Source organism: Thalia democratica, chromosome 3 (assembly GCF_965202585.1).
Source record: "Thalia democratica chromosome 3, ktThaDemo2.hap1.1, whole genome shotgun sequence".
NCBI classification, from domain to species: Eukaryota; Metazoa; Chordata; class Thaliacea; order Salpida; family Salpidae; genus Thalia; species Thalia democratica.
Window position 1 is genome coordinate 22,077,756 of NC_139167.1, and position 60,948 is coordinate 22,138,703.

General features: G+C 25.6%; 2 protein-coding genes across 2 annotated transcripts; both read left to right on the top strand.

The window, feature by feature from the left end:
* Positions 1–32,212: 32,212 nt before the first annotated feature.
* On the top strand, positions 32,213–33,090 carry LOC145832116 (RNA/RNP complex-1-interacting phosphatase-like). Its single transcript, XM_082939472.1, has one exon. It carries the CDS (start codon positions 32,213–32,215, stop codon positions 32,810–32,812), a length of 600 nt encoding a protein of 199 aa, XP_082795598.1. The 3' UTR covers positions 32,813–33,090.
* Positions 33,091–34,043: 953 nt separating this feature from the next.
* On the top strand, positions 34,044–54,797 carry LOC145831889 (NAD(P) transhydrogenase, mitochondrial-like). The gene is made up of 21 exons (XM_082939239.1): positions 34,044–34,207; positions 34,713–34,825; positions 35,366–35,482; positions 35,734–35,895; positions 38,583–38,708; positions 41,301–41,438; positions 42,513–42,651; positions 45,284–45,417; positions 45,924–46,091; positions 46,572–46,740; positions 47,379–47,605; positions 48,090–48,284; positions 49,365–49,560; positions 49,906–50,139; positions 50,574–50,737; positions 51,172–51,351; positions 51,834–51,993; positions 52,544–52,625; positions 52,894–53,012; positions 53,500–53,615; positions 54,032–54,797. The coding sequence occupies exons 1-21, from the start codon at positions 34,072–34,074 to the stop codon at positions 54,161–54,163; spliced, it is 3,207 nt and encodes a 1,068-aa protein (XP_082795365.1). The 5' UTR covers positions 34,044–34,071; the 3' UTR covers positions 54,164–54,797.
* The last annotated feature ends 6,151 nt before the right edge of the window (positions 54,798–60,948 follow it).

Here is a 60,948-nt window from a genome sequence, read left to right on the forward strand (position 1 = left end):
ACCATTTACAACTTTATTACTATTTCTTACAATTTCATCATCAGTAAATAAAAGTTCAACTTCATTAGATCGAGTTTGGTTCCTTTTGATATTAGTCTTGTTACTTTTTCTGTATTAATAATTTCTTTCAAACATATTTACTTTTTACTAATGATTATTTAATAATTCTACTTAAATAATTAAAACCTTAAAAAAATATTTCAAACTACATTAATGAAAATAAAACATAATGATAAACAACTAAAACAAAATAAGAAAAACAAACTGACATAGAATCTTTTGTTTTCAAAATTTCTTTTAAACTATTTACTTCGATAGAAAGATTTTCATTTGAAATAACCAGTTGTTTATTTTCACTTTGTAGTATTTCTAGTTGAGTTTGGAAGTAAATATTTTTAGATTGAAGCTTATCAATAATTTCTTTCAAGTTTACCAAAAGTAAGTTAGCTTGGTTTGGTATATCTAGAAATAAAATATTTTTAAAATACTAAATACGAAATTAATGCTTGCTTAGCATTAACCTAGTAAGATTAGAAATTACATTACAATTAACTTAAAATTAAAAAAAAATAGTTTTCTCAATTTGAAAGTTTATAGTTATTCTGTTAGTATAAAAATAAAGAAAATATAAAATTTTAAACATTGCTTCAAGAATATCAAAGAAAGTAAATTTAACTTACCTTCATTTAAAATGATTCCTTTAGATGTAGATTCCATTATGTACTTTATTAATATATAATATTATCTAAATGAAAAGAAAGGTAAACAAAGAAATATTAAATAACATTTTAAAAATATATTAAATTTTTAAAACTAAACAAAAGCTTATATACAAGTAAAATATTAAGTAAACGCATGTAAAAATTACCAAGATATTTTGAAAATAGCATCATAAAAATTTGAAAATTTCAAAGTTACATATTTACATTTTCACAATTTAAACTAAATACACTACTTTTTAGTAAAATTTAAAACGAAACATGAAATACTATTTTTAAGTTATAAAATAAGCGATTTTTTTTCAAACATTTTATTCTTACTTCAAAATATGTTACATTTGAAGATTTGAACTTCTAGTGTTTGTTATAAATTATAAGCAAATAAATATTTGACTTTTTGATTTTTCATAAATGTAAATTTTCTCTCAAGTATTTTTTCAAACATTTCTAGTAATAAGATTATAATGATAAGGAAAAAAATATATATGTATTCATACTAAAGACAAACTCTTTTACGTGAGTTTTTTAATTTATAAAAATTAAGTAACTATACTATTTAGTAAGTCGTTGTTCTAATACTTCATATATAAACTATAAAGAAATAAAAAGTAAATAGTTTTAAAAAGGTTTGTTTTATTTTAGAACAATGAGTAATCAGTAATAACAATGTGTAAACTTTAAAAAAACTAAACTACTTAAGTAAAAAGTTTAAATTTTTGATATGAGTTTTTTCGTGATATCTTAAATAACCTTTTAAGTGGCATTTATAATCACAAAAACTGCAAGAAAATTTTGGTTCATAATAAAACAACATGTGTTTTGTTAAACCATCTTTTGTTTTAAAATATTTTCCTTCTGGACAAATACTGCATTTAAAAGGTCTATCATCTCTGTGAGTAACTTGATGTCTTGTTAAAGTTTCTTTATGAGCAAACTTTTTATCACATATTTAACAAGCAAAAGGTTTTTCTCCTGTATGAGTCCTGTAATGCCTTTTAAGCCCTCTCTTTGTAGAAAACAGTTTCAAGCAAACATCACATTTCATTGCTTCAAAAATTTATCAAGTAACTATAAAACAAATTGAAAGTTTGTTATGAATTCTCTTCTCATGCCTATTCAAATCATTATTTGTATAACTTTTGTGATCACAAAAAATGCAAGAAAATTTTGGCTCATAATGATATACCATATGTTTTGTTAAACATTCTTTTGTTTTAAAATATATTCCTTCTGGACAAATACTGCATTTAAAAGGTCTATTATCACTGTGAGTAGCTTGATGTTTAACTAGATGACTTTTTCGAGCAAATTTTCTATCGCATATTTGACAAGCAAAAGGTTTTTCTCCTGTATGAGTTCTGTAATGAGCTTTGAGTTCTGATTTGTAAGAAAATAGTTTCAAGCAAACATCACATTTGAATGCTTTTGATTCGTCATGAACTTTCATGTGTCGAATGCGACTGTTTTTATTAGAATAGCTTCTATGACATATTTGACATTTAAATTGTTGTTCTGTAAGAATTAGAATATAAGATAAGAAAGTTATATAAGAAAATTCTATGATTTAGAAATTTTGTTGTTTCTAATAAGTTTATAAAAAAAAATGTGTAAAACTTTATTACATTTAAGAGAACTTTTTACTCCAACCATTGATGAATACCAAAAAAAAATTTTAAGATAAGGCAATAGAGGGCTCAATTTTTTTTTGACAATTTTTAAAGCTTTATCTAAGATATTTAACACCTTTAAAAATATTGCTAATTTTTAAACAACTTTAGAAATAAAAGCGATCAAAGTCATTAAATACTTCACTTTTTTATTTAATAAAACTAAAATACAACCTTGAGGTTACCTTTTCACTTTTTAATAATGCTTTTTAAAAATTTATTTTTAGTCGTAATTAATCTTTTAGTAGCATAAATAATTCATCTAAAATTTTTCGTTGGACGACTTGAATTAATAGAAAAAGTCTTTTGTGACATAGACGTGTTATATTTTGCACTAAAAATTATTATGTAACAAAATATTTATTTAATTAGTACTACTTTTAGCTGAAAAAAACAAGTTCTAAAAAGCATTGAAAGTTCAAGTAAAACAATTATACAAGTTTGTTTTATAATAAATAATTTTTGGTAATTAAATATCATATGTTCTTTTAAATTTCGTTTTGTTTTAAATTATCTACCTTCTGGACAAACACTGCATTTAAAAGGTCTATCATCTCTGTGAGTAGCTTGATGTCTGATTAAAGATTGTTTAACAACAAACTTTCTATCGCATATTTGACAAGCAAAAGGTTTTTCTCCTGCATGAGGTTTAAGTTTTGATCTGCTTAAACACACTTTTAAGCAAACATCACATTTAAATGCTTTTGATTCGTCATGAACTTTCACGTGTCGAATAAGAGTACATTTGTTAGAATAACTTCTATGACATATTTCACAATTGAATAGTTTTTCTGTTAATACTAGTTTTTCTATTAACTAGATCTCTTGGTTTAATATCAAAGTTACTAAAATGTTCAATAGCCATTTGCCAGTCCATTGTGCTGAATATATTTATAATTCTAAAAATTGTATTAAAATTTTAATGATTTTACAACATAAAATAAACATAAAATAAGAAGAGTTCATGTTTTCTAATAAGATTGGCGTAGGAAGAAAAAAAATTAATAAAAAGAAATATATATTAAAGAAAAATTAAATGTAAAACTTAATTAAATTAAATAATTAAGTTTATATAAATTAACCTATAAGTAAACAATGAAAACAGAAAGGATTAATTTTCAGACTTACTAAAAAATTGTCAAATATTTATATTTTTAGAATAATTTTGACCACAAATGCTTTTTCACAAAATTTATTGTAGTATGAACTTTTGTAATTTTAATAAAAATCAAAATATAAGTAGATTATTGAAATAGCGTTCTTTTAAGTTTATAACTAATTACTTGTAATGTAGGCTTATAAATACCAGGTTCCTTCATCTTTTACAACGGCTACAACAAATAACTCAACTCAGACTAATCTACTTGAAGCAAAACTGGCCATATAATATTATGTGCCGCATAATTAGTGAACGGTCATTAGACATATTAAATAAATGTGGTATATTGCTACTTGTAAAGGTAAAAATGAACACCAGACTTACAATATAGACCACCTCATGAGAGTTAAAGATGGAAAAAAATCGAAGTGAAAAGATTTTGTGATTTGTTGATCTTGCATTTAGAATATTTTTTGATCGTAAACATGATGGGGAATGGAATGTTTCTAATGAAAGTTCTATCACTTTTTTACTGAGATATCATATTCCAAGTAGAAGTATTACTTGATCGGATGTCTTTCAAAGACACTTGAATGATAGTTTTTTGTGTCTTTATAGATTTTATGTTTACCTAATCATTTGAAACAGACATTATATTTTACCAAACATTTGACAGTTATTTTATAGCACTGTTTTAAAAAGTACCATTCATTTTGCAGTAATGTTAAGTGTTAATACTAAATGATACAGTGCAATGTTCGTTTTATTTCTTTATTATAGTCTTTATTTTTCAATCGTTAACTTGATGCTTAATGCCATGCAATATTACCTTGCTTAGAAAAAATTATAACTTTTTTATACTTCGTTATTGTAATGCAAACTGAAAAATTATTTCAGGTTTTTAAAACATTAACAGCTAAATGAATTATGACATCATATACTGCAAATATACATATCACATCACTTAAATTCTGAAGGTAAGTAAGTATACCTACACAGATTTAATTTACAATATTTTGAATTACATTAAACAACACCAGCTATACTTTTTGAATTTCTCAAAAAATAAAGGATTTTGCATATTTTGTGTGATTATGACGTCATAATACTTCAAAAACAGTCTAGATGTTTTTAAATGTATGCCTATAAATATAAGTCTAGAACATGTTTAAGTGACTTAATTACTATTAAGTCAAAAAAATAAAATAAGTGCTTTTTGGGGAGCAGACTTTATTTGTGCAAAATCTTATTATTATCATTTTCTAATGAAGCCAAAACACATCCGAACCATATGAATAGACGTGATTTACAATATGACCAAAAAAAAATGCTATACTCCCTACCACTAATTGTGATAAAAAATACCAACCATTAATTTGTTTCAAGTATATGAAAGTAATTCAAATGATTTTTGTTACGTTTTATAGTAACTTAGTAAAATAGTAATGGTATGTCAATCAACAGTAAATATAATTCTAGTTTGACTTTATTGTACTAAAGTAGTGATATTATACTAAGCTAAACACTATTGTAGTATGAATTACAAAATTTTAAAATTGTAAAACCTACCAACTGGATCACTAATTTTCTGAAAATTTTCATCGGTATTCTGATAATTGTTTTAATGTCAAATTAACACACTTACAGTTTTACAATCAAACACATTTTAAAATATAGCTCAAATTTTTACCTTTATTTTGCTTTATTGGCATTTTGTTTTCAGTTTTATACAATTCATCAAAACTTTTTTCTGCTTCAACATTTTTCATACCTCCATAATAATTGTCATTTTTAACTTTACTAACAGCAGTGTTTTTACCTGTATTAATAGTTTTTTATTAAAAATAAAATCATATTAAACTTAAACTATATTTTTACCAGATTTTATCAATATAAAACAATAAATTTACTTAAAAACTAAATACTAATTTTCCCATATATTAGAGAAAAAGGGGAAAACTTTTTTATACAAGTTTTGTTTTGTAGAAATTACTTGATTAATTTAAATTTAACAAAAGCAAAATATTTACAAAATAATTAACTAAATAAAACGAATAATAAAATCATGCAATCTTGTCTCAAATTAAAAAAACTTGTTAGCAACAAAAGTTAAATTAAAAATATTTTTCAAAATTGTACAAAACTATAGTTATTGATAGTTTATATAAATATAGTATAATCACATGAAGATAGATCATTACATACCAAAAAAAAACAAAACAAAGAGTTTGTAGTAATACTTGAGCGAAATTTAAATATAATTCACTTTCATTAAGAAGTAAACTAATCGATGTAGTATCCATTATAATTTTTATCACTATATATAAAAAACCTGAACCAAATTTAAAAGTAAAAACAAAATTATAAAGTACAACAACAAAATTTTAAGTTATACTTTATACACACTCAAACTTGTCTAACAACAGGTATAAAATATTTAAAATACGCTGCACAACTTTTGCTCAAAATTTAATCTGAATACTTTATCACACATAGACAAAAGTACATGTTTTTCTAAGTTTGCTGATAATAAAAAAACAAGCCTCGAAAGCTCTTCATGAATAAATTGTTAAGTAGGTTAAACTAAAAAACAATCTACCACTTAACCATATAAATATTTACAACAGAAAAATTTTGATAAAATTAATGTTGAATACGAGTTTTGAGATAGCTTTTGAAAAACTGAAATTTTTAGTTAAATCAACAAGAAAGAGTGAACTGTATTTAAAACCGTGAATCTAGTTGAAATATAAAGCCAAGAGCTTATTTAAGAAACTTAATAAAAATTCTCTATAAAAACAGACTTACTTAAAATAAATTTAACTACAGAACAATTTAATGTATCTTGCTTTAGTTAAGCTTGTCTTAAATTTATACAAAACATTTTCATACAAATCTTATATTAAACAATAAGTAAACTACTTATTAATTAACTTTAATGTTTTATATGGAGAAGTTCGTGAGCTTTCAAACTACTTTTTGTGTAACTTTTATGATGACAATATATGCAAGAAAATTTTGGCTCATAATGATATACCATGTGTATTGTTAAAGAATTTTTTGTTTTAAAATATCTTCCTTCTGGACAAATACTGCATTTAAAAGGTCTATCATCTCTGTGAGTAGCTTGATGTCGTACTAAGTTTTGTTTATGAGCAAATTTTTTACTACAAGTCTGACAGGCAAAGGGTTTTTCTCCTGTATGAGTTCTATAATGCAAATCAAGCTCTCTTTTTTTAGAAAAGAGTTTCAGGCAAACATCACATTTGAATGCTTTAAATTCATCATGAACTTTCATGTGTTGATTGAGATGATATTTATTATGGTAGCTTCTATAACATATTTGACATTTGAATAGTTCTTCTGTGAGTATTTGTAAATAATTGCTTAAGCTGATTATAAATACATTTTAATGATGCATTATAGAGTTTTTTAGATTATTAAAAAAACATTTGCTAATAACATTTTTTCAAAACAAAGTAAATTTGTATGAAATTGTAACTTATTTTTATATAATAAAAACTAATATTTTAACCTATTACAGTACAATATATATTAAATCTAGTTAAATTTATATCAGCATTAAGGTGCTCATAAAATTGACAATCTTTGAATTTTCAGCTGAATGTTTTTTTTTTACTTATCAAATACCACAAAACCAACTTGTGCAAAATCTTAGATAAATAAAAAAAAATTTTAGAGGCTATTTTATTATCTACCACCCCAAATGAAAACTGCATAGAATCCAAAAATTTCGACCTTAAAGTTTTTAGCTGTTAAGTTTTTATATGTGGCGAATTATCACATAAACAAATTGTGCTCAATTTAAAAGCATTTAGAGAAAGTTTTATTAAGAAGCTTCTTAATTTTTTTTTAAAAAGGTTCTATTAAAATAACTTACAAAAAGTTTAAAAATAATACAAAATCAAGAACGGTCTCCATAAAACTTTCTCTAAATTCTTTTAAACTGTGCACAATGTGTTTTTGTTATAATTGGCCACATGTAAAAAGATATACAGCTAATAAATCTGATTTTAGGTCCGATCCATTTTGCATTGAGATGGTATCAGAAAATCTTAAATAGCCTCTATAAAAGCCAGCTAAAGTTTTACAGAGGGTGATTTCGTGGTATTTGGTAAGTATAAAAACATTTTTAGCTCAATGTTTAAATTTTGCCGGTTTTAAAAGCATCCTATTCAACACAACTTATACTTTTGATACATATCTTATCCTTTAAATTTTAAGAAGTGAAGTAGAATAAAATTTTTAAACTACTTTGATTATAAAACTTCAATAAAATGCTAAAATTTGTTCAATAAGTATTGGTTTATATTAGTATACTTACTTTTTGTGTGCAATTTAAGATGTGTGTTTAAATTTGATTTATGAGCAAATTTTCTATCGCATATTTCACAAGCAAACGGTTTTTCTCCTGTATGAGTTCTGTAATGATCTTTAAGACTTGATTTGTTAGAAAATAGTTTCAAGCAAACATCACACTTTAATGCTTTTGATTCGTCATGAACTTTCATATGTAGATTTAGAGTGTACTTAGTAGAATAACTTCTTTGACATATTTGACATTTGAATGGTTTTTCTGTTAAATATAAAAATAATATTTTAAGTTTTTTTTAGAACTTTATAACTTTGGTACGATATTTAAATATTCAAAAGTACTGTATTTTTAAATTTTGTATAAATTTTACCACACTTGAAAAATTTTTGTTCGAATACCAAACATTAATTAGGTTTCCAAAACTAATTTTAATAAACATCCCTTTTGCAGTGAATAAAAACAAAGATCGTTTTTCTTAATTATATATTGTTTCCATACTAATTATTTACCCATTTACTTTATCGCCTTTTTACTAAAAAACGCCCCATAATAGCCAAAATAGGTAGGTTACATAAATGCACAAAAGTAGATTTTTGCACAGAATTATATTGCATTTTTAAGGTGTGTCAATTTTATGCTCGTTTAAAACTTTTGGATTATGCAATGGAAGAATACATACAAAGTCATAGAATGGTTTAATAATATAAATGAAAAATCGAACAAATGCTTTGTTAACGTTGACATCCAAAAGTTTTACCCGAGCATCAAACTGACACACCTTATAAATGCAATAGAATTTGCAAGAAAGTTCACAGAGATAAGTGAAGAAGATGTGACCATCATAACCCACACCTATAACTCAGTTCTCACCTATGATGGAAAAGTGTGGACCAAGAAAAATCAAGAATCATCTTTTGATGTTCCTATGGGGTCATACTTCGGAGCTGAGTTATGCGACCTTATTGGCCTATACATTCTTAATATATTAGGGAAAACATACATGTCAAATTAGATAGGCCTATACAGGGATGATAGCTTGGCGATTATCAAGCACAACAGCAACCAGGACTTTGAGAACATAAAAAAGCAAACACTAAAGACTTTTAAAGACATTGGTTTTAACATCACAATGGAAATTGGTATGACTAGATGCAACTTCTTGGACATCACATTAGACCTAAAAAACAGTTGTCATATGCCATACAGAAAAGAAAACTCCTCAGTCAGATACATCAACAGTAACTCCAAACACCTGACAATAATCAAGAAAAACCTACCCACAATGATTGAGAACAGATTAAATAGATTGTCTACAGACCTAAGAACCTTTGATAATGCAAAGCATAGCTATCAAGTTGCTCTACTCCAACCTAACTTCAAACACAAACTTGAAAATGAAAACAAAACCAACCCGTTGACAAAAAGAAATGTAAACGAACAAGAAAAATTATGTTCTTTAATCCCCCATACTGCCAATCAGTAAAAACTAATATTGGAAGAAAAGTCTTAGATCTAATTGACAAACAATTCAAAACAGAGAGCATGAAAAAGATCTTTAACAGAAGCAATTGCAAAATATCGTACTGTTGTATGGAAAATGTCAAATCATTAATAAGTGACCACAACAAGAAGAAACTAAGTAAATTGAATCATAAGAACGACCAAGAGGATAAAACGTGCAACTGCCGCGACAAAGACTTCTGCCCCTTAAGTGGCAAATGCTTGCATGAGAATGTTGTATATAAGGCAACAATCACTAGTCAGATTGAAACAAAGAAATATATAGGATCCACGGGAGACCAATTCAAAAAGAGATGGTATGCATACATTAGTGATAATAAGAATGAAAATAACAAGGGAAACGAACTTTCCACGTACATTTAGAGATTAAAAAACAATAACACTTGCTACGATTTAAGGTGGAGCATCATGCATAAGATTAGAGAAATAAAAAATATAGGTGAAGTCTGCAAGACTTGCAAAATTGAAAAAATAGATATAGCACTTGCTAACAAGAAACAAATTTTAAACAAAATGCAAAAGCTCTTCTACACCTGCCCACATTTTAGGAAATTTTATTTTAAAGCTTAGCGTATTAAAGATTTTATCATTATTTTTGTTTTTGCTTGTACCCTTATTTGTTAAACGCCATTTTGTTTTGTGTCATTATAAGCTAAATCTAAATCTGTATAAAACAAATCAGCTATTGTAGGTATAAATACTATTTAATATTTAAAATTTATTGATAATTTATTTCATTATCATTGTTATTTTAATTTTGTTAATTAATTACCTAGTATTAACACTGTATTTATATTATGATTTTTAATTTAATTTGAATTTGATTATAATTTCTTGCATTATTTTATACTTATAGTTATCCATCGTCTTATTTTTATTTTATTTTGCAGGCCTGGAGATCCCTTAGGGGTGAAACATTGTTGCCTTAGTGTAAATAAATAAATTCAATATTAAATATTTTTATAATCAAATTATAACATATGCAATCAAGTTAGTGAGCTCATAAACTCCGTTTGAACGGTGTTGTCTAAAAACACTAAAAAAATATAAAATCTATCTTTTTAACTTTAAAATAACTTTTTTTTTAGTTTTAGTATTAAAACCAATACATAAATTATTCACCTAAAATAGTGATCAATGTTTGCTTTTGTTTATATTTTCAACACTACAGTTGTTATAAAAACTAATGAAGAACTTTTATACATTTGACTAAGGGTTTAAAGCGGTATAACCTTGTTTTGTTAACAATAAATAAACTAATCCTTAAAAATATTTAATTTTTCAAATATTTTAACCAACTTGTAAATTTTAAAAACGAACAAAATGAACATTTGCTCATGTTGTTACATCTAATAACAAAACCATCTAAAACAAAAATTAATCTAAAATTCAATATAACTGATGAATCTAAGTAATCTAAGTTAAAATTAGAATACAATTTCTTCTTTTTAATATTTAAAAAAATTTATTTAGTATAAATCCTATTCATAAAATGAATACTTGTTTATTTATTTTTGTTAAAACAATAAGAATATTAAATTTTACTCACCTTTATTTAGAAGTAAATTTTTAGATGTAGACTCCATTATGCAGCATTTTATTATAAAATTTACCTGAACGAAATTTTTATGTAAACGAAATAACATTATGTAAAACTCTAGGTAAATCTAATAAGGAAGATTTTGAACTTTCTACAATTAACATTTTTATCATGCTCACAAATCAAAATACTACATAACTATAATAAGAAAGTTAAAAATAAAAAAATATAAATATTTTATTCAAAAAGAAATTAAAAATAAAAACAAAATCGAGCAGTTTGTACTAAATTTAACATATATTAATTTTAATAACACTCTGTTTATAAAACCAATGTAAAATTATTATTATATGTACATAAAATGTTTAGTGCAAAAATTTAACAATTAGAACGAAAAAAGACCAATATTAAACTTATTGTATTGTTAAGAAATATTCTTAATAATTTTTGATAACTTCACCTTCATAAAACATAACTTCAACAATACTAAAAACGACAAGTTAACATACAAACAAAACAATTAAACGTAATTTTGTGATTTATTGTCTAAACAAAGTGTAAGTGTTCAATATCAAGAATGTTTTTAAATATTTGTAAAACTATTGTTTGCTAATTAATTGTTATAAGACTAATGATGATTTTTTTAATGATATTAACTTTTTTAGCCTTTCTAAAAAAAAAATTAAAATAAAAAGTGAAGCACGCGTTCAGTCACTGATATCTAATAACAAACCTTTTTTAAGCTATAATAAACTTAAAGTTAAAACCAGTTTCTAAAAAAGAATTGTGTTTTTTACTTTGGAAAGTTTTGCAAGCCAGATATACATAATTCTCAAAAATTTCTAATAACTTAGAATAAGTATTGAAATATTGTATTAATAAAACTGAAAAATGTTAACAAAAAGAACCAAAACCGTATCCAACTTGTAAGAAATATTCTACAATCAAAAATTTTATAACCAAATTGTTAAGTGTTTGTTCTAAACTTAGTTTAAATTGAAATTTCAGTATAAACTGTAACAGAAATAATAAAAATTCTTTAACAACTTGAATCCAAATTCAATTGCAGACAAGAAATAATTATAATTACTTAAGAAATTTACTTACCGAACAATAATGTTTTTAAATATTTTAGACAAGCAATTTAAATGCAACTTATTAAACTTTAGATTAAAATAGCTCAAAAGCTCAAAATAAAATACTTAGCATCTTAGTAGGTAACTGACAAAAACTCAACAAGTAACTAAAAAACAAACTTAAAGTTTGTTATGAATTCTTCTCTCATGTCTATTTAAATCACTTTTTGTGTAACTTTTATGATCACAAAAACTGCAAGCAAATTTTGGCTCATAATGATATAACATATGTCTTCTTAAACATTCTTTTCTTTTAAAATATCTTCCTTCTGGACAAATACTGCAATTGAAAAGTTTAATTTCACTGTGAGTAGCGTGATGTTTAACTAGATGGCTTTTTTGAGAAAATCTTTTACCACAAATTTGACAAACATAAGGTTTTTCTCCTGTATGAGTTCTGTAATGATCTTTAAGACTTGATTTGTTACAAAAGAGTTTCAAGCAAACATCACACTTGAATGCTTTTGATTCGTCATGAACTTTCATATGTTGATTGAGAATGTACTTGGTAGAATAACTTCTTTTACATATTTGACGTTCAAACTGTTTTTCTGTAAGAATTAGAATGTAAAAATTTAAGTTATTGAAAAAAACTTGTTGATAAGGAAATTTTGTTATTTAAAATTAATTTATAATAAAAAACTGTATAAAACTTTATAACATTTAAGAGAACTTTTTTCTCCAAAGAATCAAGAGAATGATGGATTGTTATTTAAAACTGGTTTTTTATTAAATATTTTGTAGAATTTAACTTTTCTTTAATACTTTTTTAATGTCTCACAATATATTCACAGTAAACTTATGTTTGCAATAAAATTCGCCATAAGGGGATGATATTGATTCTAGACAAGATTATACTCATTTATCTAATACCACAAAATGTTCAAGTAAATTAAAACTTTCTTACCTTTATTTTTCTTTAATGAGAATTTGTTTTCAACTTTAAAGGTTTTATCAAAACACTTTTCTTCTACTTTGGTTTTTTTCACATCATCAAAAAAATAGTTATTTTTATCACTATCAGTAGTATTCATACCTGTAATATTGTTTTTATTAAAAACTCAGATAAGCTAAACTTAAATATGTTGTTTACCTCGTTTACAAATTAACCATACTAAAATTAATTTTTTAAATTATAGAACATATTGAGGATATAGGGCTTATATGCTTAGTTTATGAGCTTATATATTCTATTGTTAAAAACAATTGAAAGGTGTCAGTTTAACTTACTTTTATCTAAAAGTAAATTTTTAGATGTAGAATCCTTTATGCACTCAGTTAGTATAAAAAATTCCTAAATGTGTTTATAAATAGAAACCAAATAACATTATGCAAAACTAAAAATTCAAACACATATAATGAAAATAAAATCAAAAATCATTTACTTAATAAAACAAATTTAACATTTAACACTACGCTTTGAAAGCAACGCTAAAATAATATTTTAAAATATTTAGCTTGTTTGTTATATCTAGTAATAAAAATTATTTTGAGAAATAAAAATACAACATTGTTTGAATATAGTTTAAAATATACTAGAACTGATAAAAAAAATAACTCAAATTATAAAAATGTACTTACTACATATAAAACTCTATAATTTGTATTTAGTATAAAAATGCATCATAAATTATAACATTTTAAATTGATTTGTAAAAAAACAATTTTAAAAGTTTAAGTTTAACTTACTTTCAATGAGAAGTAAATTTTTATCTGTGTATTCCATTATGTTAAAAGCTACCTGAATGAATTTTACAAATTTCAAACTAATATAACAATATGTTAAAGTTTAAAACCAAATTTAATTTTGAAAGAAAGGTTTTAAGATTTAACTAGCGGATTTAATAGCAAACAAATAAAAAGCAAAAAAAGGCTTATTTAACTAAAAGTTAATCATTTAATTTATATTTCAATCATTTTTTTTTAAATTTTACAGTTATTCAGTTAGTTATAGGGTTTCAAAATAAATTTCAAATAAATATAAGGAAATCCATAAAATATAGCAATTTTATAGGGAAACTATCAAAAAAAAACTGCAACTTTTAAACTTTACAATTTAGATATATATATATATAAAGTAAAATATGTCTTTAATGTTTATAAGCACAGTCTTAATAAGAAATTTATGAAAGTCAAGGGTTTTTTAGCTCTAATATTAATCAAACTAGCAAACTTTACATAAATTGTATATAATTAAATAAGGAAAAAATATATATACTTGGTGGCGCCATGAAATCAAAGTTATGGACTGAGATTGCAAAGATTTAGATAAAATAAACAATTAAAACATTTTTTATGTGTTTATTTTTTACCACGTGGTGTCACTGTTTTGGATTTTAAATTTAAATTAACAACCAAAAAAAATAATTTCTAGCAATTTCTACATATTTTTTAACTTTTTCTACGAATTTACAGAAATTTTTTGAGTATATTGCAAAGTTGTTGGGATTTCTAAAGAAATGGGAACCCTGTATTCAAATCAGAAATATTAATAAAATAATTTTTAATATAAATTGATAAAAGTTTACTTTCTTTTGCAACAATGTAAACTTTTACTTATACAAAAAACTACTACATTTTCTTATTTCTTTCTTATTTATAATGTTATAGTGGTTTCTAATTCATAGTTTTCTAATAAAGATAATTTAAACAGAATTGGTAATTTTTTTTTGAGAAAGTTTTTACAGGTTTTTTGAATTCTTTTATGTTTTTAAAAATACACATACTTAAATCTATTTTTAGTTTAAAGTTAAGTTTAAGAATAAAAACTGAGATAAGTAGAATAACAACATTGAAAAATACTGCCTAACTACTTTAAGTATAAGTTGAAAAAAAAATTATGATAACAAATATTCAATCTATATTGTAGATTTTAAGTTTCAAATTATAATTATACTACTTAACATGTAAAAATTGTTTGAAACTCCATTTTTTAGTGATATTTGTTAAAAATTCCAGGTTTTTTAGCCTTAATTATCAAATTTCAGATTTTTTTAGGATTCAAGGTTTTTTGGTAACGTGGTTTAATTAAAAATATTCCTTTATTAAACTTTCAGTCTGTATTTCTGTTTTGAATACTTAAGCTTAATTAAAAATTTGTTCTTTTATTATTTAAAAATATTATTTAGATTTTTACTTCAACTTTTTTGTAAAGTTCTTTATAATAATGTTACTTGAACTTACATAAATATTATAATTTAACAGAAACAACCAAACTCATATTCAAAGTTCTCTGTTTGATCTGAGGGTACAATAAGTATATATTGTTTATTGGACAAAAAATAAGTGCTCAAATTATTTGGTCTTAGGACCTGGTGTACAAAAAAATTACACACTTGGATACTTTTTATTGTCTTGTCCAGGACTAAGTTAATAATTAGAATAATTAATCAAACATGTTTTAAAAATTACTTTTAGACAAATTAATTTAATGAAGAAACTTTTTTTTTAATCAGCTATTAACATAGGAAGAAAATATATTTAGATGTTTTGTTAACTTGTAACAATAACAAATAAAGAGGTAAACAACAAATTTGGGTATTACCCACGATTTAGAGTTTTCTTAAAGTAATAAAATTGTAGAACATTCTGAAAAATTTTAAGCAGTAGTCTTAATTTTTTTTTATGGTCGGTTGTAAACTATTTTCTATAAAGAAAACATCTAAAAGTTATCTATTTATTTAACTTAAATACTTAAAAAGAATTTTAAAGTGTAAGACAGCGTAAAAAAAAAATCATTTAAAAAAATTTAGAGTTGAACCCTGCAAACCTTTATAATTATTTCAACTTTTTCTTTGAGTCTGTTGTTAATAAATTTCAAGGAAAAGCTTAAATTTTAGTTATTATTATACCCTTATTTTTGATAAGTTTTTTGGCTCCCAAATTTTTTATTTTATATAAACAAGATTTTTATACTAAGTAAAATGCTTAAATCTGTCCAAGAAACAATAAAATCTTCTTTTGTATTTTTTTACGGTATCAAGTTTCAAATTAAATTAAAATGAAGTTTTTTAACAAAACTGGCCATAAATAACAAAAAATGAAAACAAGTAAACTAAAAACCACTTAAATCTAAAATAACCTGACCTTAAATAAATAAAATAACCTAAAATTTTTATAAAATATTAAAACTTTTTAGAGTCAACCTGAGTTTAAAAAAACCCAAAATACCCTGAGCTTCTCTAAATTTTCCTGAAATTTTATAGAATTTAAAAATAACCATAGTTTCCTGAGTGTGTGGCAACCCAGTATATATCAGAAACATAAACAGAGTTGATTATATTTAACAAAATAGTTAGTTGTTTTAGCTCTATAAAAATCCTGAGGATTAGAGGTCATTAATACCAGAAATGTTTTAAAATGAATATTTTCAAAAAAAGTTAAAACAGTGTACTTTATCTTGAAAATTAAAACAGCAGTTTTAGTAAGTTTATTTCATGCTCTAAAGTGACTTTAAGTCAAAAAATATCAAGGCAAAAATATAAGTCTTAATTAAATTAATCTTAAACTAAAAAGTAATCGAGAATTTATTCTTTTTTCAATTCATACATAGTCATTTATACCTAGACCAAATCTTTTATGACAAAATGATAATTTTAATTGAATAGTACAATTAATTTAACCTTTTTAGTATACTATATAGTACAATAAAAAAGAATTAAGTACATGACTGTAAACTAACAACATGTCTGTATAATTTCAACACTATTATTATAAAAATGTTTGTGTTAGAGTGCTTTAGGTAATGACTAGTACTTTGATAAAAGCAAACAAAAATGTAAATTAAGAAAAGTTCAGATGATCATAAAAATTTATATCTATTAGATAAAACAAAAAAAAAAGATAAATAACTGTACTTTTAACAACATGTCTGCAAAACTTGACTAATTTTTTTTTAAATGACTGTTTGTATCAAAGCACTTTTTCTGATTTTTCAATGAAAAAAAAGCTAAACACTCAATTTTTTAAGTAAAAGTCAATTTTTAAAACAGACTTTAGTAACTTAGTTAGGAAACTATAAAATAAACTTTAAACAACAAAATTGAATAACTAACATGTTTATTTTTAATTTTTCTGCACTTATTTTTATTAGTATATTAATATACATTAAGAAGTTATGTAGTTTCTGTCTTTGAATGTATAAACTAGAATTCTTTTGGTAAATTCCCTTGGGAAATAATGATAACAAAAAACAGCTAGAATTAATGACCCTATAACTTATAACATGGTATCAACAATTTAGAAAAATTTAATGATTTTTTTTTAATCTACAGTTTTTAATGCACAAAATACAGGTTTAAAACGCTTGATTAGTTTATTTTAAGTTTGTTGAAGACGCTTATTTAACCCGAAAGCTTTTTAAACTTACCCGAGACCCGAGTTGTGCAATGAAGTTAGTAGATTTTTCTAACCAATCATTTGATAAAAAAACACTTTTATCCTAACAAAATTAGCTAGTGTTCTACTTTTTAGCTTTAAAAAGTATTAATTTATGAAAAAAAATAAACATATAAATCTATTTGTTAAAAAACTCAGGCTTAAGGATGAATAGTTTTTATATATTTTTAGTTATTTTTATTATGTTCCAAATGTTTTCCAAACTAATTTAATGTTAATCTTTAAAAAACTAAAAGCAAAAAAGTAATAATTAATAACCTTTCAAAAAGTCCTAAACAATTAAAAACTAGACTAAAACTCTTTCCTGTTTTTATTGTTGCCAGGTTTGCTGGGAGCAAGTTGCTTTGCAACCAGGCACAGTTACCATAAGTAGCTATAAAGCTATAAATCTTAGTAAAAAAATTGCTTTTTTGGAAGGTGGTAATAAATTAGCTTTTAGCCCTTAAATAATTGCAATAAGTGATTTTACACTATAAGCTTATGGAAAAAAATATTGCCGTTTTGATAAAAAAATTGCTTTTAGAATAAATAAAACCCCCTTTTTTAAAAGCTTTAAAATTTTTAAATTCTGGTGACTCAAACATTTAGCTCATCTAGTAATAGCTTCTTGCTCTAAAGTAACCTTTAATAAAGAGTAAAACAGCATAAATAATTAGTAAACTGAAATTAATGTATGAAAATGAATTTTTTTGTTAAAATAAGTTTTAAATTAACTTAAATTTTAGCTTTAAGCTTGTTGAATGATAAAAGTAAAATTATTACAATCAGTTCTTTCCTTAAAAAATATTTAGAAATCTTATTAAAAACTGTCACTAAAAAGGTTAAGTTGATAATAATCTTGTTTGTTAGTTTAAGATAATTAAAATAATTTTATTGTTTGAATAAAATAAGGAGTAGAGTTTGAGACTGATATTTATTCACCATATAGAAAAAATCAAACAGCTCAATTCATAGTATATTAGTTAAAAAATGTCTATTCCTTTGGATAGAAAGTATTTTATCATTTCATTTTATACATATTATATCTTAAAAATTAACTTTATAAACTTCAAACTAAAATGTCCAGAATATTGTTCTATAAGTAAACATAGCAAATTTTTTAACTCTTTTTTGCACTTAGACATTTTTTTACGTTTTTCATTTAATTTACTTAAATTAAAACAAACTTTATGCTGATTGGATATGTTAATTGTTTTATTCAATAAAACAAGTTTACAAATCAATAAAACAGTTAAGCAAATATTTAAAATTTTTACCTACATACATATACAAAATTTTTCTAGACAATATTTGAAATACATGGTGCTCTTAAGTATTATGATTATACTAAACATTTTATTGTAGAGAATTTACTAATTCTTTCCTTTTATTTATTTTTGAGTTATTTATTGCATTTTTTTGGTTGCTCTTGTAGAAAGGGAAAAGTAAAATTTAAATGATGTAAAAATCAAAATTTAGGGTAGGAGACAGTGTGGGCGGAGCCCATGGTAGACTATAGTTTCCACGGTCAATATTGGCAGTAATAGGTAAAAAAAAAATGCTTTCCATTTTTTTTATTGTATGTATAAATAGTTGTTAAGTTTTTTGGTTATTTTTTACTTATTATTATTGTTTTTAAATTTAGCTCAATGTATTAGTCACAAGCAAATGGTGCGCAGCCCATGACTGAAAGGTCCTTCTGCACACCAATCCATTGACCTTAGTTGTGAGCCTCACATGTTTTCTTTTTCTTTTTTTAATAAATTTTAAGTTATAAATTGAAAATGTGCTTTTTCTCTGGCTGCTAATTGACTTATATTTAAGACAAAATTTGTATGAAGTTTGTGAAGTTGAATTTTTGGTAGATATATTAGTTTAAGATTATAAAATACTAACTGTTTCAAAAGGATAATCTTTAAAGGATATTTTTATAAAAAAAATAGAAAGGATCTGTTTTGATACAGAAGTGGTAAATTTGTTTTTTAAATTCTACCTGTAGATACAATGTTGCACATTTTAGTTTTTATAATCAAAGTTAAATGTGTTTAGTGTATACAAGGTTCTCTCTGGCCCAGACTTTTAAAATACCTAATCTCAAAAAACGGAGGAGAAGATAAATTTTTAGTGAAATAATCTATTTTTGCAGTTTTAGTCTGCAACTCCTGTAAGGAACCTATGTTTGCCTCTTACTTTGACTGGCTATGTCTCAAAAATTGTTTTGAATTTTTAAAAGCTGTAAAAAGCATTTTGTAGCTTAGTAAAAATATATAAAATAAGATCAAATTGTGAAAAAAAGTGTTTTATGATTATATGCCCAATGCCCTTAAATTATTTTTAAAATAATTACAAAAATCACTTCTTGATTTTTTAATGTCATTTTGAAACATTTGCAACTGTTTTGTTCGGTTTGTTGTTTTATATGGTGATTGGAAAATATTGATTAAAACAATAGATTTAATTTTGCATAGTGTTGGACTAGTTGTTATATTTTTATATATACAATTTACTTTGATGATTTTTTAAATAGTTCCAGACTAAAAATAAGTTTGATCTGTTTTAGGAGGCTACTAACACTTTGTCATATTATATTGGTTTTCTATATTTGTGCTCCTGCACTTAATTTTACACTGTTTTTTGAAATACTTTTCAATTTGATTATAAACAGGGTTGCCACTATACCTGGAATAACCTGGAACTAGACAATTTAGGCAAAAATAACCTGGAAAAACCTGGAATTTGAGAAATTTTGAAAAAAACCTGGAAAAACCTGTAATTTTGATCAAAAAACCTGGAAAAACCTGGAATTTTTCATAGTTTTGATATATTCAGTAGTAAAATTTCAGTTTGACACAAAAAATCTATCATATAAGTAAATTTTTTTTGTCATCATCAAAATGTTTTTTTATTAAAATACACATTTAGAGTAACTTTACAGTTTTTTTTCAAAGTTTTTATACTATTTAACACAGTTTCTTATATAAAAATTAACTTAAAACTAAAAGTGTGTACTTTTAAAAACCTGGAAGAAATTTGGAAAACCTTGAAAAAAAATTTGAAAACAAGTGGCAACCCTGTATAAAGGTACAACACACTTTATAAAATTTTCTCAAAAATTTTTAAAAGAAAACTTAATTAGTTCCCCATTTTACCTTGAATTTTAAACTAAAAATTTAAACAAGTTCTTTATAAAATGAACTATTATATACTGATAATATGTTTAAATATTTTTCATATTTTTGTTTAATAAAAAACCCATTATATCAAGTAGCTGTATAGTATCTTTTCATTATTTTTTACCTTTAGTTTAATTTTATACTTAAAAAAACAACTAAACTTGTACTTAAAAACTAAAATGTAGAACGAAATCAGATAACCAGGAAGAATTTTTTTTTTAAATCACTGGCTACCCTGTTTATTAAAAATATTTTAACAAGTGGTATGGAATGTAAAACAGACCCAACTAATGAATTACTATAGAAATTATGTAAAACATAAAGATAAACTTTTGACAGAGTGGTAAAAAAATCTTGAATCCTGGAAAAACCTTGAATATTCAAAACAAATTACTAGAAAACCTGTAATTGTTAACAATTTTTACATATTAAGTAGTAAAATTTTGGTTTGACATGAAGAATCTCTCATAGTTTTTTTTTTAACACATTTGAAGTAGCTTAACTGTATCTTTTTAATGTTGTTATACTACTTAACACAGTTTTTAACCTTAACTTTAGTCTAAAATTAGACTGTGTACTTTCAATATCTGTACTCAGAACGGATATCAAATATGTCAATATTCAGCTTCCCTGTTAAATTTGTTTATGAATTACATGTTGTTTTTTGTTGCTCTACTTGTTTAAATTCTTTAAAAAAAAAACTAAATTTTTTAAAGAAAAAATAATTGATACATTAAAAGCAAGCAGGTTGATTTGAAACAAATGTTATGCTATGAAATGTTACAATTTGTTTAAATTCTTAAAATATGTTTTTAAATCTTGATTGTTACATCAAAAGCAAGCAGGTTTATATGAAATAAATGTTAATAAAAGAGAAATGCATGAGCATGAATGTTTTGTTTTAATTTTTATAACTGCATGCATATTTTTCAGCAGATATTTGTATAGTTTGATAAATTTCTAGATGCTTTTTAGTTTGTTCACTTATTTTTCTAAGTAAAAGTTATAGAATATAATAAACATAACAATAAACTGTACAGACATAAACAAAACCTATAAATAGTATGGACAGATTATATATGTAATTTATTTATTTTTACAAAATAATTGATGGGTTTTAAATATTACCGAAATACTAAAAGTTTTACTCTAATGCACCATGCTATAAGTAGCCAGCATTTAACAAATGGTAGTTTTAATTAATTTGAGCTAAAAACATTTCATAAAAATATAGCTATTATTTAAAGTTATTTTTTGTACTTTTGTAAAACTGCGTTAGTTGAATGCGCCTTCTGTAATATGGTGTTATTAACTATGAGTGTTCATTCGACATAAATGAATTTTTATTTATTAAAAGTTTACTAAATGTGAATCAAACCTCACCCTACAGAAACTTTGAAGTACTCTAAAAATATTTTTGTAAATTAGTTATGTAACAGTGTTGTAATTGTTGCTTAATTTGTAAACACAAAATTAATTAAACTTAGAATATAAAAACTAAATTCAAAAAAGTAAGTTAAATTTAAATTAACTAAATTATAAGTATACTTGGAAAAAGAGCAAAGATCATTTTTTAAACTTACTGATTTTTTTTTTGGCCTCTAAGACTTTTTCACAAAAGTTTTTGTAGTATGACTTTTTTTAATTTTAATAAAGAGAATTTAAGTAGATTTCTGAAATTATAATTACTATTAAGTTACAATCAATTATTTGTAGTGGAGGCTTAAAAACAAATCTACTTCAGGCTCCCTCATCATTCACAATAGCTGTAATACATGTTAAAACTCGAGCTAAGATGCTTGAGGCAATACTGGGCATAAGCAGCTGATTGCTTAAATGTTTGATGATAAAGTACAAGCTGCTGGTTTGAGGCGTACCGAGTGCACAGCTGTAATAAAACATGACCTTTGGCCCATGTGCAAGGATTACTCAAAAAGAAAATTGGAGATGACTTATAATTTCCTTTTTGTTGACAAGGCTACTGTTAAGGCTGGCGAAATCAGCTATTTTGGTAAGCATCCAAAAGTTGTAACTATTTTTTATATACCAAATTTATTAACATTATGTAGTATTGGTTCTGCTTGTAAAGAGTTATTTTTTTTAGAATTTAATTAAGTACTTCTAGTTATTTAGTAGAAAGGTTTTAATTTCATATTTAATTTTTCAGTTTTTAATTTATAAATTTGTAATAATATTATATATAATTATTATTTATTTGTAATCATTTTGAAAATTATTTTTAGAGTCTTTTGTAATATGAATGGGTTTAACCAAGTAACAGTTTTTTTACAAAAAACGCTTGTTATTATAAATTGTAAATTTAACCAAAATTAAAAAGCAGTAAAAGTTGTTTAAAGCAAATAAAGTAAAACAAGCTACAAAAATTATACATATAAATTGTAATGCTTTTCTTATGAAATAGTTTTAGAAAATAGTCAATTCTAGTTCTGTTGATCATCTCGAACATTTAAACATTATTATCAAAATCTCTTTAATCACAAGTTCAAAAATTATATGAATAAATTGTATATAGCTTGACTTTTTTTTTGACTTTGGTAGGTCTACTTGAATGCCCTTGTTCATGCACTTTTCATAACCAGTATATATATATATTAAAGGGAGCATAACTACTTTTTATATTCTGTAGGTTGATATGAAAAATACTACCAATGAAAGTGGTTGGATAGAAACCTCAAATTAGCTTCTTTGTCCGAAATTAAAAATTTCAATTCAAAAAACAGCAGACCGACATTAGATGCTTCAACTACCCAATAATATAATTCAAGAGGTTTGAAACTTGTTTTTTTAGAATATGTTTTAATGCTAAAAGCATTTTTAAATGGTTAAGCTGAAATTTTAAACTCTGTAAAAATTTTTAAATTACCTTTATACATGTCTTGTAATTTAAGATAACAGTATGTATTATTATGAACAAGTTGTTGTGTTTCCTAGAGGTTTTGCAATCTTTATTAAGATTTAAGTGTAAAATCACAAACTTCAGAGCTAGGTATGCTTGATATATTGAAATAGTTTGTTCTTAGTGTTTTATTTCATCTGAGTTTTTAGGAAATGAAAACTTTTTAGAGATGTTTTTTATTTATTAGTTTAGTACATATTTGTAGTTTTATCACTCAAAGTTTTTTTTCTAAAAAGTTAAACTTAATTTATTTTTAAACAAAGAACATGTTCCTCTATTGTTTTATCATTTTATTAGAATTATAGTTTTATCAATCACTGATTTGTGTAAAAGTCTTAACAATTAGATAAAGTATTGTTTTTTAAATTAAAATGTGCTTAAAATCTCCTGTTTAATTCTATTTTTTTGTTGTATTAAACTATAAGAGTGTGTTAATCTACTTTAAATTGAACAAAAAGATATATTTTTGCTGTTTTTGTTTTCTACATGTTAATAACAAATCAAACATATAACATTTTAACGAACATTTTTATATAATTTTATGTTGAAAAGGTAAAATTTTCAAAAGAAAGTTCCTTCTTGTGTGAATTTTCTTTTAACTTTGATGCTACTTTAAGCATTTTTAAAGAAGTAGGTGACTCTAAAAAAAAGTAACTGTTTAAAGCAATTTAGTTTTTGATTGCATTAAAAGTTTCTTTACTTTTTAAGTCAACTTAAATATCGACAAAAAGTTTATTATTTAGTGTTTTTTATACTTATTTTTATTAAACTACATTTAAATAAGTTTATGTTTAAAAATTGATTTCAAAATGTTTTGTTTTAATTGATTTTCATATTTAAGTAGAACAAACAAAATTACTCAAGCTTGCAATATAAAATGCATTTTAAAAGCTTAGTTATTTAAAACTTATTTGAAAGTTGTATTGTAGTAAGTTATTTGAAACATGTAGTTTAATTTTTTTAATCTCAGAAAAAAAAACTTCTAAAATGGAATTCTATATACTATATGATCAAAAATGTTGTGTAGTAAATTTTAAATTAATTAGATTAAAGGAACATAGCTTATTGTTAATTATTGTATATAAGTAAGCTCATGTAATGTTTTAAAACATTTAATATTAATTTTTTTTTTTTTTTTAATCTCTGTTGTTTGTTACATCATTGGTAATATATGAATGCTTTAAACTAATTATTTTTTTACCTTGTACATTGGAGGTTAAGTGTGTAATCTTTCAATTAATGTTGTAGTTTTTGATATTCAATTTTATATGAGTGTAAAAAGTATTTTAAGCCATATCTTCCCATCGATTTTATTTATTTTTAAAAGTATGGATAAAAGTTAGTTTTTTTATTACACACTGAAAGTTTTTAATTCAATTTTTAAAACTATAATTTTAAGCTCTACATTTTGATTAAAATTTAACTATTATGAATACCAGTGTAGATACTATTCTTAATCAACTTTTTTACATTTCGAAGTATATTTACTGATGTTGTTTGATCTTTTTTTCATTTTCACTTAGCTAATGACATAAAACTATTAGAACAAGAATGTAAATAGCATATATATTTTTTAAATAATTTTAATAAAGACCAATGTAAGTAATTTTTAAAATAGCTTTAATCCATATGTTTTCTCATTTTTATGATGAACATAAAGGATTATAAGACCAGCTTCAAATTAAAAATAAAGCTTATATGTATCTTTCATTAATAAATAGATTTTACTGTTTTTAGGGTGTATTCACACTTTCAGTTTTGCAAAGTTACAAATAATAAACTGTTTCTTAACTTTTTCAGTTTATATATTGACATTTACTTTTTCTTTGATTTTTATTTGTAAAAAAGCTTTAGTTTTTATTATTCTTTTTAAAGCGTTTTTTGTAGATTAACTTATACCATTTGAACTTTTTTTTTTCAAATCTAAAAAATAATCAATAAAAAATAACCGTTAATCGGAAATTCTATTTTCTATGATTCAGTTTTAATAAGTACCAATAAAAGTATCTATTTTCTTTTTCAATAGCTTTAATCCTTATATTTTTCATTGTTATGATGAACAAAAAATGTTATAAGACCAGCTTAAATTTAAATAAAAATTCTTCTATGTATACTGTTGTTGTTAAATATATTTTACTGTCTATAGGGTTAATTTACAATTTTTTTAAAAGTTAACCATTTAAAACTTTTACATGACTTTCACATGTTATAAAAATGTTAATTATGAAAAAGCCTTATTTTTTTTACTGAGAGCTTATAAATGTTAAAGGTAATGTAAAATAGTTTAGGTGTTGATAAAAATGTAAACATTGAATGCAATATTTATTACAAATAAGGTAAGTTTTTAATAAAGAAACAAAAGTATTTAGGGAATTTTTTGTTTTTAAAAGCATAAGTATTGTTTACTTATATAAATTTAGTTTTAAAATATCGCTAAAACTGCAAACTAGCGAATGGTTTTTGTTGATTAGACCATTTAATGTTAATGTAGTTTTTGCATTGTATCATAATATTTTTTAATATATTTCGTTCAAGTATATTAAATAGAAGTTAATGAATTAAAAATAACTACATTTAAAAAAAGTTTTCAAGTTTAATTTACTTAGCAAAAATAGAAAAAATACTATTAACACAATTTCTTAAAATGCAAACTTAAGCAGCAGTGCAAACTCATAACTTGCACATTTAACCGAATGTGCGAACTCACAAAATTCTCCATTTAGAAATATTTATTAGTTTTATAAATAAAAAAATATAATTTTTGAAAGTAGCTTTTCAATCACCTAAAAAACAGTATAGGAATTTGCTCTGCTCTGATGCAAAGGCTTTAGTTTAAGTATTTAGTCATGAAAAAGTTTACTTTCATAAACTTTAAATTTGTGAGAAAAGCACTATACTATAACTTTTTAATAGTAAGCTAAGCATTTATTGATATTCAAAGTAAGTCAAACTTAGCTCTTGTGAGATACCAAACGGTTAAAATATTTTGTATGTCAAGTTTTCATTGAAAATTATATAAGGGCAAAAATAGCTATAAAATTCTGGCAACTGTGCAACCAGGCATGCAGCAACGCATATTGAAATAAACGTTTAGCATAGCAGCATAAGTATTTTTGTAGCTCTAGCTGTTGTAAAGAGCCTATTTTAATTTTTTTTCACTTTGCAGACGAGAATAAGAATTAAATATTTTGATAACTGAAAACATTTTTTTTTAAATTTTAAATTATTTTATATAAACTTTAATCTATTTAGCTTAAATAAGTAACTGATATAAATTCAGTAACTTGATTTATATGATATCAGTGAAACATATCAATTGTAGCTTGTAAGAATGATTATTCATTTGAATTTTATAGTTCGTACACGAAATTTACTTTTTATAAAAATGTTTAATAGATGTATAGTGTATACAAACTCAAAATTAAATCTGTAAAGCTCAGTTTAACTTTTTGAAAGCAGTAATAGTTTTAAAATATATTGTTTGAAAAATATTAATTTGATTAGATGTGTTCCATAGAAAGCACTCAATTTTTGCCCTTAATTAAAGTTCTAAAAACTTAACTTTGTCATCTTTTTTGAATTTAACTGTAAATGAACAATAAAGGTTTTAATAATAAAAGATATTAAAAAATATGTTATCAAAACAAAAAAATTCTTTAAAGCCATATTTGTATTCAAAAACCATCGAATAAAAGCTAATAACTAAAATTTTAAAAAATTGTAATTAAATTTATTTAGATTTATATCTTTTAGTATTTTGTAACTGCTGAGCTTCAACTTTTATTTTAAACTAATTAGACAAATACAACAAGTTAATATTATTATATGCAATTAGCCTGTTATTGTAAACCTAAATTGAAACAATTTTTAAACATACTTATAAATGCTATAAAAATTTCATTTTATTTTATTTTTTGCATAAATAGTTTCGGGCTAAAAATATTGCTTGGTTGGCCGTGAGTTGCCCATCTTTTTAGGACTTTAGGATACTTTGATATACAATACAAAAGGCTTTTTTTTTGTAGGCAACATCAACATTTCAACAACTATTTCATTATACTTTATTTTCACACATCTAAATATCATTAAACATAATGATTTTCCACTTACAAAAAAATTTAGTATAATGTATCAACTGTGTTTTTTATATTTATTTAAAGTTAAATTAAGCTCATACTATTTTTTGTTTTAAATACTAAATTCGTTATTAACTATACAATACGGTAAGTTTAACGCTGTTTAAACAGTACAAAATTTTATAGTTGTAAGTTTTAGAAAAAAGTGAAAACTAAAACTTTATTTTAATCTATAAAATATTGGTTTGGTACACTGATCTAACTAATTTGATCATAGCGTAAAGTTACACTGCTACTTTGGATATACTTAAATTAATGACATCAATATATGCTATTTAAAAAAAATAAAAAAGCACACTTGAAAATAAATATTTAAAATTACAAGATTGTTTCAAACAAGTTGCTTTCAAACTTTAAAGTTTACCGCGGACCAGAACCTTTACCCACCCCTACTTTAAATGAGTCTGTTGAACTTTGATTTTGGAATAATTAATTGTGATCTTTAGCATCTCCAGTGGCCGAACAACAATTTAATGACCTCTTACAACAGCTGCCACTGCAATTCCAATTGCAAAAAAAAAATCCTTGAAATTTCTTTATCAAGCTCAACATTAAAATCTGATAGCATAGCTACAAAATATTGTAAATAATAGTAAGTATTTCTTATATAAAAGTAATTTTTTTTGCATTAATACTATGTGTTTTTCATTTGTGTTAACTTTAAAAATAGACATCTTAGTGGTGGCAGTTGAAGGACAGTTCTTGTTCTTAAACAAATTTTTTTTTGAAATATTTTTGCAAAGAGTACATGTAGAAAACTTGTATGCATATCATTGAAGACCTTACTTTTAAAGCTTTATATTGTTTAAATTTTGGTAATTACCTAGGATGATGTCACACCAATATCAAGCTGAAATTGTATTATGTTCAATGTTTTTTAAAATTAATTTTAAGCTAAAACTCAATGTTTTAAGCCTAATATGTTTAATCTGAAAAGATACTTTGTCTTAAACAAGGTATATAAATAATTAATAAAAATAAAGTTTGTTTATTATAAACTAAAACATTTAACATATTTTATTTTACAATAATGTAATAAATACAAGTTATTGTATGGATATAAGTGCTTCATATTGTAGAATAAAAGCAATTAAATATTTAAGTTTTATTACTTATGATAAATAATTTAAATTTTATTTTTGTAGTTATAAAATATAAGTTTTTATCTAAAAATTATGATTAGAAAAGACATTGAATATAATATAATTTCAGCCTGATATTGATGTGACATCATCGTAGGTAATTACCTAAGTTTTAAGTCAATCTGTTCATTAATTGTGATTTTCTTCTTAAGTTGTAAAAATTAAAATTAAAGAATATAAACAGTTTTATATTTTCAAAAAACATTTAAAAAATATAAGGTACTTGTCTTAAGTAGTATGAATATAAAGATTCATAACTAGGTGTGCAGTTACTTTGTAATTATTAAGACTCTTATCTAAATTTTTGTTATTACAATTTTTTTTTGCAGTTCAGTTTTGCAAAATTTAACTCAGAGAGTTTGAAAACCCGTCTTTAGGACTCTTTATACCATCAGTATTATTTAGTTTGATGAATTTATTAAAAAAAATCAAACTAAAAAAAAAAAGAACTTATAATCATTATAAAAGTTTGTATTTTCTCACAGCTTTTAAGCAATCCATTTCAAATTTTCTCTGATTACTTTTTGCTAGATGATAAAAAATTGCTGAAATATTGAACATTTAAAAAAAAAGTTATTATCAATAACTTTTTTATGAAAAAATAATCAAAAGTTTCTCTTTGTTTCATAAGTGTAGGCCATAGGTTTTTATTTAACAACCTTTAACTCAGAGAGTTTTCAAGGTAGTCGTTAGGAAGCCTATGCCATAGGACCACACATATTATTATAAAGAACTAATACTTAAAACCACTCAAAAAAATTGGCTTTAGTTTTAAATTATTTAGTATAAGTACCCTTAAAATATAGATTTTTAGTAATTTTTCTTATAATTTCAGTGAAAATCGGCATAAAAAGTTTTGTAATTCTTTATTTTTGGAACATATTTAAAAAAACTATTATATCTCAATAATTTGTATATTTATTTATAATTAAGTTTTTCCCAGTATGTACCTAAAGCTGGATGGCTTTTATGAGCAATAAGTTTCTTGCTAGCCATGTCAAAGAGAAAAATTCTTTTGTGAGCCACATTATCTTTGAAAAATTATATTTCAGGAAAGTGTTTAAACCCCATATAAATTAAATGGTCATAAGAATGGCTGCACTTTACTCAAATAGAAAAATGAACACATTTATAAACTTTTATTATAAAAACAGCTTGAAATTTCTTCAATGTAGAAGTGAGCAATATATTGCTTAAAGGACAGTGGTGTATTTTTAGTTTGAAACTTTGTTTTACAAAACAAACTATACTTTAAAAAGAACAGTATATATTGTGTACATTAGTTAAATTGATTTTCTGTTCCAGCTTGTGCTGATTAAACAATTGTTTTATTTCAGTTTTGCTTTAAATTATTTAAAAAGTATTCTAAAATAACTGAACAAAATTAAAACTGTAATGAAGCTTGTTTTTAATAAGTTTTGCCTGCAAAATACTGGTCTTTAAAAAATTGTACATTCATGTTATGATGCATTATTACGTCATAAAATATTCATTTGTTAGTCCTATTTGACACCCTTGAGTCTTAAAGGTTTCAAATGAAGGTCAATGTTAGTTTTTGAATATAAAATCTTAAAAGCACCTATGACACCTTTTTAAAGATTTCCAATGACAACACTATGAATACATTGTTATATTTTTTAGTTTTCTAATCAGAACAAAACTGATAGTTTAAAACATAAATCTTGTTTACTTTTAGTTTAATTCAAAAGAAACAATCAAAGTTCTAACTTGCATCTAGGAAGAAAATTACAAATTTATTGGTTCACAAATTTATTTATTAAATAGTTATTCACTCAATGTTAATGAGATCCTTGGTTATAATAAATATCTCAAAATACTAATTATTAGATAATAAATAATCTATTTCTAAAAAAAAGACTATAGACAATAAACTCGTTGGAAGTTCATGTTATGAGACAAATGTGAATTTATGATAACCTAAATTTAAAAAAAAAAATTCAAAAACTACAGGCGGAGAGTGTTTTATTTTGAAATAATAGAAGTTTTAAATATAATTTTGTATTTCACAATAAATGTTTCTGGTTACTAAGACTAAACAAATAGAATCAACTTCTAATAGAACACTGCCATTAAAAGGGAGGTTAAGCAGCCTTAAACTTTTTTGGTGACAAGAAAATAAAACCAAGTGTTATACATAGTTGGGTCGATCTTAGATTTGTATTTGAAAATAGTTTTGTTTCTTTTTGCTTCAAGTTATCTAGAAGTTGATTAATTTATTTCTAGTACCAAAATTTTTTATATCAATATCTTCAAAACAATAATTATTTGTAGATTAGGTGTCTCCACTGTAACAAAGTGCACATGTTAAGGCCATAAGGGAGGGGGGGTCCAACATTTTTTTTTACAAAAATTAACTTTGGCTTTTATATGAAAGCTTTAAGTACAAACTACAAGCTAGTTTTTATAGAATTCAAAAATACCATTTAACTTTTGAGATATTTTAACTTTATTACAAAGTTTCTGATACAAATGTATGTACCGCAAATTTTTGGGGTCAATTTTCTAGGAAATTTAAAAATTAACTAAAAATCTATCTCCTCCTTCATTTTTAAAGCAATCTTCTTCAAAATATAAGGAAATTATATTAAAAGAAAAAACTTTACTTTAGAATTTCAATAATGTTTAAAAAAAAAATTATCACAAAAAAAAAAAAATTACAATTTTTTTTAATTCTAAAGTAACGCTATTTTGTTATTGTATAAAGATTAAACTGTGAAAGTTTGAAGAAGAATGCTTGAAAAATGTAGGAGGAGATAGATTTAAAATAAAATAGTCTTTTTTTGCTGTTTTAGTTTTCACTTTCCTATGGAACCTATTATGCGGTCCGACTTTGACTAGTCATATCTCAAAAAATAATTTTAATTTTGTAAAACAATAAAAAGCATCTTCAAGCTTAGAAAAAACTCTATAAAATGATATCAACTTGTAAAAAACATGGTTTACCCCTCGTAAGGCCTTAACTGTTTTTATGTAAGTTATTGAATTTTAACTTGTTAAAGGTTGCCAGGAGTGCAGAATGTTTATAGTTATTTTACAAAAATAAAAAGATTTTTTTTAAATAATTGAAAACTTCTAGATAGATGATTGTAGTTTTGAATAAAACTTTATATAGTACATCAAACATGAGTTGATTGAATATTATTATCATTATTATGTTTTAACTTATATATTCCAGTCATAAAGTTGTAAATAATATATATTTTGTTAACAAGTAAGTTTGTATACAAGAAAAAGTTATAGTTTAAATTTTCAATTTCTACACTGGTGGCTTTTAAGCTGAAAATTACATTACAGGCACATCCTTTAAATTTATTTACAATATTAAAAAAAACATTAAAAGCTTAATTTGTTTATATCATTGGTACATTATCATAAAAGTTTACCAAACACTAACATACTTTCAGATAAATATAAATCATTAAAACAAGCATGACAAGGTACAATAAATACAGAAAGTTTCAGATCCCAGAAGGGTGGCTTGACTATTCAAAAATGGGCAGTTTGGTGGAAAATTCAAAAATAATCCCGCTCAGAGTCCCGTTGAAATCCGAGTTCAAAGACCTCAGGTATTCAGAAAAGTTTAGCGTCCAGGACGCAATTGACATGGTCGAGGACAAGAACCACCTGGTTGGTATGGTGATCAACTTGTGCTTCACCGACAAGTACTATGATGTCACAGACTTCACTAAAGAGGGAGCAGCGGTAAAAAAGATCAAGGTGCCAGGGCATCACGTGCCTGAGGAGAAATATGTGAAAGAGTTCTGTGACATCATAGAACAGTTTGAAAGGGAGAATGAGAAGAGCCGCAAAGTGGTTCTGGTTCATTGCACACACGGGCTTAACAGAACAGGTTTTTTGATTTGCAGTTATCTGATTAAGGTGAAAGGAGTGGATCCAAAAAAAGCTGTTGAGAGTTTTGAAGAAGCCAGAGGTCACAAGATAAGGAGGCAAAATTATGTAGACGCCTTGCTTGCCATGAAGCCATCTTGTAATGAACTGGAAGAAAAACTTTCCGGCTTGACAATTTGAAACTTTTTGTTTGTTTCAAGTATTAATTTTAGTTCATATGTTACAGTTTATAGTTATACTTGTTTCATAACTTGTTAGTTTTAATTAGCACTGCTTTTTTCTTGTTGGTTTTTTAATCATTTGGAAAGCTCTTTTTTTTTTTATTCACAACTTATTTCATATTTGTTTTTATTTTTTTATATTTTAATCAAAAATTATATTTTTCTCACAATGAACTTATTTTTTTAAAAACAACTACTGTAGATTATAACTTTAAAAATGATAATTATTTTCTTTTGTTCCTGTTATGAGTTTTTGTACCTCTATACTTGTACTATTTTTTGTAATGCATTTAAAAAAAATTCCATTCATTTTCAGCTACATCATCTCAATAACTATGGCATTCCTAACTAGATGACCTTTATTAAACATTTTGATTTCTGTACAAATGGTTCATAGTAAAAATAAAATTTTCAGAAATTATTTTGTACTTAAATTTTACCTTAATCAAAACTTTTCTTATTTTTAAAACCTAATTATTGAATTTGTAGTTTACACAAAATAACTTCTTTTTAATTTTATCAAATTATAGATAAAAACTAATGAATTTAGTATAAATGTATTTAAAATGACTAAAAAGGTTTTTGAATCTTTTAAATAACTTTTTGCAGGTTTAATAATTTAAACAAAGAAAAAATTGTAAACAAAACTTTTATACCAACAAAAAAAGTTTATAAAATATAGTAAGTAATATTAGTCAAATAGTTTAGGATTTGAAATTAAAGAAAAAATACTGTTATTTTTTTTTAAGCTTTTATTGCTACTCGTTAAAAGTATGTCTTTTTTTTTTTTAAAGGTAGGCAGCTTAAACTTTTTTTATTCAAAGAGTTTAAAAAACATTGTAATAAGTTAGGGTATTTATTACAAAAATTAACATAGGCTATCATACAAAATCTCTAAGTATAGATTATTTGTCTGTGTTTTTTTTAAAATTTTCATTACAATTTTCTTGAAATAATTGGTCCACATAAACATCATTAAGCTTGATAAAACTTTAATATATATAATAGTAATAATAAAAATAAAACTACTTTATTTATAGTTATTTGCATAAGTTTTTTATTCTCAAAATAAAAAAATCATAGAGTAAATACTTTTTAGTTGGTAACTGCAAAGAATAGATTAATTTTTTAACTTGAACAAAATAAATAGGCTAGTTAACAAACATGTTTGAAAATTATTTTTCAGGAGTATATAATTTAATTCTTATCAAGTAGATCATGTCTTCCAGACTTCTCAGGAAATCCAACTTCTTCAAGTTGCTAGGCAACCAACAAACTTCAGGACTGTCACTGAGGAACCATGACATCAAAAGGAGGATTGTTCTGTCATCATCCGCGCACAATGTTCATAAAGGTTTGCTTTCATATGTAAAAATTGTGTCTATTAACTGTAATATTTTTAGTGTTCTATTCTGAAAAAAGTTTAAATTTAGCTTTATTTTAGTCTTTTTTGAATTATTTTTTAATAATTATTTTGTCTTTCTCTAATTTTAATATTTATAAAATATTTTGTAAATTAACACTCGTTAATCCTAGTATTGACTAACTAAAAAATGTTTTCTGAAATATTTATCTAACACTGAAAAAATGCTCAAAACTCAAAGTATATAAAAACTTCTTGAAGTTTTTTAAACTATTATCTAAACTAATAAAATACATGCCTAGCAATTTCACTTTTAGTTTATATTACTACTAAGAAGAAAAGTGTTTTTTTTACCTAAAACTTTTGTCATATAATTTTTTGAAAAAGTAAGTCTGTACTTGGTAGAAGTTTTTCATCATTTGTTTATATGAAAATAAGTTTACTAAGAGTTTATTGTAAAGAAACACATTTTCACAATATTTTTTTTGGTTACCAGGGAAACAGTACAACGAGGTAACAGTCGGTGTTCCCAAGGAAATATTCGACGGGGAACGAAGGGTGGGTATCTCACCCCAGGGTTGCCAACTTCTCAGTAAAATTGGGTACAAGGTAAAACAGTTCAAGTTTTTTGTGTAATATGATTTAGATTTTATACAAAAGTTTCGGATATTTGATTTAATTTTTAAATTTCTTTTTGATTTCTTCTTCTCAATCAAGTATTATATTTTTAGCTTTAATTAAAAAATGGGTAGTATAACATAAAATTATCAGTGATGACAATATAGTAACATTTTTTAAACTAAACTACTAGTGTTGAAAATAATATACAAACTTAAAAAATACCTATTCACTTATCATCAATCATACTTGCTATACACATTAGCTATTATGGAAACATAATTTATTACTTAGTGAAATTTACTCAGGTAACTTAAAATGTCAATTGAGTTATTAATTAGTGAAACTTAACCAAGTACCTTGCTAAGCGAAAAAAAACATCATACTAACTAAATACACTGTCAATATTTCTACTGTGGTATTAAGTTATAGTTTCTAGTTGATGTGACAACAATACCTTAGTATTATCTTAGTAACAGTAACTTTATTTCACCATGGTAACTGCAACTCAACATATCACCATGACAACAGGTTAATGTTGAATCAGGGGCGGGAGGTGCTGCAAGTTTCACCGATTCAATGTACACTGATATGGGTGGACAAATAGTTGATAAGCAGCAAGCTTACAATTCTGATATTGTTATGAAGGTAAGGAAATTTCAATTTATAAAGTTGGTTTTGTTGACCTTGTTATTTTTTACCTTTCTTCCAAGTATTGTCATATTTTGAATCTTTTTAATTTAAAGCATGATTTATACCAAATATAATCTTAATTAGAGTAAAAATGTTGTTAAAACTCATCATTAATATAAGTTTAAATCAGTACATCACTAGTATAAACAGGATGTTAAAACGTCTGATGTATATATATATTGATGTAACTACCCAAAAAAACACAGGTAAGAGCGCCCCAAACAGCGGAGATGGACTTGCTCAACCCAAACAGCATGCTGTTCAGTTACATATACCCGGCACAGAATCCTGACCTGTTGAAACAGTTAGCTGACAAACAGATGACTGTGTTTGCCATGGACCAGGTACCAAGAGTCACTATCGCCCAGGTTTGTGAAATGTAGTTTAGTTTTATTTGTTTTTGTTATTTTTGTTGTTAATGTGTTTGCTATGGACCAAGTTCCTAGAGTTACTATTGCCACGGGTCAAACTTACTCTATTTTACAATAAAATTATTTATGTACTTAATTAGTAGCTTTGTATTTTTAAGTATTGTATTTGTTATGGACGAAGTACCTAAAGTTACTATTGCACAGTTAAACGTTCATATAATATTAGTATAATAATTAAATTTGGTATTTTTTAAGTATCTTTGTTTCTTAACAATTGTGTTTACTATTGCACAGGTAAAATTTATATTGCTTGATTAATCAATTTATTAGTAGATATACTTTTTATTAATTTATTTGACAGATTGTTTCATATAACTGAAATATTAATATAATTTTTTGATATTCTTATAAGATTACTTGTTGTTTTTTATTACTAAGTTTACTTTCATAAAATAATCTTATACAATCATTATCCTTTTAATCGTTCTTTCTTTTGTTGGTTTTACTGCTATATATTAAGAACATGCTTTGTGTTTATAGTTAATATTTCTACTACCATTCTAAGTTATTTAAAATAAACAAGCGATTAAGACTTAGTTTTGTTTATGTTTAAGATGTTGTTTAAAATTAAATTCAATTAAAATTATGTAGTTTCTGATTTAACTCAATTATTAGTCAAGTTAAATACTTTTAGTAATTGAAAACTAGTTTATATGGTAGTTTGTTAAGTTAAAGAAAATTAATATAATAATTTTTGTGTTACTAAAATAAAAATAGAACTATTTTCTACTTCAAACAATAAATAAACATTTGACCTTTGTTGTTAAGCAAACAACAAAAGTTGATGATAAGTAAAACAAACAAAAACAACATTAGTTATTTTAAATTTTTTTGTTTAACTGCTAAAATAAATAGTTTTCAATTTCTACCATTGCTCTTTGTGTTAAATAGATTATGAACTTGAATATAGTTTACAAAAATAAATGTCTTTGAGATTCATGCCTTCCTATAGTTATTTAAAAATTTAACCTTATCATAAACCTTGTAAATAATAATAATGTATGTTTGTGTATAATATCAATTGGGTTTTAAATTTAATACTATATAGTACTTCAATAATAGTTATCTTATTAGTTTGATATAGTCTAACGTGATATGACAAATAGTGTTTAATCAATTGTTAATTTTTTAAATTTTGCGAATAATAGTATTTAAAACTATTTGACACTTGAAAAATTCAAATATTATAACTGTATAAGTATCAATAAGTAAACTTTATTAATATATCAAATAAATTATTTATTATTAAAAAAACAAGCAATTGTAATGTTTCACCGCAAAGCGGATTTTTTAATTGCAAATCTAATTCAAACAGAGTTAAGAAATGTTATTATATTTAATATTATGTTATATATTATTGAATATATTCTATCTGAATAAGATTTAAAATTTTAACATTAAAACATTGTAATAGTTTTTCTTCAATAACAACTTATTAATTTTCTACCTTCCCTGTGGATCGATTGTCCAATATTTATCAAACACAATTGAAACGTGTGTCCTTGCAAGCTTGTTTGTTTAACATTTTCAACACTCGGTGGCGCTATCAACTACGTGTTAATCATTAAACTTATCGAATTGGCGGTTAAAACTTGTTAATATTACTACTATTACCCTTTTTAAAGTATTTATAGTTTGTTTTTACAATAAGGTTTTAAGTTTTTATTAATAACACTAAATATTTTCAGTACTTTTTATGTGAAGTTCCATGTTAAATCTTACTTACTTCTGAATTTTCAATATTTTTGACTTTCGAACTATTAAACACTGCATTTTAGTACGTTTCAGTTGCTGTATTTAATATCCGAGTCAATTGACTTCAGATAAAAATTTATAAATGTTACATATAATTTCATTTTCATAATATTGTTGTTAATATGTTAAGGCCGCTACTGCTTATACTACTGCTCTCAGTTGAAAGTTTTACCCTACAAATTAGTTTTTGCTTTGAAACATATTAAAACGTTTGAAAAGCAAATCAGTACAACTTTTTTTTGAAGGGCAGTATTTATAATTTTTTGGCTAATAACACATAAAAAAAGTAGTGAATGTGAGCGAATGAAATTAAAATATTCCAAGATAAATATCATAATTTTACTTTAAACATTACTAAGATGCCCATTGTGACCCGTAAAACAAAAAATTTTTACCCTTATTAAAAAATGTTTTATTTATGAACATTAGTATACATATACCATCAGTAGTAAAAATAAATTTTAAAACTAAAATACCTTTATAGCTGTTTTATTTATGCATTCATGCTTACTGCTGTTTATCAAAAATAAATAACTTTTTTTAATAATTTACTTAAAATCACTTTGAGTTTAATATCCTTATATCTTATCATTTTAGTTTAGTGTGTTGATACTTTAATTTTATAAACTTTTGTCAATATACGATAGTCATAGATATATACAATGTGCGAGCTTTCAAGATTGCCATAAAGTATGAATTTCAATAAATAGATAAATAAAGGTGTTTAAATCTAACTGACACTCAAAGTTTTGTCTTCAATAACAAACCTACCTTTATATTTATATATATATACTATTTACTTTAATACAATAACTAACAGTCAGATCAATTAATAGTTTTTTCAACTTAACTTATTTTATAATTGACAGGCATTCGACGTGTTGTCTTCAATGGCGAACATATCAGGATACAAAGCAGTTGTGCTGGCAGCTAACGAGTTCGGAAGATTTTTCACAGGTCAGATCACCGCAGCCGGAAAAGTTCCTCCTGCGAAAGTATGTTTAAATTGTCATGTTCCTAAAAAAAGTCGTACGTTTGTCGTGCGAAAGTTATTTGAGTTCCACAACATTTTAATCAAAAAAAAAAATTTTAAGCTTATTTGTAGACATTTTAAAAACTGTTTAAAGTTTTAATTTGTGTATTAAATTCAATATGTTGATGCATTTAAGTGTTTTTTTAACACTTCAATGTTAAAATGCTAAAATTAGCTGCTATATATAGTATGTTTATATACCATATTTAAGCGCTATAAACAATTTTAATGAAAATTATTAACTTGTAAATAAAAGATCACCTTGTTACCTAACTCTGTAAAAATAAATAACTATCAAATGTCTAACATTGTATTATTTCGAGAAGTATTGTTATGATTTTAAGTAATTTATGATTAAAAAATGTCAATAAATCATAAAGGGGTCAATTATTTAACAGTAACTTTTTAAACATACATTTATTATGTAGTATTTAAAATGTTCTTTGGCTCTTTTAATCATTTTCATTTGAATGAACTAACTAAATTTTCATACTTACTTTTTGTAAATTAATTTAGTATATCTTAAATCTTTAAACAATAACTAGCAGTTGATTTTTTTTTTCAACTAAACTTTAAAAATTACCATTTTAAGAAGTATAAGCTTTTAGTGCTTTTTTTTTTGTTTTTTTGTTTTGAAATCTTTTTAGCAAACTTTTAGTAACGGTTAGCAAAGTTTTAACTGGTCAGTAAACTTCTACAAACATTAATTTTTTACAACGCGTCAACACAAACAAAACAAATATTTGACTTCTGCATTCAAAATTTGTGCAATCCAAATTTGTTTGTGTTCCATTCGATATCCAAGTTAAACTGTATACTTAAAAAGTAATTGAAACATATGAAATATATATGCTGTTTGAAATTTTAGTATGTATTTAAACTGTAATACTACTTCTAAAAAGAAATTTATGCAGTTTTTGACAAGAACAACAGTGCAATGACTAATACTATAGTTGTTTGTAAAGTAACCTTAGTTTACATAAAAATGTGTTCAAAATGTTGTTATTATTTATAAGAAATACTAGTGAGGTTTGTAACCTTTAGAGTTTTGTAAATTCTTCTAGTTTTCAAAGTTAAAAGAAATATAAGGATTGTAAAGAGTATTGGTTTTTAATATTTTTTTATATTATGTTATTAAACATGTAAAAAAGTTTTTAGCAAAAATAGTAAGGTTATTATTTAACAAATATTGTTTTACCAACTTACACTGTAGCTTATTTTAAGTTAGCAAAAAAAAAAGCTTCATTAGTATCGTATAACTTAATGCTTCTTTAAAATTTTTATAAAAAATATAATTATTTTAAAGTTTGGTTTTCATACCATCTTATAAATTTTTATACTTGGTCAGCTAGCTGTGTATACATTGATTTACAGTATTTTATACAAACATACTAAGTAATTAAATTTTTACAAATACTATTTGTGTATAAAACTATTTATGTCAAAAAGTAGTAATTTATTTTCTTAATCAGACCCTGAACAGTATCTAGTACAGGGTTTACCAAAGTGGGCTAAGTGGCCTCCTTGGGGGCCATGACAGGTATTCAGGGGGCCACGAGCAGCAAAGGGGCCACTATTACAATGAGCTCATATTTTTTTGGGGGACATAGCTTTTTTGATTTTTTTAAAGGGGGCCATTTGAAAAAAAGTTTGGGAAACCCTGATCTAATATTTAAGTATTTTATTTTTCAGACATTTGCTAATAATATAATAAAAATAACACCTTAGAAAAATAAACCTTATTTACAACATGTATAAAATTTTCTACACCAAGGTAAAACAGACAAAAAAATTGTAGAAAGAATTATTTATCATACAAAATAAACATTGTTTTTTTTGTCATCATACTCTGATCAGCGAATCATCATTATGTTCCTAGAACTTATTTTACTATAAATTATAAAAAAAACTACTAGAAAAAAAAACTATGTGTAAATACACTCAATACTTTGATTAGTGCTTGCTATAATTTTTGACTGCTCTTAAATTCTTGTTTGTTTTAAATTTGTACATTTGAAAGTAAATGTATAGTTCGAAAGCTGTTATTAAAAAAGATGCAGCGTTGTGAGACTTTTTAAACCAAGTATATTAAGTATTACACGTTTACTAATACGTGCATTGACTTGTCTGCATAGGTTCTTGTAAATTCTGTTTAATATACTGTAAAGTTTCATGTGTTATACTGATTATTGATTATTATACTTTTACAACTTAATATTCTCGCACCAGATCTTGACCAACGATTTCTCGTACAGTTTTTTCATTATACAAAATGGTCAACTAAAACATTTAGAAATAATAATTAATGTTCAATAATTTTTTTTTAGGAAATTTTGATGTTCTCAACATATAACTTAATTCACATAAATTTAAATTATTTGTAGTTTGTTTCATTATTGTTTTACTACAGATTTACAATCTGAAAACCCGCTTTGAGATGAAACAGTTTGATTGTTTCTTAGAACAATAATTTTTTTAATCAAGTTCTAACACAACAGATCAAAAAAATAACAGAATAAATTAACAGATCAAATTAATGTTAGTAAATTTCCAGATCCTGATCAACGGAGGAGGAGTAGCAGGATTGGCAGCAGCTGGAGCAGCAAAGTCGATGGGAGCAGTTGTGAGAGGGTTTGATATCAGGGAAGCTGCATTGGAGCAATTTAAATCACTGGGCGCCGAACCATTGAGAGTTAGTTGGTTTTGTTTGTTGTAAGTTGTGAGGGGTTTTGATATCAGGGAAGCAGCATTGGAGCAATTTAAATCACTGGGAGCCGAACCATTGAGAGTTAGTTGATTTTGTTTGTTGTAAGTAGTGAGAGGGTTTGATATCAGGGAAGCTGCATTGGAGCAATTTAAATCACTGGGAGCCGAACCATTGAGAGTTAGTTGGTTTTGTTTGTTGTAAGTTGTGAGGGGTTTTGATATCAGGGAAGCAGCATTGGAGCAATTTAAATCACTGGGAGCCGAACCATTGAGAGTTAGTTGATTTTGTTTGTTGTAAGTTGTGAGGGGGTTTGATATCAGGGAAGCCGCATTGGAGCAATTTAAATCACTGGGAGCCGAACCATTGAGAGTTAGTTGGTTTTGTTTGTTGTAAGTAGTGAGAGGGTTTGATATCAGGGAAGCTGCATTGGAGCAATTTAAATCACTGGGAGCCGAACCATTGAGAGTTAGTTGGTTTTGTTTGTTGTAAGTTGTGAGGTGGTTTGATATCAGGGAAGCCGCATTGGAGCAATTTAAATCACTGGGAGCCGAACCATTGAGAGTTAGTTTTAAGTGTTTGTTGTTAATACGATTTTCAAATTAGGAAATTAAATTTAGAAAATTGAGACCGTCGGAAGTTTTTTCATCATGTATGTTGCATCTTTGTAGTCAGAAGTTTTGCTCTTACGGTAAAAGCATATCAGTAAATTTTAAGAATTATTTAAAACCAAGTAAGCAATTATTAGATAACTAAGTGAATCAAACTCGTGTTTATTTGTAAAAAAACAATTAAAAGAAAGATGTAGGTATACAAATTAGCTTAAGTAAGATGTAATTCTAGCTATCATCAGACGAACCAGGTTGATATTACGTAGCATGTTACGTTATGTTTAGTAACGTGTTAAGTAGCTTACCTTCTTTAAAACGGGAGTTAGTAATCAGGTTGATATTTAGTAGCACTTTAGGGAAATTCCCCATATTCGAAACATGTTTAAATTGATGAATCAGGAGAGGGTAGTGGTGGTTAAGGTAAATTCCCTAAATAGTTACTAATTTTTAGGTGCCAATAGACGAATCAGGGGAGGGAAGCGGAGGTTACGGCAAGGAGATGTCGGAGGAGTACAAGAAGGCTCAGAACGAGTTGTTTTTGAAGCAGGCGTCGGAAGTCGACATCATAATCACTTCTGCCCTCATTCCCGGTTTGTTGTTTATTGTGGTATATATATTTTTTTTTTAATTGTTTTTTATTTATTTTATACAAAATGTTCACTTCTGCCCTCATTCCCGGTTAGAAACTGATGTAAAGTAAAGTAGCCTGCCAGCTAGGTACGCTTTTTGAACACAGCGCCAAAATGCGTACCCAACTGGCAGTGCGTACCTAGGAAGTTTTAGTTTTCACCAGCATTTAGCCTAATACAAACATGTTAAAAGCCACTAAAGTTTACAAATAACTAATAACAAAAAAATTTCTAAAAACAATAAGGTTCAGCTTTAATTAATTTTGTTAAAAAAATATTTTAACAAATACTTTATGTTTTCAATGATAGAGTATCTGGTGTATTTTCATTTTTTTATACACAAACTTTACGCTCTAGTCTTAAATCAGTTAATATTTTAAGGTGGGCTCTCAAACACCAAACTTTATATTTACTTTTTGTTTAAAGAGTAACATTAGAATTCTAAACTTAATTTCAAGGAGATTATACAAACAGTTTATCTGAAAATAGAATTTTTATTAAAAATAATTTATTTAAACTAAATATATCTACTAGAGCTCTTTGCGGCAATGTTTACACTTAGTTGTAAGAAATCTCTGCAGCTGAAACTAGAAATAATTTTGATAACAACAGTGGAAGTACGATCTCTTGGGTACAAATTTTTTGTTTGTTAGAATATCGAGCTTGTTATATTTCTTGTTGTACAAAAAATACCAGTTTTTCATTAGATTTAAAATTATTTGAGTTTAAATATATGTGTGTACAAATGCAATTTATTACCTATAATTGTTTAAAAATATTACATACTGTTTAAAACTGTAATTAAGAAAATATCAATTAAAAGAATATATATAAATTCTACATAATAAAAAATTAAATAGATTTTTAATACCAATATAGTTTTACCATTCTTGAGTACAAATTTTTAACTTTTAAAAATTTAATCAATAAACATGTGAGTTTTTTATGAAATTTGATTTAAAATTAAATGGTACAATCAAGTAAATATGGCTCAAACTTCACCAATTTAAAAATTATCGGACACATGGTTGAATTCGTAAAACGTTAAATCTACTTCCTGCTTTTCGTTTAAGTATATCCTTCAAAGTTATTTTGAAGCTGTAAAAAATAAACTTTAGTAATATTTTTAAAAACATATTGTATAAAGATATAAAAGTATATACAGTAAAAAAGCCTTTTATGAAACATGTTTAATATGTAGTTCATTACAATCTTTTAAATATGTAGTTAACAAGTCTTTATACGTCATTAAGTGTTTATGACATCATAATTTTAATTAACAGCGCACAACATTAGTTCGACCTCACAACTAGAACTACTGTAAAGCAGTACAAGTTGGTTATACTAAGTGTCTGGCTTACTTACACAATTATAAGTATTTTAATGTCTAGGTTTAAAATAAGTACCTGGAAGTTTAAAAAGCCACAAGTATAACACAGTTTTAAATTAACACACCTATTAGTATAAGTAGGCTTGTCTTGTTCTATTTTGACCAATGGAATGTTTCTAATTTTTCAAAAGCCAAATCCTTTACAATTAAAATATTTTCTGTTAATTCTTGAGTAAGTTTTCTTTTATTTTGTGTTTGTTTATTAAATTGAAGTTAACAATAAATATTTGCTTTAGTGAGATTTCGAACAATCGTTAAATTACATTTTATATTTTTTCGAAATGCTCTATTCAAGATGAAAAACACTAATGTTTCAATTCAGTTGCGCATGAAATCAGCACAGGAAAAATAAGGTTTATAAAACTAAAACATGTTACTATCTTGACTCAAGTATATTCTATTTGAATAAGATTTATTCAAGCACTGACGAGGTCTTTGACCGAAACCTAGTTTGTAAAATAAATTTTTGAACAAATAAGTTCATAATTTCTCCTCTAGTAGTTGAGATCTCTTTATTTGTTTTCTTGAAACCAAAACATATAACATATTTTTCTATCTATAAAACGAAATGTTTCTATCAAAATAGTATGTATAAATTTTAATGTTAGTAAACATATACGAGACCTTTTAAGGTTACTGTTACAAAACGCTTTGTGTTGATTTTTTTCTAAAAATTATAACTAATCAAAAGTTATTTTATTGAATAAATAACCAAAAATTTAAGATTATTAAATTTGTGTTAATAGAAAAATAAGATAAGATTTTAAAAATTAGTTTGTAGCAGCACTATTTCATAAATAATATCATTACAGGAAAACTGGGCCGTAAACTCATAACAAAATATGTGGTTGAATACATAAGTTAAAATAAGAATAAACATTATATACTAGAAAAATTATATCAAATATTGTTTTTCAACACCAAAACTGGTCAAGTTATTTCAGAGACAACAAATGCATGAAATAAAATATTCAAATAATAATAGCATTAAAGAGTCTTAACAATTATAGTAAATTGATAACAAATGAGATGGTAGAATGATTTACATATAATTCAGCTAAAATTAATAAGATAGTACAAGTTTTTAAACATTTTTGTTAACAAGAAATCCTTCTCATTACACTTGAGATGTTTGAATGTATGAAACAAAAAACAAATCATTTAATAACTGTTGTTAGTTTTTCATTTGTAACATATTAACAGGAAAACCAGCCCCGAAACTGATAACAACGGAGATGGTGGAATGTATGAAGGAAGGATCGGTTATTGTAGATCTTGCAGCCGAAGCCGGTGGCAACTGCGAAGTTTGCGTGCCTGGAACCATCAATGTTCACAAAGTTGGTTTGTGTTAAAAAAACATATAGTAAGTATACTTAATATTTGAAGTTTGCGTATCTTGTACCATAAACGTCCATAAAGTGAGTTTCTGTTTAAAAATCGATGGTAATTGGTGCTTATTTGCTGTTTAGTCTACATGCCTGTTACTATTGTTCTCATAAGATAATTCTAAAAACTATGTTTTTATAAATACAAGTTTTTTATTACCTTTTAAAACAAAACCTTACAACAAACAAGCCTGTAGTAACTTATAAATAAAAAATATATGTTTGCATGCGTAGCAAAATATGAAAATCAAAATATTTATCAACAGAAAGTGAAAATAATAGGGTACACAGATATCCCATCAATAATAATAATTAATAAAAACTATAAATAAATTACAATAATTATTGTAAAATATTATCAGAGAGTGAAGACAATACGGTAAATTGATATCCCATCAATATAAATCATTATTAAAAACTATAAATGTTCTACAATATTAAGTTCAAGATATTATCAGGGAGTGAAGATAATAGGATACACTGACATTCCATCGAGGCTTCCCACCCAAGCATCAAACTTGTACAGCAACAACTTGGTCAAACTCATAAAAGCAATGTCGCCAGATAAGGAACAGTTTGATTACGTATACAAGGATGACTTCGGTTTCGGTAACATCGATCATGTTGTGAGTTGATTTAATTTGTTGCATATATATTTATATTAATGATAGTTTAATGTACTAAGTTGGTTGTGTTTGCTGAATCACAATTTTGTTAAACGTAAAATAAAAGGTTGATAATGTATGAAAAAAAAATATGTAGACTAGACATTTATATTAAGTCTAAAAACTGTTTTTTAATTGGGTTTGAAAGTACGACTACAAAAGCTTTACTAAAGTATGGTGCTTTAGCATTGAAATATGTATAATTTACTACCTTGATGCTGAGTTAACTACACACATTTGTATGACAATGTTTTTATAATATTAATTGATAACTACATAGTTATGTAAAAACGCAAAACTTAGTTTTATTTATTTCTAAGAATATAAAATAACTCAGTGTATACTTCAAAAGTTAAATATTGTAAGCAATAAAAAACTTAATTTATACTACCCTGATGCTTATATTACTGTTATTTACGTCTCTTTACCGCCACCACTCAGGTACGTGGCAGCTGCGTGGTCAACTCAGGTTCAGTTTCCTTCCCTCCTCCGCAAGTCGACGCTCCTCCTCCGGTGGCTTCTCCTCCGAAACAAGGAGAAGAAAGCAAGGAGGTGGCGATCAGCCCGTTCCAAGTTAAAATGAAGGAAGCGGGACTTGTCACTACCACCGGTTTGAATTTATTAACATTTGAACTTTATCTATTGTATATAGTTGTAAACATTTATGTATTTAAAATAAAAGAGGCGAAACTTGTTTGTTTAGTTACAGAACATACTTATATGTTGTGGTGTTTAAATATAGTACCGCTGGCTTATTGATTTAAATTACTATGCAATTCTGTGCTGACCGATTGAAAACAACTAGTTATTCAGGCCAAACTTAAATAGTTTTAAAAGTATAAAATATATTTCTTGTTGTCTACCAATTAATTAAGTTCAATTCATTCAGTTCAACTATATTAGTGTTACATTTGAAAGACAAATTAAAAGACAAACAAGTTTAATTAAAAAATAAAACTCTATACAGTTTAGACAATCTTTATTGAATATTAAGCCACACTCAAAACTTGAAAATTGTGCATTCTAAATAGATATTAAAACTTATCCGAACAGGACTCGATAACTTTGATAATCATATTGTAAATTATCTATTGTATTTTTTTTTTCTAGTTTTTAGTTTTTATTGTAAAAACTTATTTACAAATGTTTAAAACTTCATTACTAAACAAACAACCAAAATGTTAAATGAACTTTTGATTAGTTGAAACAAGTTGTTTAAACAAATTGTTTCATGTTTTATATTTTCAGGACTCGGTTCCCTGATGGGGCTTGGCTACCTCTCCCCCTCCGTCGGCGTGACGCAGATGATGACCACTTGCGGCATCAGCGTCATAGTCGGTTACCATACCGTCTGGGGCGTCACCCCCGCGCTCCACTCCCCTCTCATGTCGGTCACCAACGCCATCAGTGGGCTGACCGCTTCGGGGGGTTTGTTCCTCATGGGTGGCGGTATGGTTCCACACACAGTTCCACAGGTGAGAAAATAAATTTTTTAGTTAAATTTTCTAAATTAAAAAGCTATTACTCTATACATAAGTTATAAAACTGTATGAATTAAAGTGCTTAATATATAAGAGCTTAATTATTAAAATTACATTTATATTTTTATATATTTTATATTCAACGATTACTGTTTCTCCTAAAAGGATATTCAGAGCTTTCTAAATAACAATATTATTTTAAGTGACAGTATCACAACAATAACTTTTAAAAATAAGAAGCTAACATAGCTTGCACATGTGGTTTACATGAGTTTGTCTACCAGCACAATTAATTTATCAAGCAAACGCACGACACTCTAAACTTTTTTACTTGTAAGCTTACATAGAAACTCACCACATTAGTTCGTATTTGTAAAATATGGGTAACTTCAAACAGACATTAGCAGCAACATCAACATTATTTTTCTCAACAAACATGTTTAGATAAAATTAATTCTTTAAAACAAATTACAAACAGACACTCGCAGCAACTTCCACGTTCATATCATCGATCAACATATTCGGGGGGTTCCTGGTGACCCAACGCATGCTGGACATGTTCAAGAGACCTGGTGACCCGGCTGAGCACAACTACTTGTACGCCATTCCCGCTTCAGTGTTCCTCGGCAGCTACTACTTCGGCAACATGTCAGGAGTTGCTGACCTCCACCAGGTTTATTGATAATTAGATTTTATTTTTCATTTTAATTTACTACTCTATAATGTTAATTGTTAGTTATTTTTGTTTGTATTTATTTTAATTTTACTACTTCGGCAACATGTCCGGTGTTGCTGACCTCCACCAGGTTTATTGATAATTAGATTTTATTTTTCATTTTAATTTACTACTCTATAATGTTAATTGTTAGTTATTTTTGTTTGTATTTATTTTAATTTTACTACTTCGGCAACATGTCCGGTGTTGCTGACCTCCATCAGGTATATTGACAATTGGATTTTATTTTTTATTTTAATTTACTACTCTATAATGTTAATTGTTAGTTATTTTTGTTTGTATTTATTTTAATTTTACTACTTCGGCAACATGTCCGGTGTTGCTGACCTCCACCAGGTTTGTAAATTTTATACAAACAGTAAAAGTTATAGGGATTTGAGGTTGGTAGTTAAGGGTACACGAACGTAGTTCAAATTTAAATTAAGCCAATTAAGTATAACTAACAAAACTACAAAAAATTGAATACTTTATAAGTTTGTTATATCTAAATATTAATTTATTACAAGTATAAATTAACATAAATATTTTAAAAATTTTATTTAACTAAGACTAAAATTAATATTCAAACACATGATTTACTTTGGTTTGTGCTGAGTTGGAAAGTTAAGATTATAACAAATTACTATCGATACTGTTTGACAACAAACATATGGTGTACTTCATAAGCAGTTGTGTTTGGTAGGACATTTAAAACAGCAATAATTATATTAACAAACAAACTTCAAAGATGATGTACTTCATATTTGGTTTATGCTTCCAAGATTTCTAGAATATAAACAATAAAAAATAATAACTTTAATTTGACATTAAAACTCTGCAGATCAGCGGTTTGTGCTGCGTGGGTTCATTATAATATGAAAAAGAAATAAATTAAAACTAAATAAAAACTTGCAATATTATAATATTAAAACTAATCTTCAAACAGATGATGTACTTCATATTTGGTTTATGCTTCCAGGAGCTCTAGAATATAAATTTTAAAAAATAATAACTTTCATAAATAAATAATATAAACAGATGATGTACTTCATCAGCGGTTTGTGCTGCGTAGGAGCGTTGGGAGGATTGTCCAATCAGAAGACGGCTCGCAGCGGAAACGCGCTCGGCATCATCGGCGTCAGCGGTGGTATCGCCGCCACGTTGGGCCAGATAGCGCCATCTACCGACTTGCTCACGCAGATGATCGCCACCATGGCAGTCGGTGGTGTTGCAGGTTTGTTTGATAACTTAAGTATTGGTTGCCAAGTTATGATAGTTAATTTAACTTTAGCTTTAATTAAAAATAGCTTTATATAAAGTAACCATTATAAAAAGCATCTATAAACATAATATTAAAAATTAAAACTTTATTTCGACCCCCGTTTTTAATTTGAAAGTTAATAATTACCAGCAGTTAAAGAATTTTCGATATATACTATTTATGTACTGTCATTTACTAAATTTTAACACCATCAATAAAGATTACCTTCTTTCCAAAAACTAGCTTAAAAAACTGATATGAATTGAAAATACTGACAAACATGAGTGTCAGTGTAATTTTTCTATTTTCGTTTGAAAGGTACCGCCATAGCGAAATCGATAGAGATCACCTCCCTCCCGCAGCTGGTAGCAGCTTTCCACTCATTGGTCGGACTGGCCGCACTCATGACATGCATGAGCGAGTACATGATCGAGTACCCCCACCTAGCGGAGAGCGAGATGGGAAACATGATCAAGCTGGTGGCGTACCTCGGCACTTACATCGGTGGTGTGACATTCACTGGATCGCTTGTGGCATACGGAAAACTTGATGGTTAGTTTTTATTTTTGTTTTAATTAATTATTTTCTTTTCATCTCGGCACTTACATTAGTGTTGCTACATTTTGCTGGGTCACTGGTCGCGTGCAAAAAGTTGTTTGTTGTTAATGTTAAAAATTTGTAAAATTAAACTTATTATTAATTATGATAATGTGTATGTTATGCTTAAGGCTTAGTCACTAACTTTCTCAACTTTTAAAGTCGGGACACAAAAAGTATGTTTTAGAAATGACCTAAATCATTTCTAATGCAGTTTAATTCTTTAAATGATTCTTATTATTACCTTTATTGTATTAAAAAAAACGCGCGGTTATAATATTGTTATAATCTACAGGATCTTTATTTTTTTAGTAAAAGGTCGGATAAGCCGTTAAATTGTTTTACTAAGTTTATTTAATATTTTTAACCGTCAAAATGTTACCAAACAGGCCTTCTCAACTCCGCCCCACTGATGCTGCCCGGCAGGCACGCGATCAACGCGGGATTGTTGTCGGCTGCCTTCCTCCCGATGATTCCCTACATGATGGCCGACACCTCCTACTCAACAGGACTCGCTTGCTTGTCCTCCACTGCTCTGCTCAGTAGCGTCATGGTTTGTAGTTTGTGATTAATATATGTTGTTTATAAAGAACTTAGATTTATAACTACTTACTTAAAGATTAGAGCTAAAACATTGCGCCTGGTTTTTTGTTTTAAACTTTTTAAGCTGATACTTTTATCTTGAAGAGCTATAAGTTAGAGTTTAAATGTATAGTCCTGTTATCTGGTTTTTAAATATAAACTAAACAAGTAATTAAGCTCATGTACTAGTTTATTATAATGAGAAACATAAAGGAAATTGAAATGTACAAAAGTACTTCGACAATCTTATACAAGAAGACTAAGGTTTTACTGATTTATATATGAAATTTATCTTCATGTAATATGTAAACTTTATCATAAATACACACTAACAATCATTTAAGTATATAAAAAACTAGAACTATCGTCAATTAAAATATACATTTATCAATTGTTTCTCAACAGGGATACACCTTAACGGCAGCAATCGGAGGCGCAGACATGCCAGTAGTGATCACTGTGCTCAACTCTTACTCAGGATGGGCATTGTGCGCTGAAGGTTTCCTTTTGAACAACAACTTGTTGACCATTGTCGGTTCATTGATCGGATCTTCCGGTGCCATATTGTCATACATTATGTGTGTGGTGAGTTAGGTTGTATATATTAATTTAATAACTTTTTATATTTTAAATAAGATTTTATTACTGTTCCCTATTTTTGGTATATATGCCCTAACAATAGTTTTATGGTATCCCTGATAGTCTAATTTATTATATATGGTGTGAGTTGTTTTTAAAATGTTTTAAATAAGTTAGTTAGTTGATTCATGAATTTTAAGTTAGTAACGTAATATTATGTGTAGTGAGCTTAGGTTGATATTATTTTAAAATAAAGAATGTAAAATTATTTTTGATGATTTTTCAATCTTTAACAACATCGTTTTAATATTGGAAGTAGATTAATGCTAAATATTGTATCACACGCAATGAATAGATCACTAGCAAATTATTAGGAAGAATTATACAATATATATTTATTTATTTATTTAAATAATTATTCACAATTTCTTGATATTATGTGAAACGTGATATCAGAATATTTGTAATAACTATTATATTCCAAACAGGCAATGAACAGATCCTTGGCAAACGTCATCCTCGGAGGGTTCGGAACTTCGTCCACTGGAGGGGGTAAACCGATGGAAATTGTCGGCGAAGCGACGATTACGAACGTCGACGAGACGAGCCAGATGATCGATGAAGCTCAAAACATCATCATTGTTCCTGGTAAGATTGTTTGGTTAAGTTTGAACAATCACAATTTAGTTTTATTTCGTTAAGATTCGTTGAATAAAAATATTTTAATTAACTGTAACATGAGCTAGTTTTTACTGGTTTGTTCAAATTGAAATATTTTCTTTTTACTGTAACTTGAATTATTTAATTATTTTTTTTTCTATGTTTGCTTAAATATCATCATTGTTCCTGGCTTGTTGAATTTGATGATATATTTATTTTTATCTGGCTGCTTTGATTGAAAATAATTAAATTTACTTTTACATGGGTTAATTTTTCTGATTTGTGTATTTACTTAAAAAGTTTCTTGTATACTGTTAAGTTAAAATTACTACGTTTTGTATACCAAAAAAAAATAAATAAAAAGTTTTAAGTTTGTTTAGAAGCAATTTAAATAGTAAAATTTAACATATTGTTTTCTAGTAGTCAAAACTAGTTCAAATTGAACTAATATTTTATATCAAATACTTCAAGTTGTTTAATAGTTGTAAGTCAGATAGAAACCTACATAGATCTTTAAAAACAAATATTAATATACCAGGATACGGACTGTGTGTTGCCAAGGCTCAGTACCCAATTGCTGATATGGTTGCTAAGCTCGTCAAAAAGGGAAAGAATGTTAGGTTGGTACTCACTACACACATTTCCATTATTTCTTTAAACCATGATAACTCAACAACACTACCTAATTCGACACATCTTACTCTATTTAACTATATTAGTTTTGCTTAGTTACTTGGTTAATTATTTGCTATTTATGACAAGCATATGTCATTATTTAAGTAAAAACAATTATTTAGGTTCGTAATTCACCCAGTGGCAAGTGAATGCCTAGTGATTTGAATCTAATATAATATAAAATAAAAAGTAGGATAAAAATATCCAATACAGATTCGGAATTCACCCAGTAGCAGGAAGAATGCCCGGTCAATTGAACGTGTTATTGGCCGAAGCAGGAGTTCCTTACGACGTTGTGCTTGAAATGGACGAAATTAACGAAGATTTCGAAGGTTGAATATTGATAACATTCAAATAAATAACTTGTAGATTAATTTACAGTGTAGTAATAGTGCATACACTCTATATATTTAATTTGACAAGTTTTTGTTGATGTAAATAATCATGATTGCGTGCTTAAACTAAAATAATTTATTTTTTGTTATTTAAAAAGCTGTGACACACCATTAAGTCAAAATAAATTTTTATAGTATTGTTAAATTATTTTTTAATAAATGCTAAGGCTAGAGCATAACTTGTAATTAATCTAATAAAGTTTTTGAATTGTTTTAAACTTGATATTACCCTTTTAACATCTTTTTCAAGGAGTTTGTGCAGTTAATTGAAGTTAAAACAGCACTTAAAACTGAGTAAAGCTTGTATTTTATTTGTTATCTGGATTTAAGTTTACAGATATCCAGTTGAGCACTGGTCATTGGAGCTAATAATGTACATTTACAATTAAGATGTGTTTCAGATTACTAATTGTTTATATTTTAGATACCGACCTTGTACTGGTGATTGGTGCCAACGACACGGTCAACTCTGCAGCTCAGGAAGATCCAAACTCGATCATTGCAGGAATGCCCGTCCTAGAAGTGTGGAAATCTAAACAAGTTTGTTATAACAGTTTCTTAAATGTAGATAATTCAGAAATAAACTGTTGTGTTAAAAGTTTGAAAATGCAAACAAGTTTATTTATATTGAAATTGTTAACTCTCAGTAGATTTTATATTACTTAATGATTGTACTTGACTTATAGTACATGCGTTATATTTTGAAAACCTTTTTAAACAACATACAACTATTCATTTTTGTGTATCTTAAAACTGTATCAGAATGTAAACTGTATTTTATTTTTTATTAACAAGTTGAAAAGCAAAAGTAAAAGATCACTGTAAAAATAACAACAAAATACCAAATTTAGGACTCTAATCGACATTTTTGTCAAAAATATTTAAGTTGAAGTATTTACTATACATCGAAAATCATAAATGGATTTTTATCTAATTACAATTTTTCTTTCCACTAGGTGGTAGTAATGAAGAGGTCACTGGGTGTCGGTTACGCGGCTGTTGACAACCCCATCTTCTACAAACCCAACGTTTCCATGTTGCTAGGAGACGCCAAGTCGTCGTGCGACGCCCTCAACGCCCACTCTTAAAAACGCCACTTTCGTTCGTGAGAATTTCGCGCCAAAAATATTTTAAATGTCAGATAAATTTGTCCTGGTTGCCAAACGCGCGTGTATGAAAAGCGCTTTTTCGATTTTGTGTTTTGAAAATTACATGCTTTATTTTAATACTTAAATCTCAATTGTTTGAAATATTTTAGTTGACTTTTTTCTTTTTAGTTTGTTATTCTGTTCATTTACCGTCCTTTTGTTAGTCCGTCCATATATCACTTTTCGAAAACTATGCACTTAAAAAATTTACTAATCGGCTGTACACTCTAATTATTTAGAAAAAATCTTACATTTGGTCATTTAAAATATCTGTATCTCGAATGAAAGTGTATATTCATTCAATTTAGTACAAACATTTTAGCTGTGTTCTTAGAAAGTCTTTTTTCTTTTATTTATTTCTTCAAAGTGTGTGTGTTTGGGTTTTAATTAACTTTTTGTTTTCTTGGTATCTGTTGGGATCTGTGTTTAATTATGACGTAATTGTAGGTAAGTAACGCTGCACGTACGAATAGGTATTATGACGTAATAATAGGTAAGCTGCGTACTGTGCTTTTGTTTTTAATCATTATTTCAATCAAGTGTTATTAGTCGAATAAAACAAATATATTATGTTTTTGCTGTACTGTTTTATTGGTGTGCTTTTAAAAATGAAGTTTACTTTAGTTTATATATGGGATACTTATTTTTACGACTACAAAAGTTTATAAGAGAAAGTTTAATGCATAGTAAACTAACTAATAAAATTAATAAGTTTTGCAAACAATTTGTTATCATGCCGTTTTATAAAAAAATATTTGCGTTTTTAGTTACTGAAACATAAAGTTAAGCTTCTTATAAAAATTTTCACATGTAGCATATAAACTAATACTCTTTACAATTTTTCAAACAAAATTATAGATTACTAAAAATAATTACCAATAGATTAAAAAACTTACATCCTTATTAACTCAGGACATCTAATTAATATTAAAAATATGATACTTATTTTTGACTAAAGAGTGTTTATTATATATTAGCCTCACAACTTAAAATGTAGATTAATTCATTTCAGTTGTAATACTTAGACAAACATCCTTACTTATTTCTTTTTTGGTTTTAAAATTTACTTTCTAAACCTACAGAGCAATTAATACTTAAAAAAAATTAAAGTTATTACACATAAATAGTACAAGTTAGTTTCAAACTTATAAACTCTAAAAAATCGATTCTTACCCTTGGGGCTAAACTTCCTTGTTTTAAGGGTAAATTTTCTTTATTACAACTTTTATAAATTAATGTTAATTAATTGTTTTTTTGAATTATAACTTTGTATTTAACTGTAACTATTTTAAGCTAGATTAACTCTTAAAATTTTACAACCTTTTATATTTAATAAGCTAAAAGTTCAAAAAATTTTGTTTTTTTCCTCAAAATTAAACACTAGTTTGTAAATTAGGGGTTAATGAGGTAGTTAGCTTCCAAAAAGGAGTAAATCATGAAAAAAGGTTAATAACCGCTGATCCTAAAGAAGCTTGTAAGTTAGTAAACTTCAGAAAATTTAAGTACATATTTAAAAAGTCTTAAAGAAAATTTTACAGCTACAATAAAAAAACACTACCTTGAGAGTAGGTAAACAAAGAAATCAAAACTAGAAGGTTAATTTGAAACAGAAAATTAAAATAGTTAGGAATGCTAACCAAAATAAAAAAGAAGAATCCACAACTTCTTACATAAACTATCAACATTCAAACCGAACACAAGAAACTTTTAATCCTTATAAGATATAAAATTATTTTACTGCATTAGATAAACCATAATTGAAAAACTACAAACTAAGCGGGAGAACAGCATTTGTGAAAAAACAAAACAAAGGTTAGAAGCAAGCAGAACTTAAGACACAAACAGAAATGGTTCTACTGTAAATAAGTAAAACTTTTTGAACCAGTTCAGGTTTTAGGTTTTTTGGCTAATAATCGTTCAGTGTTTGTAACAGTTGTTTTTAATACTGACTCAAACAATACAATAAATAGTATTACAAATTGTAGTGTATGATATTTGCTAGACATAAAAATGCATCTGTAATCATTTACACAAAAACTCTTAAAAAAAATATATATCAAAAGTTGCTGATTCAACGGATATTTCTAAATGTAAAACTGCCAAGTTAAAAAATGGTGAGGAACCATTAAAAAACCACTGTCTCAGTCTTTTACAAAACATTAACATTAAAAAGATCTTTTGTTTATTAAAGAAAAACTTTATCAATTATTTTTTAATATTATTAAATCATAATACCGACAATATCGACACGAATAGTTGTATTTATTAACTTCGATTAAATGTAAATATTAAGATTTTATAAAAGTAATAAAGTTTTGCGTTTTTTGACACGTTTTTATTTTTTCCATCTTTCTCAGAATAAAAGTAGCGAAAAAGAAAAAAAATCTTAAGTAAGTTAAGCTATTCAACTTTTTAAAATTAAAGTTAGTTAAATAAAGATAAAGTTACCTTAGTATTTAAAAAATAAATTGAATGTAGGCAACAAAAAAAACTATTTATCAAAGGCTATCTTAGATATTAGTTATATGTTTTGTAAAAGTTAATATTATTTACGTATATTTATGTAAAAGTTTACTAAAATGCTGTTAAATAATGTACAAAGTAAAACATATAGAAACATATATTAGAAGCATGTATTGAAACTTTATTTACTTAATACCTTTTGTAAAAAAATTAGCATCATTTATTTTAATATTAAAATGTTATTAAATATTTTTTGTGTACTTTTTAAACTAAAGTCCTACGGTTGTTTGACAACAAATCTATATCTATTTTTGTGTGTAATTATGAGGCACAAGTGGTTATAAATGTTAAATAATAGTTTAATTTAAAATATAACAACAAGTTTGAGATTACTAAAAATTATAAATTTAAATTTTATTAACAAAAATAAAGAGGAACATGTTTTCATGTATCTTAATCATATAGTAGCATTGTTTATTAAAAGACTAAAATTACGTTGAAAATATTTAAAACTGCATTTTTGATGTTAGCTGATTTTTATTTGTTATACTTTTTATACGTAGCTGTTTAATAGTAATGTCATAGTATAAACTTTTGTAGTTAAAAATAAACTTTTTAAATATATAAATACTTTATTTATTTAGTTATTTAAACATTACCTTTCATTTACTTTGTTTAAAACAATTAAAAACAAAATTTAAACAATTAAATCTTTAAATTTTGTAATCAGCGATTGTGACCAGAATCTTTAAAATCATCATTTAATATGGATCGGACACATTCAGTTTAAACCAACAATAACTAATAAATAGTTGATTATTGTTGATAATTTTTAATAAGTTCTATTTAGTAGAACAATAAGTCAAAATTTTAAATGGCTGTTTAACAAAATGTTTTCTTATAGTAATAATGTTTACAAAAGTGTTTTTAATAGTTAAATGGTTGTTTTTAACCTTTTTTTTAAGTAAAGTTATAGTTATCAAAATTTCAAAGATTTATATAAACTATGAATGTTGATGAATACTTAATAAAATGGTAGCATAATAATTTCTACATGTATCTTATCTCTTCTACAGTTATGGTTGAGTTGAAATAAGCAGTAAAACTACAGTTTTAAATGTTTAAAGTTAGAACTTTAATGTGTTTCAGTGCATATCCAGAACAGTTTATAAATACTGACTATGAAAATAATAAAAAGTTTTGTATACAGTTGTATTTCGTACGCAGACGAATTTTAGCTACCCTAAAAAAAAAAAGTCTTTAAATGAAGAAAAAATCCAAAAAACAAAATATCCAAAAAACTAAGCTTTTTTTCAATCATACTTAATGTGTTCAAACTTTTTTAGAATATTTAAGAAATGCAAAAGTACGTCAAAAAGTATTTAATGTTATTTTTAAGCAAAATTATACGTACTATAGGGTTGCTCCAACATTGGAATTTTGCTCAGTCCATATTTTGCATGTGGGAAACCACATAAATAGACAGCAGAAAAAATTGCTTCTTAGCTTTTACAATCGTCACGCTATTTATACTTTTCTGCAAAGAACTCTGTATAAACTGTATGGGACCTTTTTTATATGACCTTCGAGTTTTAGGCTAAAAATTTTTTATATGTAGCAATCATCACAAAAACAAATTTTACGCGTTTTCAAACAATTTGAAAAAAGTTTCTTAGAGGAGTTTCTTGGTTTCATCAAAAGACTCAAGTCCCCGAAAAATGATAAAAAAATCAGAGAATACAAAAATACCTCAATGAAACTTTTTTCAAATGGTCTAAAAACGTGTAGAATGTGTTTTTGTGGTGATTGTTACATATAAAAAAAATTTTCAGCCAAAAACTGGAAGGTCGAAATTTTATGGTCTCATTAAATTTACATAGGGATTGTTTCAAAAAATGTGAATATCGTGAGGTGGTAAAAGCTAGGAAGCTAATTTTTTTTGTGTTGTTTATTTATTTGGTTTGCCACGCACAAAAAATTAGACTAACCTATATTAATAAAATTTAATTTGAGAGGTAACAGATGCACCCTAATGTACAGTTCTATCATACAAGTAACAATCATCTTTAACCTAAATTTTGAGTTGAATATTTTTGTCTATTATAAGACAATGTAAAAATTAAACAAAAGTTTCAAAGCATTTAAATTAAAAACTTACTAAATAAGATTACGATTTCTTAAAATATTTTTTTCATTAAAAATTTAAAACTTTTTTCATAATAAAAAACGGTTATTGTCTACGTTATTTGTTTAAATCTACTAAGCAAGTTGATTATTGTTGCTAATTGATTACAAAAAAATGCAATCAAAATAATTGATCATAAGACCTGATATACTAAAAAACCTGTCAGTTATCGAGTCGTACATCATTTGAATACAGGTTGAAGTCTTGTCCAGGACTAATATAAAAAAGTATAAAAAAAAGAGAAAATATATAACGATATTTTTTAGTGTTTGTTAAAAGTTTTCTTTATTTTTCACAACACACTATAATGTTCAATGCTTTTTAAGAGTGAACTGAAACAAGTATATAATTATTTTAAACATACATAATATAAAAAACTTATGAAAAATTCTTTTTACTGTTTTAAGTAACTTTAGTTTTTAAAAATTCTCATAAGTGAATAGCGATTTGCAAATTTAATGTTTTAATTAAACTTATTATATTTACCTACTTGAACCCAAGTTGAAAACTTTCATTTTTATTCTTCATACTAAAGATCATATTTTTTTACATCTAAAAACATGAAATTTAGTGCAATTTGTCAAAAAGCAAATATTTTCTACAAAACTTTTAGTAATTTAAAAATTAGTTCAAACCACGTACACATGATTGTATCTACTCTTGAAAAACTTATTTAATACATATTTTAAGGTATGCAATCGCTAATAGAAAACGTTTGAAAAATTTACTTTTAGCTTTTGATAAAAAAACTAAGTACGTTATACTAATTCAATGAATAAATTAATAGAGTTAACTTTTAAAACAAGTTTGTTTTTGCTTGTATTGAATATTGTGTAAAAAGACTAAAAAATAAATTCCATTTAAATCATTAAAACTATAATTTTCAAACTAGAAGGCTTTATAATTACTTAACAATACAAAAACTATTAGCATTCAACAAATCGAGTTTCGAAATTCTTCACTGCTTAGCACAAAACACGTGTCAAAATGAAAAAGCGCCATAAAAGCCATTGTTATTGTATGCTTGCTGATTCCTAGGGTTAAAATTGAGGACATTCATAAAACTCTTGCAACAAAAATGCTGGAAAAGGAATCATTTTTATTTGTTGTTTTTGTTAAAGTTGTAGTAAATGGTTTTGTTTATACATTAAGCTTTTTTTTGAACTATAAGTTATTTGTAAAAGCTGTGTTGTAAACAGCTTAGTCAAACAGTTAATAAAGCACATAAGGAAACCAAATAGAAAAAAGATAATAAGTATTAAAAAGTAAATTAAAAGTGCCTGTATTAATCAAAAAACTTAATGTTATATAACACCCTAAACATGACAAGTATGGGAAAGTATTAAATTTAAGTAACAAAATTTAAATTGAAAATAATCAAAAACTAATAAATCAAAATGTGTTTATCTTTTCTAAGCATGTGAGCTTATAAACTGAACTTAAAATTTTTGTTATGAGAGTATACTTGTAGCAACTTCTACAAAAACATTAACTTTTTAAATCTAAATTTAGCATTTGATAATAATATAAGTATCAAAAATATACAGTTTTTGATAATTAAAAAACTAAATGTGTTATTTGAGCTGTAAACTTGAATTTTAATCTACTTCAATCACTACAATATTGAAAAAAGTATTTTGTGTTAATTAAAAAAAGAAAGGAAATAACATAAGAAAATTTTTGTTACAAATTAGTAAACTTAAACAAAATTAATTGAGTTAAAGAACTAATTATTTGTTGTTATCATTGCTCAAATTAAAATTAAGCTTCAACAACTAGTTATCAAAAGTATGGATTTGAGTTTAAAACTTAATTAGTAAACAAATTATAGTTTGCATAACATAATTAAAACTTTTCAATTAACAATTTTTTTTTTAAATCTAAAATTTTAGTTGAGTTATAAAAATATAATATTGATAGTATTACATTTTACTAGTTTTTACACACTAAATGGTTTATTTATTGTAATGAAAAAGTTTAATGAGCCTAAACTAAGTTTTTTTTTTTTGCTGAGTTTTTTTTAAGGGATTTTAGTTAATGATATCTTTACCTTTTAAAAAGATTAGGTAACAAAGAT

Bases quoted from the DNA above. Each gene is read 5' to 3' on its own strand.
- LOC145832116 (XM_082939472.1), top strand. From the start codon at position 32,213: ATGACAAGGTACAATAAATACAGAAAGTTTCAGATCCCAGAAGGGTGG.
- LOC145831889 (XM_082939239.1), top strand. From the start codon at position 34,072: ATGTCTTCCAGACTTCTCAGGAAATCCAACTTCTTCAAGTTGCTAGGC. The intron at 41,439-42,512 runs GTTAGTTGGTTT...ACTAATTTTTAG, and splicing joins TGGGCGCCGAACCATTGAGA to GTGCCAATAGACGAATCAGG. The intron at 51,352-51,833 runs GTGAGTTAGGTT...TATTCCAAACAG, and splicing joins TGTCATACATTATGTGTGTG to GCAATGAACAGATCCTTGGC.